Raw genomic sequence first — 72089 nt, 5'->3', positions numbered from 1 at the left:
GAAAGCTGAATTTCGGATGCGATTTCCGATGCCAAGATGGCATTTTCTAGAAAAACATGAAAAAGAAACCCCCCCCTAAAATCATATTTTCTATTCAACCATGTGAAGAACGGAATTTATTTCCCAAAGAAAATTCCCAAAATACCCTTAGGTCAGAAAATGCAACAAAAGTGTAAAATGAGTCCGTATGAGGCTCATATCACCAAAGAAGAAGCTTTGCCCGGAAACGACCATGCATGCAAACGTAACTTACCTAGTAAGATGTGCTACAATGGTCCATGACCCAAAAATATGACCCCCCAACGGCCAAAATGCCAAAAATGTAATTTGGAATGAAAACTTGGAATTCAAAACTATGAAATGGTTTCAAAATACCATTTGGCCCTTGGCCACACTTCATACATGATTAATGAGACCCTATGCAAAATAGAATTATGGAAGAATCAAAATAGAATTCCCACACCCAATGCAAACATGGTGAAGCAAAAACTCAATATTTTTCAATACTTTCTTAATATTCCATGAAGTCAAAATTTACATAGGATACAAATTACATATCACTGGCCTCCGGCCTCATCTCATACATGTCAAATACATTGTAAAGAGTGTACTCATGTACACATTACATATAAGGAATCAAATGTACACATGTTGACATATAAGACTACAATTGGCATTCCAAGCCAAGCTTCACCAAAAATGGAAGTCTCCAAGTCCGCAAACCATCCAAGCATAATGAAGACCTCAACTTTAATTTTTGTAACTGAAATATGCCCCAGTATCGTAGGGGTGAGTAACATAAAGCTACTCATAGGAAATGAGCATGCATCGACCTACGTTTTACAAGTTTGCATGATTTAATTATAGTGGTTCATTCCACCTAACGTCTATGTCAAAGGTGAGACTCAAGGAGCATCCTAACTACCTAAGATCATTTCTAGCATCAATCACCTCATCCATGTAATTTTAGCAACATAGGTTCATGCTTACACAAAGCAACAACATAGGAGCATGCTTACACAAAGCAACAACATATAGATTCTCAAGGTTGTCAACTTAAAGTCTAAAATACAACATCAACTAAATATAACAATTTAGCATAATTAGAATATCTAATACCACACATCAAGACATAGATTCTCTAGGTTATCAACTAGAAATCTAAAAGTGTGAAATCAACTAAATATATCAATTTAGTATGGATGTACTTAACAACATCAAAATCGCCAATAGCCAAAACCACAAGTTAAGAAGGTAAACATGATTGTCAACTTGGAATTGAATGCGAAAATAAACAGTGGAAAACTTGGACATCACGCTCAGAATTCTGCCGAGACCTCAATGGTTATTCCGGGCACTAACCCGCAAGGAAAACCACCCTAAGTGCGCACTATCTCAATGACTCAGAGGACTCACGTCCCCGTACTAGAGCCAAACCCTAGCCATCTTAACTCAACAATATTCCAAGATTCCAAAATAAGCCAAATAAGTTCATAACTTATACATATTACTATTACATAATAACAAGTTAGCAATATAACTCTCAATTGTGCATAATAAGCATTTCATATCCATAATGCTACGAAATCACAAGCCAACAATATATTCATATAGAAACATACTCTCATGAATATAAATTTAACAATAATGCCCTTCAATGCATATATCACAATCAAGTGAATACTTCACAAGTTTAAATTCATGATCTTAAAATAGAAGCACATTTTAAAACATGATTAAATCCATGGATAAACAAGATAGAATCTAATTACATCAAATAATTAAACTATCTAGATTTCAAATCACTTCCAATTGGCCCCAATTTAATATATGTTAATAGACATATCATGGTCATTACATACATTCACACAAAAGCTTAATTAGGCCCATGAAACCACAAAATTAGATTTTAATTAATTCTCTTAATTAAAGTCTCTAAATTTTCAAACTCAACCAAATGCTCTCACATTAAAGTATGTTAACAAACATGCCAAAACTTAATTTAGAAGTATAATACAACTCAATTTCATGCAAGGTACGGCCATGAACTTTAATCTTTCACAAAAGATAAATATTAATTAAAAAGAGCAACTCTTATTTAATTAATTCCAATTTAATATATGTTAACCAACATATTAAAACAAGAGTTTCTACCATGCCACAATTCAAAACCAAGTTTCTCATCATCATGAAAATTAAATCTTATACAAAGAAATAAATATTTCAAATTTCCTAGATTTGATACAAGGCATGCATATAGGTTGTATAAACATGGAAAACACACAATACAACACACATAAAATCCTAAAACATTCCCTACCTCCATTTGAGATGAAATCTCAAATCCCCATCATAATAAATCGGCTCCGAATCTGACGAAACTCCTAGGTTTTGTTGGGGACAACACCACGAACGTGAATCCCAAGGAAGCCCCATCAAAAACACAACTTGACTTCAAACTCGAACTCAAGAAACGGCCAAAACAAGATTCCAATCGGTTGGAATCGAAGGCCTCGCCGAGGGGAACAATAAACACAAAGGCATCACCACTTTTTAATAAAGGGAAGAAGTCCAAAAGAGGAGAGAGAAGATGGTAGCCATGGATGGAGCTTGGACCGGCCATGAGAGAGGAGAGAGAGAAAAATCTGATTTTTCTTTCTAAGACCTCCTATTTATAGAAAAACTAAAAAAGTGCCCCGAACGGGCTCTGCTAGGTCTAAAAAAGTGGAATTCATGCAGACGCGCTCAAATGGAAAAACTCCATGAATGAAAAAGATTCCAAATGAGAAAATATGAACAACGAAAGAAACAGCGTCAAAAACTATGTCCCGAGCAGAGAGTTATGCCCAAAACAAGTTTGGCGCAAACCGGGGTCAGAAACCCTGAAACTGGAAAACATCGTCCAGGAGGAAATTCTAAGAGTCTATGACTTGACGAAATGTAAAAATGAATCCTGTACGAGGATCCAGGCTCAAAACAAGGCATTGAGCAATAACTTTCATTAATTGCACAATGACCCCTTCAAAAAGTGAAAGCTGCGAAACTGCTCCAGAATGAAAATATCTTCCAAAAGATATTTGCTTAGATACCCCTGAAATAAAATATCTTCAAAAGATATTTATGAAAAACACCCTAAGAAAAGAAAAATTTTCCAAAGAACTTTGCATTTATGCCCCTATGGACACCAGGAGCAACTAGAGTACTTTCTCACGAAAGTAAAGAGACGTATCTCATAGAAATCATTGGGAATAAAGATACGTGAAGTCAGAAACCAACTCCGGACACAAGAAGTATGGTTACGCAAACAGAGTGACAAACGAGGAAAAGACGAAATAGGGAAAAAGACAAAATAGGGAAAAGACAAAAAGTGAATAGTGTCGAAAAACGAAAAGTGCAGAACTAACTCGGTCCTCAAAGGAAGTTGTCAATCCACATAAAAGAGTCTCAGAAATCACTCCAGAGCACTCGAGACGACACTAATCGACAAGAAACCAAACTCAGAAGGGAAAAGATAACGAAAAAAATTTATCCGAAAAATCCGGGTCATTACAAAAGTGAAGTTGAATATCTTCAAACCAACCCCAAATTCATTTGACAAGCATGAAGAAGTAAATGTTGTAGAAAAATGTCTAGACAATGAATATGAAAGAATTGAGTCTTTGCTTGAAACCAAAACTTCCAAAAGTTCATCTTCAACGTTGAAACTAAAGAATGATGTTTCAAAATCTTGCTTTGAGAGGACATGGAAGCCCAAAGCTCACATTGACAAATGACCAACAAATTCCTTTGAACCTAATCCAACAAGTTCTTTAGGGAACCGTTTGTTGGGTGGAATTCAAAGTACTTATCACCCCATTAAGGAGGGGATGCATTACAAGATGTTTGATCTGGGTTAAAAAAAGCCCAATGTCTTGCTAGAGACGTTAAAGACTAGTAAAGGCTTTGTAGGGTTTACAACCCTATTCCTCCCTTATTTCTATTTTATCTTTCATTTCTTGCGTCGTCTAGATATGTTTTGGAATTCATACACATGGCTAGGAATTTTGATTGAGTATGCATGCACTTTCATTCTGAAAATAGGCATTTTGTTACTGTTTGATCGATCTCAAATGAGGTTTGATCGATTAAACACCCATTCCTGCATCCAATCATTACTCTGTTCCATTGATCTGAAATTTCCTGCATAAATCAGCCCTCTGTGTATCGTTCGAGAATTTCTTTGGATCGATCTAAAAGTTCCTTGATCGATCCAACTTTTTCTTGGATCGATCTTCACTCCACATTTAGAAAATTTTTGAGATCCATGAAAAAAAGGCCTCTCTATGCATCGTTCGAACTTCTCTGTAGGTTTTCACCTGTTCGATCGATCAAAGTACCCTTCTCGATCGATCTTAGCTTGATCGATCTCTACCCTTTTGTTAACTTTGATTTTGACTGTACTTTTATTTTTATTTTAAGTTTATTTTATTTTATTTTATTTTCAAAAAACTCAAAAAGATTTTTTTATTTTATTTTACTTTCTACTTTCATTTTCATTTTAAAATTTTCAAAATCCAAAAAATATATAGATTTTCTTTATATACAAATATTTTCAAAAAAATAATATATATATATATATATATATAATATTTTGTCGTTTAGTGAAGGGAGATCGATCTGAGCATTTTTCAGATCGATTTATTTTCGATCGATCGATCGGAAATTGTCCCTGATCGATCGAACTGGTCGGGAAATGTTTTTAAAAACAAAACCCTAGGGTTATTAGATCGATTCAAAGATCGATCTAAAGACCTTCTCATCCCTCGCCGCTGCAAACCACACCTCTCCCATCTCCGGCAAGCCCTCCGGCGATCATCCCGAGCCTCGAATCTCTCTCCCTCACTCAGATCTCGTCCATCTCGCGATTTCCACCTCTCTCTTTCTCGGATTTGGTAAGTCCCGAGTTTTTCCTCTTGATTTTGAGTTTCAATCTACATACTTGTGATGTTTACATGCTATATCTAGAGTTGCCATGTTTGATTCCTTCCATTTTTGAAGTTTTGAAGCTTGTGTATATATATGTATATATGTATATATAGTTTTGTATATATTTCATTTTTGAATTGATTTTGAGGGTCACAGGCCAAACAAGTGACCTATATTGTGTTGTTGATGTATGAGAGGGCCCCACAAGCTTGCTTGGGTGCCCCCGTGCCTTCCACGTCACAGATCTATGACTTTTCGAATTTCTCATCTTAGTTCGATCGATCATTTAAAGATCGATTGAAGTTATCTCAGATCGATCTCACATTTTTGTGATCGATCGAACTTCACAGATTTGCATCCCACACTTCATACACTCTCTTTTGTGATTCCATGATATCTCATACATGCCCAATGCCTGTGTTTTCCACATTGGATGCATTCCATACTTATATTGTTTAGCATACTTCACTTACTGTCACTGTTTATTTAGTCCCATCATCACTTGTGTAGATTCATGTCTTGTGTTGTCTATCTTATTTGACATACATGTTTCTATATACTGTGCTTCAATTATTAATGCCAATACTAACTTATATTGCAAGTGTTTTTCTTTCTGTTTTGTAGGCCATGGCTAGGGTCAAAACTGTTTCCCGTGGACATTATCATCGCCGAGTCAGGCCCAGATTAAAGGGGCCAGGTGAGCCCTCTCATGTTCGGGAGCAGCCCGAGCATCAGGCAGATCCATCTCAAGTCCCGGATCCTGAGCAGCCTAAGTAGCTGGAGGATTATACAGAGCCCAATCCAACTCAGTCCCCATCAGCCGATTCTAGACTATAGTCTTCGGCCTCTGCATCTTCATCATCCTATGATGAAGCTAAGCATACACCATCACCTTCTTCATCTCCGCCTCATATACAGCCAGACCAAGCCTCAGACAGACCTCTACTGAGATACTCACGCCTTACAGTGGCGCATAAGTCAGTTTTTGACATCTCTTTCTTCTCCCGGTATATCCTGACCCGGGCAGCCATGCGGACATTGACCGTAGGGGCATTTCAGCCATTCAAGCCCCTGTCACATACCCAGTTTACTCGAGGCTTATTCGGATGTTCTTCCAGAACCTCCGACCTGCCCCGAGTAATCTGGCAGAGCTGCGCACTATCGTGGATGGTGTAATGACCTGGTCATTTCCTTCCTTTTCTTTTTCCTCAGAATTTTACGAATGAATTTTTTTCGTTGAAAATTCTTTTCTGAATTCAATTTCTCGTCACTTAGTGTCATCTCAAGTGCTCGAAAATGGTTTCTAAGACTCTTTCCTTTGGATTGACAACTTCCTTTGAGGACCGGGTCATTTCCACATTTTTCGTTTTTTGACACTATTCACTTTTCGTCTTTTTCCCTATTTTGTCTTTTCCCCATTTGTCACTTTATTGGCATAACCTCACTCTTGTGTTTGGAGTTGGATTTTGACTTTATGTACCTTCATCTTAAGTGGTTTCCATGAAATACGTATCTTTACTTTTGCAAGAAAGTACTCTAGTTGCTTCCGGTGTCGATAAGGGCATGGATGCATAGTTCTTCAGAAATATTTTTGTTTCTTGGGGTGTTTTTCTTAAATATCTTTTGAAGATATTTTATTTCAGGGGTTTTCAAGAAAATATTTTTGAAAAATATTTTCATTCTTGGTCATAAGTGCAGTTTTCATTTTTGGAGGGGCCATTGTGCAATTAATGAAAGTTATTGCTAAATGCCTTGTTTTGAGCCTGGATCCTCGTACGGGATTCATTTCCACCTTTCATCGAGTCATGTAATCTTAGAATTGCCTTCTGGTCGTTTTTCTCTAGTTTCCGGGTTTCTGGCCCTAGTTTGTGCCCAACTTGTTTGGGGCATATCTCTCTGCTCAGGACTCAATTTTTTACACCGTTTCTTCCGTTGTTCATATTTTCTCATTTTGAATCTTTTTTGTTCATGGAGTTTCACCGTTTGAGCGTGTCTGCTCAAATTTCACTTTTTGGGACACGGCGGGGCCCTTTCGAGGCACTTTTAGGGTTTTTCTATAAATAGGGGACCAAAAGACGAAAAATCAGATTTTTCTCTCTCTCTCCTCTCTTTTGGCTGGCAGCCATGGCAGCCAAGGGGCTGCCACCCTTCTTCTTCATTTTTCGGCCACTTCCCTTTGTTGAAACATCATAGTGCCTTAGCGTTTAATGCTTATCTTGACGACACGCATTTTTCACCCTTATTAGAACCCTTTTTTGGCCAAATTTTGAGTTCGGGTTTGAGGTCAAGTTAGGATTTTGGTAGGCCCTCTTTGGAGTTTAATGTTCACCGTGTTGTCCCCGACAAAACCCCGAAGTATTTAATGTTCACCGTGTTGTCCCCGACAAAACCCCGAAGTATCGTTAGATTCAAAGCTGTTTCATTTTGGTGGCTTTTGAGATTTTCATCTCAAATTGAGGTAGGGGATGTATTAGGATTATATATGTGTTGTATTAATTGTTTTATGAACTTATACAACTTGTATGCATACTTTGTATAAATCCTAGAATTTAATTTAATTATTTTCTTGTATAGGATTTAATTCTAATGGATGTATATGGCTTATAATTGAATTGTGGCATGCTAGGAAATTAAGCCTTGATATATTGAGTAACATATATTAAATTTGGAGCATTTGAATAAGAATTGCAAAACTTATTTAATATTTATCTTTAGTGAAAGATTAATTCACTGATGAGCGCTGAAAAGTGGGTATTTAAACCCCTTAAGTTTAGGTATTCTAGGACTTTTATCTATCTTATTTTACCGTTTTGTATTGATTTCATGTTATTTCCATTTTCAGGTACTTATCCCCAAAACAAGCTAACTCAGCCAAATAAGAGCATAATCGAAACAATTCTGGGATGAATCAAAGAAAGAAGCAAAGTAGAACAAAATGAAGCAAAAGGTGGAATTTCAGCAACTTTGATCGATTTCAAGAAAAGTTCGATCGATCCAACTTTCATCGATCTCAGCATTTCAAGATGGATCTGAGCCATGTTTGTCCCTGTTCAAAGATCTCAAAAGTTCGATCGATCTAACTTCTTTCTTTGATCGATCGAATATTCTTGTCCTTTTCCCAAAAATATCTTCAAAATATCTTAGATTTGTTTTTATCCAAAAAAGGTGCCACCATTGAGGATTGATCCAACCTAAGTTCGATAGATCTCAGCCATATTCGATCGATCGAACTTCCTCCAGTGCGAAAAAGTTAAATTTCCAGCTCACAAAAAGTTATCCTTTATCCAATCATTGGGGAATATTTGCTGTATGACCCCAGCTCATTTTGGGTGTCATTTAACCTAGCTATATAAGGATAAGGATTACTGATGAGGGCTAAAAAATGTGTATTTAAACCCCTTAAGCTTAGGTATTCTAGAATCTTTATCTACTTTATTTTACCGTCTTGTATTGATTTCGTGTTATTTCCATTTTCAGGTACTTATCCCCCAAATAAGCTAACTCATCCAAAAAAGAGCATAATTGAAGCAATTCTAGGACTAATCAAGGAAATGAGCAAAGTAGAGCAAAAAGAAGCAAAGGGTGGAATTTCAGCAACTTCGATCGATCCAACTTTCATCGATCTCAGCACTTTAAGATAGATCTGAGCCATGTTTGTCCCTGTTTAAAGATCTCAAAAGTTCAATCGATCCAACTTCCTTCTTCGATCGATCGAACATTCTTGTCCTTATCCAAATGATTGATCTTATCCAGTTGTACCACCCTACCAACCACTTTTGTCCTTTTCCCAAAAATATCTTCAAAATATCTCAGATTTGTTTTTATCCAAAAAGGCGCTGCCATTGAGGATCGATCCAACTTCAGTTCGATAGATCTTAGCCATGTTTGATCGATTGGATGGGACCACGCCTTTTCCATGGACCCAAGGTCACCCTAACAACAATTGGTTGTAAGAGGTCTTCGCGTCAATGACGTGGATAATAGTCTTAGCTTTGAACTCTCTAATGGTGAGATGGACTCTAGTCATGCCAATTGCTCTATGTCTTCCTTGGTTAAAGCCTTGGATGATTAGGCGACTACGGGCCAACTCATCAATTGTGATGCTGATGTTTTTCATCGTGGATTTTGGCATAATATTTATTACAGAACCCTCATTAATGAGGGTAAGAGTAACTTTTTATTCCCGGTTGTATCTAGAAACAAAAAGTGGGCAATTGTGTGGCTTCGAGCCTAGTTGCAAGTCCTCATTAGTGAAGCTGATTATCGCACAACATGAGTAGGGGTGGCAAAAATCCCCAACCCGGTGGGGAACCGCCCCGCCCCCGCCCCATTTAAAGTGGGTTTGGAGAACCATTTACTTAAATGGGGTGGGGATAGGGGTTAAAAAAAAAACCAGGCCGGTTTCAGGGCAGTTACGGGGGACTCAGATCCCAGCTATGCATCCGCCCAGAAACCGGCCCCTATTAATATATTAAATTACTAGTATACCCTTCCATGTTAATATATGTACAAAATTAACCTTCACTATATATATATATATATATATATATATATATATATTTATATATTTATATATTGAAACCCTATATATCATTCTTAGTTTCAGACTTCACTTCTAGCCGCTATATTCTGATAGTGAGGCGGCAGTCGGCACTGATAGATATGACCATCGGTTCTTCACAAAATCCAAGTATTTGTGGTTTCTTAGTGGTCAAAGCTTATCCCAAAAGGTATTCCTCTAAGATCCCCTCAGATTTGGTACTCTTTTTAGGTCTTGGCTTCATAAATTGGTAATTTTTATACATAGAATTTCTGTGTCTCTCCTTTTTTTGGTCTGTATCTGTAATAAATATTGAACTCACCTAAATTGATTTGATGGGTTTGATTCAGTGCTTTCCACCATTGTCTGGAGGATTTAAAGAGATACTTGGGTTAGGGTTGGATATTGTCTTCATCTAGCTGTTGCGTATATCTTTCTCTCTATACATAGAGATCCAATAGTTCTATATTTTTTGTTTTGGTCTTTTTTTTTTTTCTTTTTTTTTTTAAATATGTTTGCTTCTTCTTCTTGATATCTTTATCTAAAATAGTCTGACAGAACATTCCTTTTTTTCCTACTAAGTTGAGGTTTCTGAATATTGTTTCCATTTTATAAATCTATTTCCATTTTCTTTCTCAATCTATGACAACTTAGGGGTTTCTTTTTTTATTTATTTTATGGCTGATTTTTTTGTGGGATTGATACGACGATGATGTGGTTCTGTAGATTTATGTGGTTCTGCAGATTGATACAACGATGATGTGGTTCTGCAGATTGATACGACGATGATGTGAATCTATTTCCATTTTCTTTCTCAGATTTATGTGGTTCTGTAGAACTTATGTAGAATCAAAAAATCAAAAAAAATTGGAATTTTTAAATTTAACCGGTTATGGGGCAGGGGCGAGGGCAGGGCAAGTGGGGGCGGGGCGGGGTCGGTTATGGGGATTAGAAGCAAAAACTTAAACGGTTATGGGGCGGTTTTGGGGGTACCAAAATTAAACGGGGGCGGGGATGGGGAATGAAAAACCTACCCCAAACCGCCCCATTGCCATCCCTAAACATGAGGCATAAGTCATTATAGGGACTCGCTTTTCATCATCTTCCATACTAGTGTAGTCGCCAGGATCTTCTAGAACTTGGGTTTTTCCATCAATTTGTTCAATCGGCTCGTCAACTTCAATGATGGACACTGTGTAAACAGCTTGAACTTAATCATTACTGAGATATCCAGTGGGGAAGAAATATTCTAATATGATAGGCTTGTGAGGACCATTCTTGGGGCATTCACCCACTTAATCTTTTTCCACAACCACCTGTTTCTCTCTAGTCATTCTTCTTAGTTGACGTTGGAGCATTTCCTTCCCCTGTCCCCTACTGAAATGGGTTTGTTGTGCCGAGGTGATCCGTTGCTTATGTGGCTTCTTTCTCATCACGAGAGTCTATCCTTCTTTTACTTATTCAGATAATTCTGTCTGAGGCATTTGGACAATCATAGGCTCCAACGAACCAAACTAGATGATTTGAGGATATCCAACTGCATGACTGGGATCATTTGCATAGGAAGTACGGTGGTACTTGTAGTATTTTAGGTCATTCACTCACCCCATTTCTTCAGGGTGTTTGTATTTTGGGAGTTTAATCATTTTTTTTTTTGAATAAAAATTTTAGTATTTCTAATACATTAGAGTCCAGGAATGGGTACTCCTTCTTCTCTAACTCCTTAAGTGTCGAACGTGGCTTCTCCTTTTCTTGGACTTTGCTTTGCTTATCATCTTTCCTTGCTTCTTTCTTATCTTTGCACTGTTCTAAGGTAGAAGGATTTTGTCCACCATGAGTATTGATATTAATCTCCTTGTCAAATGCACGTGTGGCCAACTCTTCAAAGGTACGGGGTTTAATGCCTTGAAGAATATAGAGAAGAGCCCAATACATACCTTCCATACACATCTTAACAACAGAGATTTTTCAGAGTCGGTCTTTATAGTACAGACTAAGTGTACGCCATCTGTTAATATAGTATATAACAGGTTCATCCTTTACGCTTCATCTAGTCCCATCCATTTATTAACTCATCGTTTAAGTCAGTGTACCAATCAAAGGCATTTTCCTTAAGGGAACGAATGAATTGTTTCACCAAAAGATCACCATCAGTTCTGGCGTTGTTACAAGTTTCAACAAAATGAGTGATGTGTTGCTTAGGTTCCCCTTCCCATTAAAATGTTATAACTTAGAGGGTTGGTATCCGACTGGCATTCTTATATTGTCGATTCGCTTTGTGTAAGGTTTTGTATACATAAGAGAAATATGAGTTGCCCCACCATATTGTGACCTGATCGTGTTACTGATCATGTCCTAAAGTTGTTGGATAAACAACGAAGCGATGGAGGGAGCAAAGTTGGTTTGGTTTGCCCACTGTTCGGATGTGGCTACATTATGACTCTTGTTCGCCATGGTTGCTTGTGGCGTGAAACCAGGAGGGTGCATGGGTCCTTGACTTGACTCGACGGAATTTTGTTCTTTAAGCATATTCATTAATGAAGCAATCTGCAAGTATTTTTCTTCCACAGTCTTTGTGAGCTTCTCAATAGCATGGGCCATACTCGCAAGTTATTCTTCTACTAATGTTGTGTTGGTCATTATAACTTTCATATAGGTTAACCTTAAAGGATTCAAAGAATCTGCATACTTTGGTGAAGTCAAACCTCTTGGAGATACGGGGGATGAGGCTGAGTATGAGACCGTGCTTGAGTTAGAATCCGAAATGGATCGAGATAAATATGGTTGTATACTTCTCGGAGAGAAGCCTTCCATACCAGTGAGGTCCTCCTCAAGGCTCGTGGTGCTGATTTTCATGGCTCTCAATGATTAAACGGTAATGAAGGCTGAGCCTTTAAATTCACAGGTTCAATGGAATTGACACGCATCGTGCTTTGCTTCTATACCAGAGAAGTGGCTGCCATCACTTTGCTGTGGGTTGTTGGTCCCGTGGAGGTGTTGCTATCACTTAATGGAGCGGTAGTGTTCTTAGCAGCCTTCAAGGTAAGAGCCTTCTTGGTTATTGCAACCATGACATTCTTGCCAGTATTTTTCGAGCCATGAGTGATAAGCGCCGAATAATGCATATTCAAGCACCCTTATTTGCATTAGTAAAGTCCATTAGTTGATCATATTGTATATATTAGCTTCATTTGCATGTTTTTGTTTACTTTCAGGTTGGTTCCCCAAAAATAGTTAAAAGTGAGGCTTTGTTAAGTTCATGAAGAATCAAAGCATATCATTATCGGGGACCTTTATTTTGCCCAAGCCAGTGACCCATTGAACTCCTGGTTTTCTCTGCAAAAAGTGCTAAGAAAGATGATCGCGTCATAGGGCCGAGCCAAGCTCATCTCAAGGAGCAAATGCAGTGCTCAAAAGCATTGTAGGCACCCGCCAATTAAGGCAGAAACTTTGCAAATTTATGGGGCCTTGCAATACCTCACGGGCCCCCGCCATGTGCCAGCGTCGCACCTCCATGACATCATGCGGGCACCTGCTAACCTGCAGAGTGCAAGCCACCAACTCCATGATTTTACTCAAGTTGTCCCCTTTAACCCAATGTGTGGTCCTATAATCTTTTAGGGAAGGTGAGCCACGAAATTAGAGTTGTTGGGAGGATATCTTTGATATATAGAAGGTTGTAAGGTTGGGAGAGGATATCTCACATTGTAAGACATTTTCTAGAGAGAGAAATATTGTTCTTAAGAGTTTTGGGTTAGAGCTTGCTCTTGGTGCAAAAATAGAGAGTAAGATCACTTCAACCTCATTCTCCCTTGCTTCTATGGGTAACTAACTCCCTTTCTAGGGAGGTGATGAAGCCCTTCCTTGTAAGCATGTCTTAGTTTTGGGTTTAATTTGGGGAAAGATATATATATGTGGTAGTTTTACAATCTAAAGCACTCATCTTGATGTAATGAAGCTTAATCTCTATAAATGATTATATTGAAGCTATTGTCTTGTCTCTTAGATTATAATTTCTCTTGATTGTATGACTTGCATTTTTATAGCGACAATGAAAATGAGATTGTGAAATGGTTTTAATGGCATGTTGATTAAGAGGTTTGATAGTCCATAGCTTAGGGCCTTCCTTTGATGGATTATTCTTGGTTTTTAACTTCATGTGCTTTTATCATTTGATTAAGGGTTTGATAATCTCTAGCTTAGTGAGCATGTCTAAGGCTACACCCTAGTTTAGGTAGTTCAAGCATGTAAAACTTTGATAGGTTATTCTTGCCTCTTGATTTTATGAATTTCTTGAAGATAATGTAGCAACCATGTGTTGCTACATATCATGGCCACTTATATATGTTGTTTCCCCAAGTTAATCACAGACTAGCATGTTAATAGGGTAGGTAGTGGATTCACTTCTCTAGTCCTCTCGACATATTTTTCCTTTCCTCTTAATTTCCTTCAATTTAGTGTTTTATGAATCTTTAATTTCAAGCACCAAGTGACAAACCAAACAAAAACTCTACACCCCCTTCATCAAACTAAGTGATTTTAAAGACCTTGGTTGCCATAAACCAGCAATCTCTGTGGTTTGACTTACCCTTACGATAGCCCTATTTTACAATGATTTGTGCTATTGAAAATGGTTAATTATAATTATAATTGGATCAACCGACTAATTTTTGGCGCCGTTGCCGGGGATTGCAGGCGGTTTTGTAACCGAGGTTCAAAGATTAAATTTGGTTTGATTGTGAGTTTAGAGGACTTCACTATTCCAGTTTTACTGTCTTACAAAGCATTGGTCTTTATCGTCGCCATTTATTTTATGTCTTGTTGATAATTGAGGAGAAATGGAACATTATATGTGGATGTTATGGTGAAGAAGTGTTATGCTTGTTGTGAAGTGTGTTGTTGATATTTGGCCGTAGGTCATTATCTTTACCAACTCTTGAATCTCCCATTGACATAAATTCACTTGAAAGGACTCTTAGAATAAACCTTAGGGAATCTGCAAACATAAGAGGAATTGAACTTGAATTTAATACAATGGCCGGTAATGAAGAAAATGTCAGGAATGAGGGAATTAATAATGATAGGGCCGAAATTCCAAATGTGGCACCTATAACTCTTAGGGACAATTTATCCTTACCACTTATGCCTCTCCTTCTTGCATAGTGATGCAAACATCGAGGCAGCCCAATATGAGATCAAATCTAGCAGAATTCAAATGCTTCCATCCTTTCATGGCTTTGAAAATGAAGACCCTTATAAGCATCTTGATGAGTTCCTTGAAATCTGTTCTACCATCAAGCTGAGGGGCTTCCCTGAAAATGTTCTCCATTTGCATCTCTTCCCATTAGGGCAAAATATTGGTTGAACTCCCTTACTCCAAATTCCATCACTACATCGGCTCAATTACAACAAGAATTCTTAAAAAAATACTATCCTGTGAGTAAGACCAACCAAATGAGGCATTCTATTCTTAGCTTTGCACAAATCGATGGGGAACAACTCCATGAGACTTGGGAAAGACTTCATGACCTCCTTAGGAAATGTCCGCACTATCTAATTCCAAAATGGCAATTGGTGCAAGCTTTCTATGCTGGTTTAACCGACCCACATAGACTCATGGTTGACTCATCATGTAGAGGGATGTTCATGTCTAAGAATGTGGATAAGGCTTGGACCTTACTCGAGAATTTGAGTGAAAACTTATTGTAATATAATTCTCGTAGTGCTCCAACCTCAACCAATGCAAAGAACACCAATCTATATCAACCAAAGACACTGAGGGAAGAATCTTCTGAAGTGGATGCCATAGCTCACAAATTCTATCAATTAATGGCACCACATCTCTCTCCTTCCTTGTCTCAAAATTCGGCAAGTGCGGTGTGTGCATTATGCACTAGCCCATTCCATCTCTCGAAAGATTGCCCCACATCGGAGCAATTTCCTAGTAGCAATCAAGAGCAAGCAAATGCTATGTTTTCCAGGCCCAAAAATAATCCTTACTCCAATACCTACAATCCGGGATGGAAAGATCATCCGAATTTTTCGTTGAGGCAACCCGCCCAACAAAATTCGACATTTCAAAATCAAGGGCATCAAAATTAGCCTCACTCTCAATTTCTAAATAGTCAATTTTAGGCCTCTTCGAGTTACCGTCCACCCTATAATCCAAATGTCTCTACTCTATCTCATACGTTTCCAACTAATGAAATTCTCGCTGCAAATAAACAAATGATGGAATCCCTTGACAAGCAAATGTTAGAATCTAACAAGCAACTGTTGACATCCTTGCAGCCTACTATCCAAACGGTTCATTCACATACTTAGTCAATAGCCAAACTTGAGAATTAAGTGGGACAAATAGCTAATTTAATGAACCAACTTCTTCAAAGAGATAAGGGAAAACTTCTCGCTCAACCATTTGAGAATCCTAGAGGGATTCATGTGATTGATGAAACCCCTCCTCCGAGTAGGCCTACTCATAAGCAAGTCCAACCCATCACCACCCTTCGAAGTGGTCGAATTGTGGACAACAAGGTTGATGGAGGAAAAGAGGAAAAAGTTCCTCCTCCCAAAAATCCAAATCCTATCTCATCTAATCCAAATTTCACTTCTGAAAATCCAAAGTCTAGCACTGAAAATTCCAAGCTTGTCACCCTAAATGTGGAGACTTCTTATGAGCCTAAGGCTCCGTTTCCTCAATGTCTCCAAGAGTCGACACATTTTGGGAACAAAAGTTGTAAAATTCAGGACATATGGGAGGTCTTTAAGCAAGTAAAGATCAACCTTCCACTCTTGGATGCTATCAGGCAAATCCCTCCCTATACAAAATTTCTCAAGGATTTGTGTACTCAAAAACGCACTTCCAAGAATCATTTACCAAAGAAGGTAAGACTAACTGAAAATGTGACTGCGATCATTCAGCACAGCACTCCTCCAAAGTACAAGGATCTGGGTGCCCCAACAATCTCGTGTGTCATTGGTGACAACAAGATAGAAAGGGCCCTCCTTAACTTAGAAGCGAGTATGAACTTAATTCCATATTCAGTTTACTTACAACTATGGTTGGGTGATCTTAAGCCAACCTCCGTGGTTTTCCAGCTTACCGATAGATCGGTCAAGCACCTACGGGGCATTCTTGAAGATGTCATCATCAAAGTGGACAAATTCTACTTCCTGGTAGACTTTGTGGTTCTTGACACGGAACTGGTCCATGATCTAAAGAAACATATTCCCATGATCCTCGGTAGGCTTTTCTTAGCTATGGCTAATGCTTCGATAAATTGACGAATCGGGGTGATGGATATCGCCTTTGGAAATATTCAAGTCAAACTCCACATTTTCTATGTAACTCAACATCCTTCCAAAGAGGATGATTGTTTTCTCATTGATGCGGTAGATGAAGTGGTCGAAGATTCTCTCCCCTTCATTCTAAGCAAGGATCCTCTTGAAACTTTCATGTCTCACTTTGACTTCACAAACTTTGATATCAATCAATCCATCCAAGAAGTGAATTCTTTGCTCGACATTGGTGCTATTATGGACTTTCCTCCTTGGAAGGTGCCAAGAGAACCACTTCCTCAACTTTCAACTAGTCCTCCGATCCCTTCCTTGAAATCTCCACCACAACTTGAGTTAAAGCCACTCCCGGTCCACCTCAAGTATGTGTTTCTTGGTGCAAATAAAACTCTTCCATTCATCATTGCATCGGACCTTTTAAAGGACCAAGAAAACAGCCTCTTAGTGATGCTACAAGAGCACAAACAAGCTATTGGCTAGGTAGTGGCTGATTTGAAAGGAATCGACCCTTCTATTTGTATGTATCTAATCGGTATGACAATTATACATCAACCTTTGCAATAACACAAATCATTGTAAAATAAGGCTATTGGTCGGGTAAGTCGAACCACTGGAACTGCAAGTTTGTGGCAACCAAGGTATCTAAAATTACTTCTAGAATGATAAAAGGGGGGTTGTAGAGTTTGTTGGTATGTCATTAAAATTAAGGGTTTAAATTGCATAAAACAATAATGTGCTAAGAAGTAAAGACATAAAGACAATAAAGAAGGGGCTAAGGAAGTGAATCCACTACCTATCAATAAGCATGCTATGACATGATTTACTTGGGGAAATAACATATATATGTATTACTATGGAATGCAACAACATAAAATTGCTACATTACCTTTAAGAATTTATGAAATCAATTGGCAAGAATAACCTATCAAAGCATTACATGTTTTGGTTACCTAAACTAAGATGCAACATTAGACATGATCACTAAGCCAAAGATTATCAAGCCATTAATCTCATAATAAAAGCACATGATATAGAAATCAAGAATAATCTATCAAAGGAAGGCCCTAAGCAATAGATTATCAAATTTCCTAAATATCATGCCAATAAAAACACTTCCATAAACTCATCTCCATTGTCACTATGAAAATGTAGCAATATAATCATAAGAGAAAAACAATCTAAGACAAGACATTTAACTCAAAATGATCATTAATAAACATTGAAGTTCTTTACATCAAATAAGGTGCTCTAGTTCATGGAAAGGTTACATATATACATTAAACCCCCAAATATAAATCAAAACAAAACAATGCTTACAAAATGGAGCTTCATCGCCTCCCTAGATAGGGAGTTAGTTACCCATGAAGACAAAGAATAAAGAAGAAGATGAAGAATCCCTCTCCATTTTCGCACCTTAAGCTCAAGAACACCCAAAACCCTCTAAACTCACTATTTCTCTCTCTAAAACTTGGCCAAATGTGAGATATGGAAAAATACAAGCCTTCCCCCTCTTATCTAGGCAAAAACCTACTTCCATCTACTCCATCATAAGCTCCAACCACCCTAGAGGTCATTTGGACCACACAAAATGTAGAGGGACCAAGGTTCAGCACAAAAACAAGAGCAGGTAAGCTGCTCTTTGCAGATCGGCGGGCGCCTGCGCGGCGATGGCGGGCGCCCGCGGGTGCTTGCATCAGCGGAAGTGGTCTCTAGACAAAATGGCGCGGCGGGCGCTCGCAGAACTGGCGGCGGGGGCTCGCGAGGAAGCGCGGGGCCCTGCGGATGAATGCAGCACACTAGAGTAAATGGCAGGCACCCACGAAGCCTTGACTTCCAAAAGCTCTCAGCCTTCTCTTCAGCCTCCTTGGTTGGTCAAGTTATGCGGTCATCATTTTGAATGTAATGCCGCAACATTCATACACATGATGGCTCAAGGAACTTGGCTCAAATAACAGTCCCCAGCAATGGCTTACTTTGATTCTTCAAAAGATTGTCAAAACCATTCCTTTAGCTATATTCGGGGAAACCGACCTAAAAATAAATGAAAACAAACAAATAAAGCTAAACTATACATTATTATCAACTAATGGACTTAACTAATGCAAATAAGGGCGCTTGAATATGCAATATTCGGCAATGTTGGACCGTACCAAGATCAACTCATTATAAATCTTAAGAATTTGGTCCCAGACAAGTTGTGGGACGCAAAACCAGTATTCTTTTTCAGCGGCATAGAGGGCTTTCAGAAAATCCCCCTTACGCTCGAAATGGCCTGGCACGGGAAGGACGTTCTTGGCCAGGACTGAATTAAGAAACCACAGCCGGCATGGTAAGAAGGATTTATTGGTGCTTGTGGTTCAATTGCCGGTAAATTGACCGTGACAAATTTCACCCACAATGTCCGCTAAAGGAAGCAGAGCCAGTGGTTCAACATAAAGAGGTAGGCCTGCCTCATCCACCAGCAAAGCCAATGGATAATCCATAGCCATAGTAAGGTCATCCAGGCCAAATTCATAAACGTCACCATCAATGGTAGTTTTGATGATGTCCGGTTCCGCACATGAATGGAACAGGTTTGCATAAAACAGACGGACCACACGCGGGTAGTAGGCATGAGCGCGTGGCTTGAAAAGCAATGTGAGGCAAAGTGCCTTCAATTCATGGACTGACCATGCTGTTTCTTGATTTTTCTCAAAATCATTTGCAATGTTGAATTTTGCTTCGGGGACAATTGGCCATTCCACCCAATTTGGAATTGGAGGCATATTAGAAGGGCCCTCGGATAAGCGAGCACGCTTGGACACAACTTTGGGAGCCATTGGAGTGAGGAAATTTGGTTCAGGAATTTCTATGAACACCTGGCGTGCACAAGAGTGGGGAAGAGAGGCAAAATGATGCTAAAGATGTGAAAATCCCAAAAATTTAACCTGAAAATCAACAATGCACAATCTGAACAATCATATATCCTACCACACAAGTGATCCCGTCCTTCTTTAATCAAAAATTGAAAGAAAACGAAGGTTAGAGACTTACCTACAATAGGTGAACCAAAAACCTTGCTTGATGATGGAGGGGCTTGAGGATGAGAGGAGGAAGAATGAGAGAGATGGGAGAAGGAAAAATGAAATAAGATGGGTGGTTAGGGTTGGAGAGAGGAACGTTTTTAGGGTTAAAGAGGTTTGGGGCGAGGAGAGAAAGATAGAAGGAGAGGTTAAAAGCAATGAAATGGGCTTGAAAGCCCATTTATCACTCAGCTGGGAAGAGGCGCGGGCGCTCGCGATACTACATAAGCGCACTGTATATTTTGGCGGGCGCCCACGATAGCGTGGTGAGGGCCTGCGAGGAATAGCGGGTGCCCGCGGAAGCTCATAGCTCACTGCCTAAAACAGCGGGCACCCGCGGAGCTTCTCCAAAGCCTACCTTGTGCAACAAAGCTCAGCACACAAGGCCCGGGACGTGATTTCCAACAACTTTAAACATGGATTTTGAATTGTGGAGGATCTTAGTCACTGTGTATGATTGCCGGGACGGGATTTTGCGCTTAATGGCCCAAGACAGAGAATCATTGAGACTTTGGATAAGATGGGAGACATGCCTAAATAACCTTGAATATTTCCTGTGGTGGCATGGAAACCTGAAACCGATGAAGAAAACCGAATGTGACTGCCAGAATGCTAGATGAGACAATTCCGGAAGAGTGTACATTTTGGTTAAACTTTGCGAATTTCTGAAAGATTCTTGGCAATTGACATTTAGAAGGGGGAAGCTTGAAAGATGAAAGAATTGTTTCCCATGACTGCTAAATTTTACGTCGATAGCTAGACAACCCAAGATCGTGCATCAGTCCTCGTAAATTAGGTCTGTTAGTAGGACTTTCTCTACTTTGCGGATAGGGACTATACCATCAACACAAGGCTTAAGCCGTTGGCCATTAACCTTAGAGAGAGATCCATCGGTAGGATCTTGGAGTTCAACTGCAGCATAAGGAAAGACGGAAGTGATGATATATGTCCTATCCCACCGTGAACGGAGTTTACCTGGAAAGAGCTTCAAGTGAGAGTTGAAAAGCCAAAATTTTTGTCCAGGGGCAAAAGATTTGTGGACAATGTGCTTGTCATGAAACGCTTTAGTCTTTGCCTTACGGATTTTAGCGCTTTCATACGCAGCATTTTGAATTTCCTCAAGCTCATTAAGCTGCAATTTATAAGTAGAACCGACTGGTTGGAGATCAAAGTTGAGCCTTTTTATGGCCCAATAAGCATGATGCTCTAGTTCAACTGGGAGATGACATGCGTTGCCAAAGACAAACCGATATGGCGACATGTTAATGGGCGTCTTGTAAGTTGTCCGATAAGCCCAAAGCGCATCGTTTAGTCTTAATAACCAATCTTTGCGGTCCGGTCGAACCGTTTTTTCCAATATATGCATAATCTCCTGATTCGATACTTCCACTTGACCACTCATTTGAGGGTGATAAGGTGTGGCAACCTTGTGAATGACGGAGTACTTAGAGAGGACGGATTTAAGATAACAATTTTTGAAATGAGATCCACCGTCACTGATGATTGCTCTGGGCATACCAAAATGACTAAAAATGTTGGATTGAATGAACTTAATCACGACTTTATGCTCATTGTTTTTGGTAGCCTCGGCCAACCCATTTGGAAACATAATCCACCGCTACAAGGATATACTCATAGCCATAAGAAGATGAAAATGGTCCCATAAAGTCAATCCCCCACACATCAAAAATTTTAACAATTAAGATGGGAGTGAGGGGCATCATGTCTCTTCTAGTCGAGCCGTTGACATCGCTCACATGACTTGCAGAAGTTATAAGCATCCCGAAACAAGGATGGCCAATAAAATCCGCTTTAAAGGACTTTGTCAGCAGTCTTTTTGGCACTGAAGTGTCCACCACAAGCAAGAGTGTGGCAGAAATTTAGGACACTTGTGGTTTCGGTTTCAGGAACGCATCGCCGGATGGTTTGATCCGGGCAATATTTGAACAACTCCAGATCTTCCCAAAAGAAATTTTTGACTTGGGAGAAGAACCGGTCTTTCTCTTGTTTGGACCAATTTGATGGAATTTTGCCTACCTCAAGATAGTTGACAATATCAGCAAACCAAGGGAGACTTGAATGGGAAATTTGAAATAGTTGCTCATCTAGAAATAAGTCTTGGACTGCAGTAAATTTAGAGGATTTCTCAATGAGTAGGCAAGAGAGATGGTCAGCGACAACATTGTCGGTCCCTTTTTTATCCCAGATTTCAATATCAAACTCTTGGAGTAAGAGTATCGATCGAATTAAGCGGGGCTTGGTCTCCTTTTTTGCGAGTAAGTGCCTAAGGGAAGTATAATCCAAAAAAACAATAACCTTGGATCCAAGAAGATAAGAGTGGAATTTATCCAAGGCATACACCACAGCTAGCAATTCTTTTTCAGTGGTGGTGTAATTAAGTTGGGCATCGAAGAGAGTTTTGAGTTTTGCTAGCATAATAGATGACATGTGGAAGTTTGTCCACACGCTGGCCCAAAACTGCACCTAATGCATAATCGGATGCATCACACATGATCTCAAATGGAAGAAACCAATTAGGCGGTTTCATGATTGGGGCAGATGAGAGAAGAGTGCAAAGTGTCATGAAAGCTTCCATACAAGCTTCATCAAAATCAAATGGAGCATCCTTGGCAAGAAGATTACACAAGGGCCGAGAAATTTGACTAAAATCCTTGATGAAGCGACGATAAAATCTGGTATGACCAAGGAAGGAGCGGATTTGACGGACGGAATTTGGAGGAGAAATATTAGAAATTAATTCTACTTTGGCTTTGTCAACCTCAATTCCTCTTTTTGAAATGATATGTCCTAGAACAATGCCCTCTTGGACCATAAAGTGACTCTTCTCCTAGCTTAGAATTAAATTTGTCTCCTTGCATCTTTGAAGTACAAGAGATAGATTATGGAGATATGAATCGAAGGAGGAGCCAAAGACAGAAAAATCATTCATGAAAACTTCCAAGAACTTTTCAACCATATCGAAGAATATGGATATCATGTACCTTTGAAATGTTGTCGGTGCATTGCATAGCCCAAAGGGCATGCGTCTATAGGCAAAAGTTCTAAAGGGACATGTGAAGGTTGTTTTCTCTTGATCTTGGGGGGTGATTGCCACTTGGTTATAGCCGGAATTACCGTCAATAAAATAATAATAGCTTTGGCCGGCTAGCCTTTCTAGGATTTGATCAATGAATTGAAGTGGAAAATGATCCTTCCTAGTGGTAGAATTGAGTTTCCGGTAGTCAATGCACACACGCCACCCAATGGTGGTTAGTTGTGATACGAGCTTACCCGTTGAATTTTCAATAACGGTGAGGCCGAATTTCTTGGGATTCAACCGGCGCTACACCTCTCTAGAAGGTTTATTGTCGTCCTCCAAATGAATGCGGTGCAAATAAATAGAAGGATCGATTCTTTTCAAATCAGCCACTGCCCAACCAATAGCTTCTTTGTGCTCTTAAAGCACCGCAAAAAGGCTATTTTCTTGGTCCTTTAAAAGGTCCGATCCAATGATGATCGGAAGAGTTTGATTGACACCAAGAAACACATACTTGAGGTGGGCCCGGAGAGGCTTTAACTCAAGTTGTGGTGGAGATTTCAAGGAAGGGACCGGAGGGGTAATAGAGAGTTGAGGAAGTGGTTCTTTTGGCATCTTCCAAGGAGGAAAATCCATGATAGCACCTATGTCGAGCAACAAATTTACTTCTTGGATGGCTTGGTCAATATTAAAGTTTGAGAGGTCAAAATGAGACATGTAAGTTTCCAAAGGATCTTTGCTCAGAATAAAGAGGAGAGATTCTTCAACCACTTCATCAACCACATCAATAAGGAAATAATCATCCTCTTCGGAAGGATGTTGAGTGGCGTGGAAAATGTGGAGTTTGACTTGCATATTTCCAAAGGCGATGTCCATGACCCCAGTTCGGCAATTAATTGAGGTGTTAGCCGTAGCTAAGAATGGCCTACCGAGGATTATGGGAATATGTTTGTTTGGATCATGGACCGGTTCCGTGTTAAGAACCACAAAGTCTACTGGGAAGTAGAATTTGTCCACTTTGATTATGACATCTTCAAGAGCACCCCATGGGTGGTTGACTGATCTGTCGGCAAGTTGCAAGACCAGAGGTTGGCTTTAGATCTTCCAACCCCAACTGTAAGTAAACTGAATGTGGAATCAAATTTACACTAGCTCCTAAGTCAAGGAGGGCCCTCTCTATCTTGTTGTCACCAATGACACACGAGATTGTTAGGGAGCCCGGATCCTTATACTTTGGAGGAGCACTGTGTTGAATGATTGCACTTACATTTTCAGTCAATCTTACTTTCTTTGGCAAATGATTTTTAAAGTTGCGCTTCTAAGTGCACAAATCCTTGAGGAATTTAGTATAGGGGGGAATTTACTTTATAGCATGCAAGAGAGGCAAGTTGATTTTTACTTGCTTGAAGACTTCCCACATGTCTTGAATTTTACAATTTTTGTTCCCAAAATGTGTTGACTCTTGGAGACATTGAGGAAACGGAGCCTTAAGTTCATTAGAAGTCTCCACATTTGGGGCAACAAGCATTGTATTTTCAGCATTAGACTTTGGAAATTCAGGAGTGAAATTTGGATTAGAAGAGCTGAGAATTGGATTTTTGGGAGGAAGAGCTTTTTCATTGTTTCTTCCGTCAACCTTGTTATCCACAACTTGACCACTCCTAAGGGTGGTGATTGCTTGGACTTGTTCATGAGTTGGCCCACTCGGAGGAGGGGTTTCGTCAATCACATGAATCCCTCTAGGATTCTCAAATGGTTGAGCGGGAAGCTTCCCCTTATCTCTTTGAAGAAGTTGGTTCATTGAAGTGGCTATTTGCCCCACTTGATTCTTAAGTTTAGCAATAGAATGAGTATGAAAATGAACCATTTGGAGAGTGGGCTACAATGATGTCAAGAGTTGCTTATTGGATTCCATCATTTGCTCGTTTAGAGATTCCATCATTTGCTTGTTTGTAGCCAAAATCTCATCAGTTGGGAACGCAGGAGGTTGATTAAAGACATTTGGATTAAACGGAGGACGGTATCTTGACGAGGCCTGAAATGGCCTATTTTGAAATTGAGAAGAGGGATGATTTTGATGCCCTTGATTTTGAAAGTTTGAATTTTGTGGGGCGGGTTGCCTCCATGAAAAATTCGGATGAGCTCTCCAACCCGAATTATAGGTATTAGAATAAGGATTGTTTCCAGGTCTGGAAAACATTGCATTTGCTTGCTCATGATTGGGATTAGGAAATTGCTCTGGTGTAGGACAATTTTCTAAGAGATGGAAAGGACTCGTGCATGATGCACACACCGCACTTGCCGAATTTTAAGATAATGAAAGAGAGAAGTGTGGTGCCATCAATTGATAAAATTTGTGAGTTATGGCATCCACTTGAGAAGATTCTTCCCTCATTATTTTTGGTTAACAAGAATTGGTGTTCTTTATATTGGTTAAGGTCGGAACACTACGAGAATTATATTACAGTGAATTTTCACTCAAGTTCTCAAGTAGGGTCTATGCCTCATCCGCACTTTTGGACATGAACATCCCTCCACATGATGAGTCAACCATAAATCGATGGGTATCAGTTAAACCAGCATAGAAGGCTTGCACCAATTTCCATTTTGGAATTAGGTGGTGCGGGCATTTCTTAAGGAGGTCTTGAAGTCTTTCCCAAGTCTCATGGATTTGTTCTCCCTCACTTTGTGAAAAGCTAAGAATGGAACGCCTCATTAGGTTAGTTTTGCTCACTGATAGTACTTTTTTAAGAATTCTTGTTACAATTGAGCCCATGTAGCGATGGAGTTTGTAGGAAGGGAGTTCAACCAATATTTTGCCCTTTCTTTTAAGAAGAATGGGAAAAGATGCAAATAGAGAGCATTGTCAGGGAAGCCCCTCAGCTTGATGGTAGAACATATTTTGAGGAATTCATCAAGGTGCTTATAGGGGTCCTCATTTTCAAAGCCATGAAAAGATGGAAGCATTTGGATGGTGCTAGATTTGATCTCATATTGGACTGCCTCGATGTTTGGCATCACTATGCAAGAGGGAGAGGCATAAGTTATAGGGATGAAATGGTCCTTAAGAGTCATAAGAGCATTTGGAACTTCAGCCCTATCATTATGGATCCCCTCATTCCCGACATTTCCCTCATTGTTGGCCATTGTATTAATTTCAAGATCAAGTCCTCTTAAAGTTTATGATTCCCTAAGGTTTCTTCTAAGAGTTCTTTCAAGTGAATTTATATCAATTGGCACTTCAAGAGTAGGCAAGGATAGTGACCTATGACCCAACATCAACTACGCAATTCACAATAAATATAATATCCCTTCACCATCAAATCCACATACGATGTTCCCGTTCTCCTCAATTATCAATCTAGATAGAAAAGTAAATGGCCACGACAAGGACCGATGCTTTGCAATATAGACAAACGCTAAAATAGCCTCGACAAGGGCTCCACAAGCTAAGTATCTCTAATTTATACACATACAAGATATTCACAAACCTGAGACCAGGACTTCGAAAACTTACCCAGAGTCTTTTAGACTTACAATTTTGCTAGCTTTCCCACGATAGGCCTTGAGTACCTAGAATCTCACAAGAAAACTTGAAACGCAAATTAATCCAAACCAACGAGAAAATATCTACAAGAACACAATATTCACAATCAAACCAAAGTTAATCCTAGAACCTCGGTTGTAAAACCGTTTGCAGTCCCCGGCAACGGCGCCAAAATTTGATCAGTATGACAATTATACATCAACCATTGCAATAGTACAAATCATTGTAAAATAGGGCTATTGATCGGGTAAGTCGAACCACTGGAACTGTAAGTTTGTGGCAACCAAGGTATCTAAAATCACTTCTAGAATGATAAAAGGGGGGTTGTAGAGTTTGTTAGTTTGTCACTAAAATTAAGGGTTTAAATTGCATAAAACAATAATGTGCGAGGAAGCAAAGAGATAAAGACAACAAAGAAGGGACTAGGGAAGTGAATCCACTACCTGTCAATAAGCATGCTATGACATGATTTACTTGGGGAAATAACATATATATGTATGACCATGGAATGCAACAACATAAAATTGCTACATTACCTTCAAGAATTTATGAAATCAATTGGCAAGAATAACCTATCAAAGCATTACATGTTTTGGTTACCTACACTAAGATGCAACATTAGACATGATCACTAAGCCAAAGATTATCAAGCCATTAATCTCATAATAGAAGCACATGATACAGAAATCAAGAATAATCTATCAAAGGAAGGCCCTACGCAATAGATTATCAAATTTCCTAAATATCATGCCAATAAAAACACTTCCATAAACTCATCTCCATTGTCACTATGAAAATGTAGCAATATAATCATAAGAGAAAAACAATCTAAGACAAGACATTTAACTCAAAATGATCATTAATAAACATTGAAGTTCTTTACATCAAATAAGGTGCTCTAGTTCATGGAAAGGTCACATATATACATTAAACCCCCAAATATAAATCAAAACAAAGCAATGCTTACAAAATGGAGCTTCATCACCTCCCTAGATAGGGAGTTAGTTACCCATAAAGACAAAGAATGAAGAAAAAGATGAAGAATCCCACTCCATTTTCGCACCTTAAGCTCAAGAACACCCAAAACCCTCTAAACTCACTATTTCTCTCTCTAGAACTTAGCTAAATGTGAGATATGGAAAAATACAAGCCTTCCCCCTCTTATTTAGGCAAAAACCTACTTCCATCCACTCCATCACAAGCTCCAACCACCCTAGAGGTCATTTGGACCACACAAAATACAGAGGGAACAAGGTTCAGCACAAAAGCACGAGCAGGTAAGCTGCTCTCTGCAGATCGACGGGCGCCCACGGGTGCTTGCATCTGCGGAAGTGGTCTCTGGACAAAACGGCGGGCGCACGCGGTGGCACAGCGGAACTGGCAAGAGCCCGCGGAACTGGCGGCGGGGCCCGTGAGGAAGCGCGGGGCCCCGCGGATGAATGCAACACACTAGAGTAAATGGCGGGCGCCCGCGGTGGCGCAGCGGGCCCCACGGAGCCTTGACTTCCAAAAGCTCTCAGCCTTCTCTTTAGCCTCGTTGGTTGGTCAAGTGATGCGGTCGTCATTTTGAATGTAATGCCACAACATTCATACACATGATGGCTCAAGGAACTTGGCTCAAATAACAGTCCCTAGCAACGGCTTACTTTGATTCTTCAAAAGATTGTCAAAACCGTTCCTTTAGCTATATTCGGGGGAACCGACCTGAAAATAAATGAAAACAAACAAATAAAGCTAAACTATACATTATTATAAACTAATGGACTTAACTAATGCAAATAAGGGCGCTTGAATATGCAATATTTGGCGCTTATCAACATCGCATTCATATGGAGGACGACGCAAAAACTTCTAAAAAGGTACAGCGCCGGTTGAATCCAAACATGAAAGAAGTGATCAAGCTACTAGATGTGGGAATCATTTACCCATCTCTTATAGTAAGCGGGTTAGCCCCACTCAAGTTGTTCCCAAGAAATCTGGCTTCACCGTTGTTGAAAATTCAGCGGGAGAGCTCGTGCCACAACGCACAACCACCGGGTGGTGTGTGTGCATTGACTACTGGAAACTCAACTCCACCACTAAGAAGGATCATTTTCCACTTCCATTCATTGATCAAATCCTAGAAAGGCTAGCCGGCCAAAGCTACTACTGTTTTCTTGATGGTTATTCCGGCTATAACCAAATGGCAACTGATCTACAAAATCAAGAGAAAACCACATTCATGTGTCCCTTGGAACATTTGCCTATAGACGCATGCTCTTTGGGCTATGCAATGCACCGGCAACTTTCCAAAGGTGCATGATGTCCATATTTTCCGATATGGTTGAAAAGTTTCTGGAAGTATTCATGGACAATTTCTCCGTCTTTGGGTCTTCCTTTGACTCATGTCTCCAAAATCTATCCCTTGTGCTTCAAAGATGCAAGGAGATAAATCTTATTCTAAGTTGGGAAAAGAGTCATTTTATAGTCCAATAAGGCATTGTCTTAGGGCTTGTTATTTCAAAAAGGGGAATTGAGGTTGACAAGGCCAAAGTCGAATTAATCTTTTATCTTCCTCCTCCAAATTCTGTCCGACAAATCCGTTCCTTCCTTGGTCATGCCGGCTTTTATCGCTGTTTCATCAAAGATTTTAGTAAAATATCCCAGCCCTAGTGTAATCTTCTTGCTAAGGATATTCCCTTCAATTTTGATGAAGCTTGTTTGGAAGCTTTCAAGAAGCTCCGTACTCTTCTCTCTTTTGACCCAATTATGAAACCGCCTAACTAGTCTCTTCCATTTGATATCATGCGTGATGCATCCGATCATGCATTGGGTGCGGTTTTGGCCCAGTGTGTGGACAAGTTATCACATGTTATTTATTATGCTAGCAAAACTCTATCTGATGCTCAATTGAATTACACCACCACTTGATACATATATATGTGGATACGTAATATTATAAGGTAGTATTATTATTTCGTTGTTTTATTTATTTCTCTTTTTCTTTATAAGCAGACTTAGGGTTAGACAAGGATTAAGGTTATATGTTATCTATATATATATAAGCATAAGTCTATGAAGGCATATATGATATTCCGTGGTATTCTAGAGAGAGAGAGAAACCGTGAGAGAAGAAAGGAGAGGCTCGGCCTAAGGTTGAGGCCAGACCAAGAGGAAGAAGAAAGAGAGGTTGCGTGGGCTAGGACGGTATAGCAGAGAGCTATGACGGCAGCCACAATCGCCAAAAAAGCTAGGAAGAAGAAGTTAAGGTTTCAATCCGAAACCTAGAGGCAAGTTCTTATTTTACTCTTTCCATTAGATTTCTTGTTCTATACATGCCTAGGTTAATTCCAGAACTAATCAGATAATAAATTAACCATGTATGCATGCTTAATCAGAATTAAAACAGAATTTATGTGTTTATATTCATACTTGCTTAATTTTGAAATTCCTTGCTTGAATCTTGTTTTAATTGGTGTAAAAGATGCATAAGAACTTTGTAAAATTAATTGGGATCATCTAGTACTTAGAATAGAAGGTTAGGAACCTTCAGAAAGATTGTCGGAATGATCAGACGACATCGAAGATGAAGAAGACGAAGAGTAGCAGGAATGGAGGCGGCTCCATTCAAAGTGGATGCAGCTCCATTAAGAATGAAGGCGGCTCCTTTTGGATAGAGCATACTCCATTGAGAATGGAGGCGGCTCCTTTTGGACAGAGCATGCCCCTTTTAGAAGGGAGCATGCTCTCTTGCTGGAACACTGCAGAAAGTGTATTTTTGGTTCTGTTTTGGATTTTGGGATTTTCTAAGGTTGCTTAGATTGTAATAAGGATTTTAAATGACTACGATGTACATGTTAAATACCCACAATGCATAATCTATATTAATGTGCTAAGGATTTGAACAATATGAAATTTTAATTAAATTTACATGTTGTTATTGGATGTTTTAATTGCTGAAAATTATTATAGCAATTTAAATGGATGTTGCATGATTTTAATCATGTATTAGCAGTATAATATGCTCGGTTAACTATCTGATTTTAATTATACTTATCTCTGGATTAATTGATGTATTGTTTTATTTCTTCATCAATTATTGGATGGAATGAAGGATTTAATTGCTTAAAAATAACTTAGCAATTAATATGGATGTTATATGATTTTAATCTTGTGTTGGTTGCATAATATGATTCTTTATATCTGATTATTATTATGCTTATTCCCAGATATATTGATGCATTGTTTTATTTCTTTCATCAATAATTGGATTGTATGGATGTAATGCACTAGTATGGGATGGTGGCATTCTAAGGACGAATTAACTTATCAGTTAAGTCCTACCTATTTTTATGTAAAGGGACGGATTAACCAAAAGAATGTTAAGTCCTACCTATATTCAAGTCAGGTCAGCTGAACAAGTTGAATGGCTTATAGAGGATTATTTATAGAGGATTACTTGTAGTTGGATAGAATGGATTTTATATATATGACTATGATGCCATGATATGAGCTTAAGTCTCAGGATCATGGTTAGGGTGCGTATATTGCCAAGGATGTGTAGCTGGATATAGTGGTTCATTATGTGCCCTGGTAGGTCTAGGTACTCATGCCCACTATTTGTGCGTTTTGCATGTTGCCTATTATTCAGGTTGAGGTCACCCTATAGTCCAGTGAGGTTCCTTAGTATGCGTATATATATATATATATATATATATATATATATATATATATATGGACTATATTAGTTATTGTTGGATTAACTAGGATGTATACGTGTATTGGATCTCTGCTTGTACTGTAGTAGAGTAGAACTTGTTTATGGGCATGACCCACCATTATTTTTCAGGTGTTCGTCAGGAGTAAAGGTTGTTCGTGTTGAGCAGGGATCAGTCTTCTTCACTCTTCCAGATTATCTACATAGGAGTTTCCTTTATGTGTCAATGTTCTGATGTAGACAGTTATTATTATCACTTGTTCTGTTGGGATTTTCTAGGGGTCGACATAGTATGGATTCCCGAGTTATATAGTATTGGAGGATTGGATGTATCATAATATTTTATTATTTATAAAAATTTATTCTGAGGATTTTATTAATGAATTATCATTTTAGTTTTTTTTCAGCATTTTAGTTATTCTTATTTATCATATTTGTATTCTGTGTTCGATTATTACCGATTTGTTTTTGATATCCTCGGGTATTCAGGCATGGGCCTGGCCAACCCGCATTCAGAAATCCGGGGGTATCACAATTAACGACTATAATAATTTTTCAGAAATTCATGCAACTCAAGACTAAGTATAACCCATCTGCGGTTGGCATGGCTCATCCACCTAAACTAGGGTGTGATATGAGCCATCTTCCCTAGGCATGGCCTATCAAGGTCTTGAAATTGCAAGTTTTAGCACATGAAAGCAATTATCTAGCATAAACTACCTTTATTGATTGGGTTAGAGCCTGTATCACTGCCCTATTTTTCATCATTTCTGTAAATGGAGAGTTCCAAGGTCACTTTTGTTAGGTTAAAGGGCTTCATTGTTAATGATAATTAAAGCAGATGACTCGATAACCCAGTGGATTAGTGCCTCCAGTAGACTTTGGAGTGTCATTCTTCGACTCTCTGCATTTACTAATCTAATATCTAACCCTTTTCCCTTGAAAATAAATAAATAAAAAAAATAAAATTAATGATAATTTAATGGACTTTAGTGATGTACTCCCTCTGTCCCAATATAAGTGTCACTTATGCGGAGTGGTAATTTTTAAGGGAACATGTGGGACCATGTATTGTTTGCCTAAAAAATTACCAAGTTGTCCTTTTAAGTTTTGAATATTGAAGTTTGAAATTTAAACTCAAAAGACATTTTTGGAATGATGTGAAATATATTGTTTGAAAATGAAAAATGAACACTTATTTTGGGACAGACAAAAAAGAAAAGCATGACACTAACTTTGAAACGCATGGAGTATTAGTTAATAATTATTTAAATATTTAAATTAATATTAATAAATTAATTTTTTATCTATTTAAATTAATATTAATAAATTAAATTTTTATCTATTGAGATATGGTTAAAAAATAAATAAATACTAAATAATAGTAATTATAAAAACAGTAATAGATAATTTTGATAAAATTCAATCCAATCTAATCCTACGAATCCGCGGCGGGTTAAGATTCATATAACCAGCCTGATTTAATCACGCGTGACTTTTCAAAGACGACAAAAGCAATTCTTCTTGGTTCACAGGTGTTATATCGTGTGTGGCTCAATGTTTCTCTTTCTGGTACCACTCCAGTCAAACACTCAACTATGCATATGACTTTCTGGTTTTTGTAAACCATCGCCGGCACATTTTCTATAAAAATTTCAAGAATTGGAGTAATATCTCTTTCGTATTGCTTTCTCACAGCCTGGGAAAAAAGTTAAGAGTAAAAAAACAAAAAAAAAAATGGCCGAAACCACGGTACGTTTCGGAATATTGGGCTGCGCTAACATAGCACGCAAGGTATCGAAGGCCATTACGCTCGCGCCCAACGCCACCATCTGGGCCATCGGCAGCCGTTCGATCGAAAAAGCCTCGAGATACGCTGCCGAGAACGGCTTCCCGGCGTCGGCTAAATTGTACGGCAGCTACGAGGCCGTGCTGGATGACCCAGAGGTGGACGTTGTGTATGTGCCACTCCCGACCAGCCTGCACGTGCGCTGGGCGGTCTTGGCCGCCGAGAAGAAGAAGCACGTGCTGCTGGAGAAGCCGGTGGCTTTGCACGTGACGGAGCTGGACACGATCCTTGAGGCATGCGAATCCAACGGTGTGCAGTTCATGGACGCCACCATGTGGATGCATCATCCTCGGACGGCTAAGATGACAGAATTTATCTCAGATAAGCTCCATTTCGGAAAACTCAAATCGGTATGTCTACACACACTCATTTACTTGTTTTATTATTTGTTATTTTTCTTAATTTGATGAATTTAACTCATTTAATTTTCGATCACTAATTCCCGAAAAATTATTGTATGGTGCGGATCAATTACTAATTGCAGTTGACCTTGTTGCCGTATGGGTGTCAATTAGTGATTGACCCGGTACTATCTAATAACTTTTTTTACTTTGGAATGTAAAATAATAAATTTATGTTTTGGTTGATTTATTTATTTATTTTTCAGTCACTTCAAATTGATTGAATTTGTCATATTTTGATTTTTGATATTTGGGGATTTTTTTGGTATCAATCGCTTGATCCTGAAAAGTGAGACGATTTTTTTTTTTTTTTTCACAAAGTGGTTGTTCTTATATCGGTTCGTGAATTCGTGAATCTGACTTCTAGAATCGCATCAAACATTGATCCCTAAGAAATGATAAACATGAGAACAGAGTGTTGTAAATAAACATGTTTTTGGTGTATAAAATGATAACGTTTTTGGTGTATAAAATGATAACACGGTTTGCATTTCAACAGTTGCGGTTTTGTTCTATTTTTTTATTTTAGTTTTATTATTATTAGTATTATTTTTTATTTTTTTTTGGTTGTCCTGTTTCGTGCTGTCAAAAATTCAAAATTGTCAAATAGTTTGTGTAATGGACGAGACTGAAATGATAGCCTTCTCGCTTATGACTGCATTTCATATTTCTTGGAAGGTCTAGTTTACCATTTGATCTCTGCCACTGTAAAAAAAAATTCTATTAATTATATGTGGATGATGTATAATGAAAACAAATAAGCCACCAATAGCTTAGCAAACACGTTTTGTGCTTCAATTCTTCTCTCTCACGCTAGCTCAATTTTAAGCTATCATTTCCTCTGCATTCTGGGATTGTCCGAAGATGATTATTTTTTATTTCCACAGTTACACACCTCCTTCACATACGATGCTGGCGCAGACTTTCTCAAAAATGACATTCGCGTGAAGCCTGATCTCGATGCTTATGGAGCTCTTGGTGATGCTGGATGGTACTGCATCAGGGCAAGTCTTTGGGCTGCAGACTATGACCTGCCCAAAACAGTAACAGCTTTGCGCGAACCGGACTTCAACGAAGCAGGGGTGATTCTATCATGCGGAGCTTCTCTTTGGTGGGAGGACGGGAGAATAGCAACCTTCTATTGCTCTTTCCTTACCAATTTTAGCATGGACCTAACTGCTCTCGGAACAAAGGGTTATTTGCGTGTTCATGACTTTGCTGGTCCTTTTCAAGAGAATGTTGGGACATTTTTCATAGCTTCGAATTCCAAGTTTGGGGAACGCGCTCTAGGCTGTGAACCGATACCGGGTGAGCACATTGTCACGACCGATCTTCCTCAGGAAGCTCTCATGGTGACAGAATTTGCTACTCTGGTTAATGGTATTAAGAGTAATGGCTTGAAGCCGGAGAAGAAGTGGCCAACCCTCAGTAGAAAGACACAATTGGTTCTTGATGCAGTCAAGAAGTGGCCAACCCTCAGTAGAAAGACACAATTGGTTCTTGATGCAGTCAAGGGATCGATCGCCAAGGGTTTCGAGCCCGTTGAGATTGTGAATTAATTAATTGGAGATAATTGTGTGATCACGTACTTGTTTTGCAGGCTGCAGTTTTTATACTACTATTACATTATTGATACTGTAGTGCTTGGACCATGGTTTTGGACTTTGAATGGTTTGCTCAAAATAAATGAACCTGTGCTTTTCGGGTTTGATGAATTTGTAGGCTCTGAAGGATTTCAGAAAAAGAAACAAAAAGGAAAGATTAGAAACATTTGAAAAGATTGTTGTATGTGATTCGGATTAATCCACGTAAAATATCTTTTTCAAAAATTATTTTTTATTAAAACTTCTTTGAGTAAAATATTTTTTTCTTTTAAATTTTAGGCGTTCGGCAAAGGTCTTGAAAAAAAAATTAGAACTTATATTGGACAACTAAACAAGAAAAAGTATTTTATTTAAAATATTTTTGTTAGCTTTTTATTAAATATTTTATTTAAATTTTGGAGAATTAAACAAGAAAAAAATAATAATTTTAAATATTTTACATCCAAACAACAAGAGCTTACCAAGCTTTTCTTTAACGTCTATTTTGCTTGCTTTTGAACACGTTTTTGAGAATTAGGGTTTTTGATCAAAGGATGGGTAAAAGATGAAAACACTTATTGTTGAAACAATAGGGTTTTGAATCAAAGGATGGGTAAAAGATGAAAGCCCTTATTGTTCCAATTAAAACAATCAAACGCTCTAATCTCTCTAGGGTTTGTGGAAGATGTTATATATATAGTAGAGAATCTTTACAATATGTCAAAAAGAGATTTTAAAATCATGCAATGACTAACTTATAAGTTTGGAAAAAATATAAAACTAAAAAGTTGCCGATTTTTCGCAGGCAAATACAACTGGTCTACTTCAAAGTGAAATCGGCTAGAAAAGTGTAACCGGTTCTATTTGTCCCGAGAGTTGATTTTGTGTAAGAAATGCAACAAGTTCTAAATTGATCGAAATGCAACTGGTTGGACATTGTTGAATGTTATATTTCCAACCTAAGCTCTTATACCCGACTTTAAAGATACTCACAAGTGTTCCTCACTCACTAAATGATATTCTCAACGGATTCAACGGTAAGAGGCACTTGCGCTTCAAATTCAAAAAATTGAGACTCCAGATTAAAAAAATATTACAACTCTATCGTCAAATTTTGACTCCAAAATTTGCTAACATTACAAATATATCTCTTATTGAAAGTTCCACTTTAAATCCTTGCCTAAATAATAATAAGGCAAAAGTGTGAAATACTTTACTGGACTTTCAACAAATGAGCAAAATACCCCCTGAACAAAAAAAATGAGCAAGTCACTCATAGTACTTCCAAAATTGAACAACTTGCCCCCTTTGTAGAGACCGCTGATGGCTTTCCAATGATAGTTGTGAAGCAATCTTGCATTACAGACTCCACCATGGAGACCGAGTACGTAGCAGCTTCTCCAATCTTGCATTGCATTGCAGACTCTACCATGGAGGCCGAGTACGTAGACACCTCTTCCATTCCTATGGCAACTGACTCTCCGTCATAAGAGGAACCAATTGCTTATCCTTCTATTTCAAGCACGGGAAGAATTGAGTTTGAAGAAGCACACTTCTATAATGATCTTGCTTGGAAAGCTTATGTTGACATCTACAAGGATAGTCCGAATAAGACTGAAAGGAATGTGAATCTACAAAAGCTTCGTGGTACAGCTGGACAGAAGCTTGTGACATACATTGAGAAGAACAAATGGCTTTTCTTTACCAAGCTCGGTAAAAGCTACTTTTCTTTGGATATGGTACATTATTTTTTGTCAATATTCAAAAGCTTAAGGATACATTCTTCATTGTGTCGCTCTTTGGAATTGATTATATGGTTGATGAAGAAGCCATTCAAGCCATTTTGGACATTCCTGATAGAGATAAGATGACGGGACAAGTATTACCATTGGAAGTCTCAGGTCCAGAATTACCCTGAATTATTGTGTTCCGAATACTTCAAGGAATGAAGATAGTATTCTAACTCGTTTTCTAACAGATGAAGCGGTGTTCTTCAATTTGTTCGCTATGGCTAATCTGGGACATTTCCAAAAAGGACAAGATCACTCTCGAGCGAGCACATGTTCTATACTTTCTTGCTATAGATGAGCACATACAACTTGCACCATTCATTATGCAGTTAATGATGGCTCATTACAAAAAGAACTTGCATCGCAATTTGATCATCTCCTTTTCTAATGATAATTATGAATTTCTATAAGCTCAAGAATATTCAGATTCCTCCAAGAGCATAACATCAGCGTATTATGACTGAGTTAGACACTCGTGCACTGAATAAGTCCAAATCAGCTAGGGAGAATGCTAGAAAGGCTCAGAGAGGTGCTGATGAGGGTTCATCACAGGCTCCAGAGGTTACACAGCTATTTCCTCCCAAAGGAAATTTTTTTAGAGCTGATGCAAACATGATGTACTCTCTTCTTCTTCAGCATCAGACTACTATGTTTGATAGGATGATGGATAAGATATAAGATCTCAAGGTTCAAATGGGACAGCTTAGAGGACAGCAATCAGGAGGTTCTTCAGAGGATGTTTACCAGCCTACACCACCAAATCCATCTTTGAGAGATAAGGATGATGGTGCTGAGTATTCAGATGGGGATAAGGATGAGGATGAGGATGATGAAAGTGGTGAAGATTAGAGTATTGATGACTTACTGACTTTCTGTTTAGGGAGATAATGATGCTGACATTTTTTTTTTTTTTTTTGTTTATTTCTCATACATCATGACATCATACTTTTATTTAACATGGTCATTACTTTTGGATATTAACTTATATGTTTAAATGACATGTTTAACTGAATTAATCTATTTCTCTTGTTTCTCTCTACTCTGCCATTATATTCTTTGTCAATTTGTTCCAAAAAAGGGGATAACAATGTTATTTTCAAGGGGAGTAATTTGAAAGATAATTGGATATTTATTTAAGGGGGAGTTTTTATAAATTTATTTGTTAAACTTCATTGTTAGTTTTCCTTGATATTGTGCAGGAAATCAGGTTAAATCGTTTATCCAAGAAAAGAAGAGAATAGAGATAAAATTTCGTGTTTTCTTTTGAACAAAATTGTAATTTACTTTTCTGCTTGGGTAGATTGCTTAAATGTTTTTAGGTTTTTGTCACAAAATTACCAAAGGGTGAGATTGTGAAATATAAATTCTATAATTGGCAATTATCGTGAACAAAACAAGTCTTGAGTTATGTGACGGCTCGAATTTCAAAGAACCCGACGCGTCAGCGAGAAAACAGAAAACTAACCCTATAACGTGTCCCAAACGCGGAAGTAAGAAAAAGAGAAGAGGTCTCTAGAGATGGACACCACCTCTAAGACGCCAAAGTGACCTCCCGAGAAGTCACGAGACTCAAAAAAGAAACAAATGCAAAAGCTAAGATTTAAAAACGGACAAGAATGCCACTAGGGGTAAAATGGTCATTTAAAATAGAAATGGATGCTACCATGCATACCATTGGATAGGCAACAAAAAATTAATAAACTTAGACTTAAAAATCACTTGATTAGGAGTTCGAACGAAAAAGATATGAAATTCCAAAATTTTACAAAAAATTGCCAAAAATGTGCATAGGTGTGATCGGTCGTAAAATTTACGAACGATGAAGGCTAAAAAATTGGTTCCAGGTGCGATCGATCGCACTAAAGAACGATTAATCATAAAGGGTAAATTTTTGGCCTAAAAATGAGATGCCCAGGTGCGATCGATCGTAAGGTCAACAAACGATGGAAAAAGTGAAAAATTCATATCGATCGCAACTATTTGTGACCAATCGTGATGGATCACAATCGATGGGCAGCAACCTGAAAATTTTTGAAAATTTTGAAATTCAAGGGGTAAATGGGACTTTTTGGGAAAAGTTTTTGAAGCAACCCCTATCCAAATGTGATTCTAATGTCAATCATGGTCCAAACCAAGAATAAAAAGCGAAGTGAAATGATGAAAATGCCCCCAAGTGCATGCAATACCAAAGAAAGAAAAACATGTTATAAAATGAAATACTTTGCATACTTTAAAGTGCTTAGCCCTTGGCCTCATTACACACACGTTAAATTACACCAAAAGAGAATGTTTAAATACAGATTACACACCCAAAAGAGGAAGCAAAGCATGCTTCTAATTACATTACACATTGTCAACTTCAAAAGACAACTATATCATGCTAACACTAGCATGCCAAAAATATACAAAACATGTTCAAGATGTAAATACAAGCCGAGCTATAGATGGTTCGCATCCAAAATGAGTGTCTCCTTGCCTGAAAAACAATAATCAACTAGGGTGAGTAATCAAATTACTCAGTAGGATGATGTGTATGTGTATACCTTAAAGTTTCAATGGTTTTTTGCAAGTGTAATATAAATAAACACATGTGGATTATGCCTCCTAATGTCTAGTTTCAAAGGGAAGCTAAGGGATCATTCTAAAGCTATATTTGGAACATTTTGAAAGCATTTCACAATAGGTAACATACTTAACGATATTGGAACATCCAATGAAAAACAACAAGTACTGCATTTGAACAATATTGGAACATCCATTGTAAAACAACAAGTTACAGTCACAAAGTAATGTCAACTTGGAAAATGAAACGTGAAATCAAACAATAGGAATATCTTGGACACGGTATCTCGTTATGAACATCACAACCAAGACAATTAGTTGTTTTGGGCTACTAACCCGCAAGGAACTACCTAAGTACGTACTATTTTGGGAAGAACTCGTACCTCCCGCACTAGAGTCATACTCTAGCCATGTCACGAAACTAATGTCCTAAGTATTTCCAAAACCAATAATAGTGTCACAACAACCATATAGGTGTACAATGCATTTAACCACCTTCGAATGCACATCCAATATTTGAAACCACACAAACCATACTTTAAGTCTTTAAGCTACAATGGCATTTGCAATGTCAAGTTCACAATGTGAATACAACTATGTTACTATAAGGTTGTCAAATTAGGAAATCCATTCATACTAACATAGTAAACCTCAAATCCTTGATTTAAACAACAACATAGTAATAATTTCACAACATAGTTGTTGGCAAGAATCATTCTAGAATTTAATAGTTACAACAACAAGATATTACTAGAATTTAATTTTACACCAAATGAAATAACAACTATACAATAGATACATCATATAAAAGCCTTGAACAATATAAAACCCTAGGTTAGATATATACAATATTCATCTATATGCAACCCTAGAATTTAAATGACATGCATACAATGTATATTAACTTCAAAGAACACAATAAACACTTAGGAAATAAACATAAAACACCCCCTACTTCACTAGAGAATTGTATCTCTAGAAACCAAGGAAAAATGGAAGCAAAAATGGAATCCAAGACAAGGTGTTCTAAAGGAAGGTGAGGGGAAGCTTTTGTCTTCCAAGTGCAAAACCAAAAGCTTAGTGGAAGAGGGTTAGATTCAAGCTTCAATGGTGGCTTAGGTGAAAGGTGAGGAAGACAAAGTGATTTTACTAGAATTTCCACTAACTAATGAAGTTGATAGTCACAAATACTATATTAACACTACCTCTCTCATACACACACACATCACACCCCTCCACTTGTCACCATCCAATGCACCCTCACTAGGTTAAATCTACACCTTACACTTGTTACAATCCTAAACTTCCAAGTGTCTCCAACCAAAAGTCAACAAATGGTCCAAGGAAAAGGTGACACTTGTCACACTTTTCAAAAATTACAAAATGGTTTCTGTTCTAAATATCTCACAAAAATAATTGTAAAAAGATCCCTAAGACAAAATATCTTAAAAAGTTAATTGCACAAATAACCCCGAAAAATAAAAATATTTCTAAAGAAGTTATGCATTCATACCCTTAGGAAATGAAATTAAACAAGCATGCTTTTTTACACAATTTAATTAGGCATTAATAATAAATTAAATTAAAGTGAATGCATGCGATCTCAAAAAACATTTCCGAACACAAAACCCTAAGGCAACAAGAAAAGAAATGAACAAATAAATGAATAAAATAAACAATTAAATAATTAAATAAAACAATTTTGAATGTCGAAAAAAGGACAAAGATTACACGATCATCACAAGTTGTTCAAGTTACCATATCGGGATGGACAGTGACTACGGAATGAAGGTTTTTCAAATACACCATAGCTGGAATCATCAAGAAAGGAAAGAACAACACTTTAGAAAGAAATCTAAAAAGGTTATGACACATTCCATACTTGGTATATTTTCAGAAATTTCCAAAATAGTATTTTTTACCAAGTTCAGCCTTTGGATTCAAGTTTGATAGACTTGAACCAGTTCAAGCTTTTCTGAACTAGTTCAAGCCCTTCAAGTTTGGCCTCAAATTCATTCTTCCATACTTGAACCAGTTCAGCCTTTCTTGAACCGGTTTAAGGGTTTGTTACAGGTTTTTGAAAACTTGCAATCCTGTTTTGATTTCTTTCCTAGTTGGTTTATAATTGTACCAAGTCTTATGCACGAAATTTCCTATATTTTCAGAGGGATTAGGTCATTGTAAATTATATATAAACCCTGATAGCCATTTGGGTTTATTGGCGGCTTTTGCACTACAACGTCATTATTCATAAAAGCCTCAGGAATATTATTTTGCAGAAAATCCAAGAGATTTTTTTCAGTCTTTCTAGAACACACACATAAACACATAGTGAGTTTAAGAGTTTTGTTCAAATCTTGATTGTGATCATACAGTTGCATCTACGATGATTAAAGAAAAACATATCTAGTTTTACATAAAATTCAAATATTGAAGAACAGAAGTAAAAACAATCACACTTTGAAAGGGTCAAAGCATTCGTGAAGTGCTGTTTGATCTACCTGTTACTCTTCTACAAAGATCAAGCATAAGCCTGAGGTCAAGTTGCTGTTGGATGGTACGTCGCAAAGCCAGAGGATTGTCAGCTATTGGTATTTGATAGAACGATTGGGTGTGAGCCAGAGCCAAAGTTCAGTGTACTTTGTTTCAAACATAGTGGATCAGTTTACTTTGGACTGCACAGTACACGAGTATGATTATTTTTTATTTCCACAGTTACACACCTCCTTCACATACGATGCTGGCGCAGACTTTCTCAAAAATGACATTCGCGTGAAGCCTGATCTCGATGCTTATGGAGCTCTTGGTGATGCTGGATGGTACTGCATCAGGGCAAGTCTTTGGGCTGCAGACTATGACCTGCCCAAAACAGTAACAGCTTTGCGCGAACCGGACTTCAACGAAGCAGGGGTGATTCTATCATGCGGAGCTTCTCTTTGGTGGGAGGACGGGAGAATAGCAACCTTCTATTGCTCTTTCCTTACCAATTTTAGCATGGACCTAACTGCTCTCGGAACAAAGGGTTATTTGCGTGTTCATGACTTTGCTGGTCCTTTTCAAGAGAATGTTGGGACATTTTTCATAGCTTCGAATTCCAAGTTTGGGGAACGCGCTCTAGGCTGTGAACCGATACCGGGTGAGCACATTGTCACGACCGATCTTCCTCAGGAAGCTCTCATGGTGACAGAATTTGCTACTCTGGTTAATGGTATTAAGAGTAATGGCTTGAAGCCGGAGAAGAAGTGGCCAACCCTCAGTAGAAAGACACAATTGGTTCTTGATGCAGTCAAGGGATCGATCGCCAATGGTTTCGAGCCCGTTGAGATTGTGAATTAATTAATTGGAGATTATTGTGTGATCACGTACTTTTATGGTTTTGCTCAAAATAAATTAACTTACCCTTTTCTGGGTTGATGAATTTGTAGGCTCTGAAGGATTTCAGAAAAAGAAATAAAAGGAGAGATTAGAAACAGTTTGAAAAGATTGTTGTAAGTTATTCCATATTAATTAATGTATCCACGTAAAATATCTTTTTCAAAAATTATTTTTTATTAAATTTTTTTTAAGTAAAATATTTTTTTCTTTTAATTTTTAGGTGTTCCGCAAAGGTATTTAGAACTTGTATTGGACAACTAAACACGAAAAAATATTTATTTAAAATATTTTTGTTAGCTTTTTATAAAATATTTTATTTAAATTTTGGACAATTAAACACGAAAAAATAAAAAAATAATTTTTTTATTTTTTTATTTTTAACAAAAAATATTTTACATCCAAACAACAGGAACCTACCAAGCTTTTCTTTAATGTCTATTACGCTTGCTTTTGAACACGTTTTTGAGAATTAGGGTTTTTGATCAAAGGATGGGTAAAAGATGAAAACCCTTATTGTTCCAATTGGAACAATCAAAAGCTCTAATCTCTCTAGGGTTTGTGGAAGATGTTATATATATAGTAGAGAGTCTTTACAATATGTAAAAAAGAGTTTTTAAAATCATGCAATGACTAACCTACAAGATTGGAAAAAAAATAAAACTAAAAAGTTACCGATTTTTCGCAGGCAAATACAAGTAGTCTACTTAAAAGTGAAACCGGCTAGAAAAGTGTAACCAGTTCTACTTGTCCTGAGAGCTGATTTTGTGTAAGAAATGCAACAGGTTCTAAATTAATCGAAATGCAACCGGTTGGACTTTGTTGAATGTCATATTTCCAACCTAAGCTCTTATACCCAACTTTAAAGATACAAGTGTTCCTCACTCACTAAATGATGTTCTCAATGGATTCAACGATAAGAGGCACTTGCGCTTCAAATTCAAAAAATCGAGACTCGAGATTAAAAAAAAAAAATAACAACTCTATTGTCAAATTTTGACTCCCAAATTTGCTTACATTACAAATATATACATCTCTTATTGAAAGTTCCACTTTGACTCCTTGCCCAAATAATAATAAGGCAAAAGTGTGAAATACCCCTCTGGACTTTCAACAAATGAGCAAAATACCCCAGAACAAAAAAAAAAAAGAGCAAGTCATTCATAGTACTTCCAAAACTGAACAACTTGCCCCCTTTGTTATAGAACGCCGATGGCTTTCCGATGATAGTTATGAAGCAATCTTGCATTGCATTGCAGACTCCACCACGGAGGCCGAGTACGTAGACACCTCTTCCATTTCTATGGCAACTGACTCTCCGTCACGAGAGGAACCAATTGTTTCTCCTTCTGTTTCAAGCACGGGAAGAATTAAGTTTGAAGAAGCATACTTCTACAATGATCTTGCTTGGAAAGCTTATGTTGACACCTACAAGGATGGTCCGATTAAGACTGAAAGGAATGTGAATCTACAAAAGCTTTGTGGCATAGCTGGAAAGAAGCTTGTGATATACATTGAGAAGAACAAATGGCTTTTCTTTACCAATCTATGTAAAAGCTACTTTTCACCGAATATGGTACATTATTTTTATGTCAATATTCGAAAGCTTAAGGATACATACTTCATTGTGTTGCTCTTTGGAATTGATTATATGGTTGATGAAGAAGCCATTTAAGCCATCTTGGACATTCTTGATAGAGATAAGATGACGGGACAAGTATTACCATTGGAAGTCTCGGGCCCAGAATTATCCCGAATTGCTTTAAAAATTTGTGTTTCGAATACTCCAAGGAATGAAGATAGTATTCTATCTCATTTTCTAATAGCGGTGTTCTTCAATTTGTTCGCTATGGCTAATATGGGATATTTCCAAGAAGGACGAGACCACTCTCGAGCGAGCACAAGTTCTATACTTTCTTACTATAGATGAGCACATACAACTTGCACCATCCATTATGCAGTTAGTGATGGCTCATTACAAAAAGAACTCGCGTCGCAATTCGATCATCTCCTTTTCTAATGATAATCATAAATTTCTACAAGCTCAAGAATGTTCAGATTCCTCCAAGAACATACCATCAGCGCATTGTGACTAAGTTAGACACTCAGGCTCTGAATAAGTCCAAATCAGCTAGGTAGAATGCTAAAAGACTCGGAGAGGCGCTGATGAGGGTTCTTCACAGGCTCCGGAGGTTATACTGTTATTTCCTCCCAAAGGAAAATTTTGTAGAGCTGATGCAAACATGATGTGTTCTCTTCTTCTTCACTATCAGACTACTATGTTTAATAGGATGATGGATAAGATATGAGATCTCAAGGTTTATATGGAACAACTTAGAGGACAGCAACCAGGAGGTTCTTCAGAAGATGTTTACACCTCTAGATCCATCTTTGAGAGCTGAGGATGATGGTGCTGAGTATTCAGATGGGGATGAGGATGAGGATAAGGATGATGAGAGTGGTGAAGATTATAGTATTGATGACTTTCTATTTGGGGAGATAATGATGCTGACATTTTTGTGTTTATTTATCATACATCATGACATCATACTTTTGTCTAACATGGTCGTTACTTTTGGATATTAACTTATATGTTTAAATGACATGTTAAACTAAATTAATCTATTTCTCTTGTTTCTTTCTGCTTTGCAATTATATTCTTTGTCAATTTGTTCCAAAAAGGAGGACAACAATGTTATTTTCAGAAGGAGTAATTTGAAAGATAATTGGATATTTATTTAAGAGGGAGTTTTTATAAATTTTATTTATTAAACTTCACTGGTAGTTTTCCTAGATATTGTGCAGGAAATCAGGTCAAATTGTTTCTCCAAGAAGAGAAGAGAACAGAGATAAAATTTCGTGTTTTCCTTTGAACAAAATTGTAATTTACTTTTTTGCTTGGGTAGATTGCTTAAATATTTTTAGGGTTTTGTCACGAAATTACCAAAGGGGGAGATTATAAGATATAAATTTTGTAATTGCCAATTATTGTTAATAAAACAAGTCCTAGTCTAGTTGTGTGACGGCCCGAATTTCAAAGAACCCAATGCGTCAGCGAGTAAACCGAAAACTAACCAGATAACGAGTCCCAAATGCAGAAGCAAGAACAAGTGAAGAGGTCTCTAGAGATGGACACCACATCTAAGACACCAAAGTGACCTTTCGAGAAGTCACGAGACACAAAAAAGAAATAAATGCGGAAGCTAAGATTTAAAAACGGACAAGAATGCCACTAGGTAAAATGGTCATTTAAAACATAAATGGATGCTACCGTGCATACCATTGGATAGACAACGAAAAATTAATAAACTTAGACTAAAAAATCACTTGATTTGAAGTTAGAGCGAAAAAGATATGAAATTCCAAAGTTCTACAAAAAATTGCCAAAAATGTGCACACGTACGATCGATCGCACTTCAGGTGCGATCGGTTGTTAAATTTATGAATGATGAAGGCAAAAAAAGTGGTTCCAGGTGCAATCGATCGCACTAAGGAGCGATTAATCGTAAAGGGTAAAATTTTGGCCTAAAAAGGAGGTGTCGTGACCCGTGTTTTTCAACCCGATGCGTCCGTGATAACCCGAAAGTTAACCCAATAACGAATTCGAAATGCGGAAGCAAAAGATGAAACCATAGTCCTTTGAGATATAAATCATCTCTATTCCACCAATGTGACATTCCATGAGGTCACAGAAGTTAAAGAAAAGTAAAAGAGGAAACTAGAGTTAAAACGGGCAAAATTCAATAATGAAGGGCAAAACGGTCAATTCACAAATAAAAGAAGAAAATTGACTCTAAACAAGTCAAACAAGGTGAATACAACCTAATCTAATCATTTCACAATATTCCAAGAGATTCTAAGAACTTTGAACAAGAATCCCACAAAATGCCTTTTCCTGGTTTAAGCGAAAACTAACACTACCTCACTAAAATATGAATAAATCCCACTATGATTGGAATCTGAGAATAGACTAGGTACCATTGGAAATCTGACTCAAAATCCTTGAGTTTAGGCTTAAGAATCACCCTATTTGGATTTGGAATGAAGGAGTTATGACCTTTTGAAGTTGGAACTTCAGTGCTGAAACACAACAGAGGAGCTGCATGCAAACAAGCTATTTCGGTCGACCGAAATAGAGTTTTAATCGACCAAATTGGACAAAAACTCTGCTGAAATCCCAATTTTAAGGTGAGGTTGGTTTGGTAGACCGAAATGAACCATCGGTCGACCGAAATGGGCCATCGATTGACTGAAATGGTTTTGAACAGTAAAAATGGCTACTGGAATTGAATGTTTACTGTGCATTGATGTTACCAAAGGCCATCGATTGACCGAAATGGAGTGTCGATCAACCAAAACACCTCAAAAACCTGCTGTAAGACCTGCTATGTGCCAAGTGTGTAAAGGTTCAACCCATGCTTCAAATCCCCTCATGTAATGGATTAAAAATGAAAGTTTAAATGTGATTTCCAATGAGATTTGAGTAGGTGAACATATCAACAACTTCATATACATATTTGAATGTAAAAATAATGGCTCCTAGCCTCATACATGTTCTTTACAAGATCTTCATACACTAAACCTCCAAAATTGGTAAAAGTACATTTTTATAGCAAAAGTTGGTACCAAATGAACACAAGTGCTAAAGTAAACATGCTTGGCCTTGGCCTCTTTATTTACATGCTTATAATGTCAAAATTAAAGACTTAAGTATCATTACTTATCAAAGTAGCTACATTAGCTTCAAAAATACCATACATCCATGGTATGCAAAAATATAACATCAAAAGTAAAGCATGATAAACACTTGCATGTCAATATACAAAAATGTTCCAAATTGCTCATAAGCCTCTAAGGATGATGAGCATCCAAGAACATAGTCTCCTTACCTGAAAAACAACCCAAACCACTAAGGTGAGTAATCAAGTTACTCATACGAAGAAGCATATACGTATACCTTAAAGTTTCAATATCATTGCAAGATCAATATAGACGAATACAAGGGAGCATTCCACTTAACGTCTATGTTTAAGGTGTTCTAAGAGATCATCTTAAGCTAACTTAAATATTCCTTAGCAACACGTATCAATATCAATGTACTTAACAACATCAATTCGCCAATAACAAAAATCACAAGTTACAATTAAGCATTGGTTGTCAACTTGGAATTTAATGTGAAATCAAATAGTGGAATACTTGGACATCACGTCTCAGACTAAACCAAGATCAAAATAGTTATTCCGGGCATTAACCTGTTGGGAAGACCACCCTAGTGCGCACTATCTCAATTGGGGAGAACTCATACCTCCCGTATTAGAGCTAAACTATAGCCATGTCACTTGTCACAATGTCCTAAGATAATCCAAAATCACAATCAAGTTCAAAACTCAAACATTATAATTAAGGCATATAAACCACCTTCCATACACAAGTATTTTGAAATCACACAAACCATGTCTTAGGGTTCCAAGTCTAAAATGGCATACCAAATGACAAGTCCTCATCATGATATTTTGTACAATACAATACCACCAACTTATCAATTTAAATCATGCCTTAACAATAAGCTATATATACTAGATTACAACATTATAGTATTAAGCTTCTAAAATAATCACAATTGTCATCAACAAGATCATAGAATTATTACCACCATAAATATAGGAATTTAAGTCAATAGGAATTGTATATAACATTAATAATTCTACAAGAGTTCTATATCACTACACCTGTGAAAGTATGATAAGCGCCGAATATTGCATATTCAAGCGCCCTTTCTTGCTTGAGTTAGGTCCATTAATGAAGTATAATGTACAGTTTTACTTCACTTCTGTACTTTTATCTTATTTCAGGTCGGTTTCCCCGATTATGATTAAAGAAGCGGTTTTGACATCATTCTTGTTGAAGTAGGTGCGCCGTTGCTGAGGACCGTTTTTTGGGCTAGGCCGCTTGAGTCCTTGTATGCATAGAGTTCGTGGCTTAGTGTTCAAAGTGGAAACCGCGTCAACGTTCCGGCTCAAAGAGGCTTATAAGAAACCTTGATAAAGTTGCAGCCACAAGGTCCTGCGGGCATCCGCCACGCCACCGCGGGCGCCCGCCAACTCCTCAACTTTCTGCTATGTTTCACGGGGCCCCGCCACAGGACCACTGGTGCGACCAAGCGTGTGCACAAAATAATGCACAACACTTTAGGTTTAGAAATAATGTCAAGTGGGCACCATATTTTAAAATTTATAAACCACTAAACACTTATACTATGGAGTATGAAGTGAGCAGGGATCGTCCCAAGAGATCTAAACAATTATAGGTTTTCCAGAATTGAATTCTACTTTAGTGCTTATGTGATTACTAAAAAGGTTTGGTTTTGGGATTAGACTAATTTTAAACTTAATAATGCAAATAAAGAGTAGAGTATAAAAGATTGGAAAGAGACTTAGGGTGTAGGATTCACCACTAAGCACATTCCTTAACTCACTCACTTTCAACTAATTGGGGAAATAATTAAATGTAATTATAATGTAGCTAATACTTGCAAAGAAAAGTATGAAGCATCAATTTCAAGCTTGAATTGCATACCTAATGACAAATAAACTAAGTGTAGTGCAATTCACCAATCCAAAGAATGGTCCATCAATTCAAGTTACAATTCTAGCTTATATTAATTTAGAAGATAATGCAATTGTGACAAAAAGTATAGAATTCAAACATAAGTATGGATGGTCTACTTATCTAATAATTGAATTGCAATTAAATTAATTAATCTTAAATTAAACTAATTAAACATGAATTTAAAACTAATTAGACAATAAATTAACCTAAACATGTAGTGCCATCCATCAAATAAAAGTAATTTTCCATCAATTTGAACACGATTACAACTAATTAACCACATGCATAGATATCACAAGAATCAATTTACAAGGAATTCAAGTGTATAGCTTGTTTATTTATCAATAACACATAAGACAACATGAGATTAATACGAATAAACAATTGAAAGAATTAAATCATGTTATTCAAGCCTATACATCAATTACATAAATAAATCCCCAAAAAGTATGAAAATAGAGAGAGAATAGGTTACATGCTTAGGGTTTATCCAACCCTAAGTAGGAGAATTAGCCACTCATGGTTGATGGAGTTGAAGACAGAACAATCTCCATCCTTGGATTCATCATCTCTGAGCTTCTTCTCAAAACCCTAGCCTGTTCTTGCTTTTTCTCCTCTTTCCCGTGTTTTTCCAGAGAGAAAAAAAAATACGATACAGAATAATAATTAAAAAACTTAATCATCCTAATAATATTCACCTAAATAAAATAAATACTAACCCTAATCTAATGGCTCACTGGGTCTTAAGTAACAACCCTATTAAAGCCCAATAGTTCACAAAATAAGCCCAAACAATAAAAAAAATCTGTAATATTGCCAAGTCCTGGGGGATCGATCCTCCCAGAGTTGGAAATTTCCTTTATGCCCTATTTAGCTCCATTTTAGCCCCGAGCTCATTAGTTTGCTTCTTCATCTTTGGGAACATCATCAAAGGCCCGAGATTGACCGCTTTCGAAGAATAAACACACTATACGAGCAATGGGCTCCGACCTCCTTTTTGCTATTTTCTTAGCTTTTTCTGAATATCTTTGCTTGACTCTAAAAAGGCTTTAATGGACCGTTCTTAGCTCATTTTAACTTTATTGCCCTGAAATACACATAAACATAAATTAGGACTAAAACAATGAAATTAAGATAGATACAAAGACTGAAATACCCTAACTTAGGTGTTGAAATGTGCAACATTTAAGCACTTATCACGCCCCCAAACTTAGATATTGCCAGTCCCTAGCAATGAACTACAGCATGGAAATGAAATAAACATATATACAACTATGAACTAATAAAACAAATAAAGATAACACCACTTTCGTAGGGATCACGGTTGCATTTAGCATATGCAACATGCCTTTTAAACCCCTAGGTTACCCCTAGTGGACGAGTGAAGTCTCGTGAGGGTTTCCAGAAATGGTACCCACAAACATCAAAAGCTCTTTCTTACTTGAGAAGCAACGACACATATTAAACAAGTGTTGAAAGTAGACTACCTCAAGTATGCAAATTTCTGCCATTTCTAAGCTATTATCAACATTTCAACATCATGTAAGCAAAAATGGTCCTCCATACATCAATCAATTAATCATGCAAATTGAATCAATTCTGTTATCCTTTTGAGTGAACCGGCATCAAAATGTGTTGCTATCCTAACAAATCAAAGTAATGGCATAGCCTTACCCTCAAACTAGCATGCAGATATAGTACCAGACATCAAGACATTGAATGAACCTTGTTATTTAATCAAACATTCTTTTCTTTTTTTTTATTGATTTCATTTTATTTATTTATTTTTTTTATTTTTATGTATGACCATGTGCAATGTCCAAGTTCCTTAAGCTCTCTAATCACCCCATGTAACAAGCGTTGAGCCAACGACTCCTAAACCACATGGTCATAGGGCGTTAAGTGTAAAGACACTCCTAAGGGCGTAATGACTCGGAATGGCTAGGCTACGAATTCAAACTAATCATACATCTTACATTCTTTCCTTGTCTTCCTTTTTAATCAGTTGACATGTTGAAAGAATGCAGTTTTTTTTTTTTTTTTTTTTTTTTGTTCCTCACCTTTGGTGAGTGCTTTTATTTCTTTTCTGCAAGGTCATTTTATCAAGAATGAAAGCTTTCAAAGCATACTAGCTCAATTGGGATAAACCAAGACAATAATCAACTAAGCATGTACCCCACAAATTGAATGCTAGTGTGCGCAAGTGCAAGTGTAGAATTTTAGAATCAACTCTCAAAGCATTTTCAATCAATAAGATGATGTGTACCACAAGAGCAAACATGATATCAAAAATTAAAAATTTACCCCTAAATGGCATCCTAGAGCATACAAGAAGTATTAAACCCTAACAACTTGCTTTTCAAAGGAACTATACTTCAAAAGTTCGAAATCATTGCCAAACACATCTTAAATCTCATCATGCATTTAAAGCTTAACTTAAATAGAATGAATCATGATGACCTTACCCCCAAACTTAAACTGTACATTGTCCTCAATGTGCAATGAGAACAATGAAAAATAATAGAAAGAGTATACCGTGATGGTAAAGACTATGAAGTCCGGCAATGATCTAGTAGAAAAGAGGTCTCCCCCAAACTTGGATTCAAAAACCTATTGAAAAACCACACTAGCAACTCACATCAAATATCAAATGGGATAAGAATCATACACTCTAGACAATATAAAATATGATGCAAAGATATATAAGATGAAGTCCTTGAAACAAAGATGAGAACATGCATGCAGAGAGGCATAATGGTAACACCAATTTTTGATTTTTGATTTTTTAAAAATAAATAAAGAAAAAGAACATATATATACAACCTACAAAATAAATAAATAAATAAAATGAGCTAAGTTTAATATCTCTAGCAAGACGAAATGCGACTTTGAAATTTTTTTTTTTTAATTTTTATTTTGTTATTTATTTGAAAAGAAATAAATAAATAAAAACCCTATTGCAAAATCTACTGAATTGGTTTTTTTTTTATTTGTTTTTCTTAAATTTATTTATTTTGTTATTGTTTATTTTTAACAACTGTAAAATCTGCAAATTAACTAACAAAATTCAGCAGCCAAACTTCCCCAAATTTTTTTTTTTTTTTAATCAACAATTTAATTGTTATTTATTTTTTATTTATTTTTGTTTTGTTTTCTTTTTTTTTTTTTTATTTATCATCAAGTCAATTTTTTTTTTTGAATTTTTTTATTATTTAATGTTTTTATTATTTTATTATTTAATTTTTTTATTATGTATTTTGTTATTTAATTGTTTTTAATTATTTAATTATTTATTTTACAAGCAAAATAGAACGGCAAAGCCAAATTTGCCGGAGAACCCAACCACGATCCGGAGAAGAAATTCCCAGAAGCTCGCCGGAGAAAGAAACCCAGTCAAAAGCCGGCGAGACCCAGCTGAAGTCGCCGACGATTCAGAAACGGCCCAGCTTGTCGGAATGAAACGCAACCCAGCAGCGACGCCTCAAAGATTCAGTCAAATCGCTGAAGAGAATCCAGCCGGAATCGCTGGAGAAAAACCCGATCTTAATCGTTGGAAGGAACGGCGAATAGCCGCGACGCCGGAAAGATGAACAGCCACGATCCGGAGAAGAGCCCAGCGGCGATCGCTGGAGAGAACTCAGATGCGACGCCGAAAAGACGACCCAGATGCGACAGAGAACGGCGAAATCAAAATCGCCGAGAAATAACCCACAACCCAACAGCGATCATCGTTGAAGAACTAACCTTGATCGCTGGAGAAAAAAAAAAAGCCACGACGCCGGAGAAGAACTACGAACAGCCGCGAGAAGAGAAGAGCGAACCGTGAGGGTTCGACAATGAAATTGGGTTTAGAGATTTTTGGGGGAAGAAGCAGAATTTCAAGCAACAGAAGAGAGAATGTATTCGTGGTTTCAAGGGCTAAGGTGTGATCAATCTGCTTTGACGGGGGATCGACAATTTTAGGCAAAAAATGTCCCCTTCACTGTTTAATGAGAAGGAAGAAACACAAGTAAAATGGGATCGATCCCTTTAGACGGGGATCAATCCACTTGGCCTATTTTTTTGTTGCTCTCTGCCAAGAAAATGGGATCGATCTCCTACCCATTTTGGGGATCGATCTTTCTTCTTTCTTTTTTTTCAATTTTTCAAATTTTTTTTTTTTTTAAAAAAATAATAATAATAATAGAAAAAATAAAACAAAACTAAACTAAAAAAAATATATACACTAAAATGAAAAATAGATAAAATAATAATAATAAAAATAATAATAAATAAAATTAAAATAAAATCACTTATCAACCTATACTAATTAATACTTTTTAAAATTTTTTTTTTTTTATATTTTTGAATAAATCAAAACTAACATGAAATATATACAAAAATAATAATAATAATAATAATAAAATAGAAATAAAATCAAACACCAACCTACATTACTCATTTACAATTTTTTTTTTTTTTTTAAAAATTTTTTTTTTCACTTTTTTTTTTAATTTAAAAATGCATAAATGTACAAAAGGAAAAATAAAAATAAAATAATAATAAAATGAAAATTAAAATGCAACGGAAGAGAAACTCGATACAACTAGTGTTTAACGTCGCTAGAAAGACGTGAGATGTTCTCAATCTTCAAAGTAAATGGGATCTACCAAGAGGGTAGATTCCACATTTCTTTGAAAATTTTGTCCATCAATGTATGGTTTAAGCCTTTGACCATTAACTTTGAAGGTCCCTTCATCTTTTAGATTTTTAAGTTCAACCGCCCTATGAGGTGAGGCGGAGATAATTTGATAAGGGCCTTCCCATTTGGTTCGAAGCTTTCCAGGGAAAAATTTGAGCCTAGAGTTGAATAACCAAGCCTTTTGACCGGCTTCAAAGGACTTTTTCACAATATGTTTATCATGAAATGCTTTTGTCCTTGCCTTGTAAATTTTTGAACTATCATAGGCATCATTTCTCAATTCCTCTAGCTCATTGAGTTGGAGTAAACGGTCCTTTCCAGCCTTATCAAGATCAAAGTTGAGCCTTTTTATTGCCCAAAGTGCTTTGTGTTCTAGCTCAACCGGAAGATGACAAGGCTTCCCATAAACAAGTCTATATGGAGACATGCCTATTGGAGTCTTGTAAGCTATCCGGTAAGCCCACAAAGTATCGTTCAATTTTCTTGACCAATCTTTTTGGGTCGGATTGACAGTTTTCTCAAGAATATGCTTGATTTCCCTATTTGACACCTCGACTTGCCCACTTATTTGGGGATGGTAGGGAGTGGCCACTTTATGTGTGACGGAGTATTTCAAGAAAAGTTGTTTCAAGAATTGATTACAGAAATGTTTTCCTCCATCACTTATTATAGCCCTTGGCATACCAAAACGAGCAAAGATATTTGATTTAACGAATGCAATTACCATGGAGTGGTCATTCGTTTTGGTAGCACAAGCCTCAACCCATTTTGAAACATAATCAACGGTAACGAGGATGTATTGAAAGCCATAAGACATTGGGAATGGTCCCATAAAGTCTATGCCCCATACATCGAAGATTTTAACAACGAAGACTGAAGTTAAAGGCATTATGTCTCTCTTTGACATTGATCCCAACTTTTGGCACCGAACACACACCTTGCGAAAGTTATAGGCCTCTCGGTGGATAGTGGGCCAGGAGAGCCCACTTTGAAGAACCTTCAAAGCGGTCTTTTTTCTACTGAAATTCCCACCACAAGCAAGTGTGTGACAAAACACAAGGACGCTCGGAACTTCACTTTCCGGCACACATCTTCTTATGATTTGATCCGGGCAATAACGAAACAGAATGGGATCTTGCCAATAGTATTTCCGGATGGTAGCAAAGAATCGGTCCTTTTTTTGTTTTGACCAAGTAATGGGAAGTTTGCCGGTTACAAGATAATTAACAATGTCGGCGAACCAAGGCAACGTCCCATTTGAGATTTGAAAGAGTTGTTCATCCGGAAATGATTCATGAATTTCAAGATTTGGAGAAGATTAAACCATTAATCTAAACAGATGATTGGCAACGACATTGTCGGTGCCCTTTTTATCCTTGACTTCAAAGTCAAATTCTTGAAGAAGTAGAATCCATCTTATCAAGCGAGGTTTGGTTTCCTTTTTCATTAAAAGATGCCTAAAAGCGGCATGATCGGAAAACACAATTACCTTGGATCCTAAAAGATATGACCGAAATTTATCAAGGGCATATACTACGGCAAGTAACTCTTTCTCAGTGGTAGAATAGTTCAATTGGGCACCTGAGAAAGTCTTACTCGCATAGTATATAGCATATGGTAGTTTACCTACCCTTTGCCCCAAAACAGCACCCATTGCGAAGTCGGAAGCATCACACATAATCTCAAATGGTAATGACCAATTTGGAGGTTGCATGATGGGAGCGGATGATAGAAGAGTGCGAAGTTGATGAAAAGCATTTAGGCATGCTTCATCAAAGACAAATGGAGTCTCCTTGGCAAGAAGGTTGCACAAGGGTCTAGCAATTTTGCTAAAGTCTTTGATGAACCGGCGATAAAAACTGGCATGTCTTAGAAAGGAGCGGATTTCTCTCACCGTAGTAGGTGGAGACAATTCAGAAATTAGCTCAACTTTCGCTCTATCTACTTCTATTCCTCTTTTAGAGATGACATGTCCAAGCACGATTTCTTCTTGAACCATGAAATGGCTCTTTTCCCAACTTAACACAAGATTAGTCTCACGACATCTTTGAAGCACTTTTTTAAGATTTTGGAGACACAAATCAAATGAGGACCCAAAAACCGAGAAGTCAACAATGAAGACTTCTAAATACTTCTCCACCATGTCCGAAAAAATTGACATCATACACCTTTGGAAAGTGGCAGGAGCATTGCACAATCCGAAAGGCATCCGTCGATAAGCAAATGTACCGAAAGGACATGTGAATGTGGTCTTTTCTTGATCCAATGGATCTAGGGCCACTTGATTGTACCCCGAGTAACCATCTAGGAAGCAATAGTATTGTTACCCAGCCAATCTTTCCAAGATTTGGTCAATGAAAGGCAATGGAAAATGATCCTTCCTAGTGGCAGAATTCAGTTTTCGGTAATCTATGTAAACACGCCATGAAGTGGTGGTGCGTTTCAAAATAAGATCACCCATAGCATTTTCAACAACTGTGATTCCCGACTTTTTAGGAACCACTTGAGTTGGACTAACTCATTTGGAATCAGAGATAGGATAAATGATTCCCGCATCTAGAAGTTTCACAACCTCTTTCATGACAACTTCCTTCATATTTGGGTTTGATCTCCTTTGAGCATCCCTAAATGGCTTTTCATCCTCTTCCATGTGTATGCGATGCATACAAATAGAAGGGTCAATGCCTTTTAAGTCAGCCACACTCCATCCAATGGCTTCTTTGTTAGCTTTAAGAACTTCTAAAAGATCATTCTCTTGGTTATTTTCAAGATTGGAAGCAATGATGACCGGAAGAGTCTCTTTTGGGCCTAAGAAGGCGTATTTCAGATTTGATGGAAGGGGCTTAAGCTCAAGAATAGGAGGAGAGATGAGAGATGGAACTGGTGGAGTACCAGAGAGTGAAGGAAGAGGTTCTTTCTTGCTTTTCCAAGGTGGGTAATCCAAAGTGGCCACAGAGTCCATTAAAGCATTCACCTCACTTATGGATCCTTCTGTGTCAAAACCACAACTTTCAAACATTTCACAAAGGCACACCTCAAGAGGGTCCTTAGAGAGAATAGAAGGAAGAGTCTCCTCTATGGTTTCATCTAAGACATCTACTAGGAAACACTCGTCTTCATCTGTGGGATGTTGACTTGTATTGAAAACATTAAGTTTAACCATCATGTTGCCAAAAGAGATGTCCATAATGCCGGATCTACAATTAATGGTGGCATTGGCAGTGGCAAGGAATGGCCTTCCTAGGATGACTGGAATGTGATTGGTGAGATTAGGGACTGGCTCAGTATTTAGTACCACAAAATCAACCAGGAAATAAAATTTATCAACCTTAATTAGAATATCCTCAACAATTCCCCTTGGTTTCTTAATTGATCTATCGGCTAGTTGGATTACTATCGATGTTGGCTTCAAGTCCTCTAATCCTAACTGCAAGTAAACAGAGTATGGAATGAGATTGATACTTGCACCTAAATCAAGGAGAGCTCTACGAACCTCTTGGTTTCCAATAACACAAGAAATGGTCGGACCACCCGGATCCTTGAACTTAGAATGAGTGTTAGATAGAATGATGGAACTCACTTGTTCCGTTAAAAGCACTTTCTTAAGGTCCCTTCCCTTACTCTTCCTCTTTTGTGTGCACAAGTCCTTCAAAAACTTTGCATATGGTGGAATTTGCCTAATTGCATCTAGAAGAGGAAGATTGATTTTTACTTGTTTAAACACTTCCATCATATCATGTATTTTCCCTTCTTGTCTCCCAAATGATGAAGTCTCTCTCAAAGCTTGAGGAAATGGAGCTTTTGGCTCATAAGGCTTCTCTAATTGGGGAGATGATGATGAAGATGACGGAATGTCCATTTTGGAACCACTAGCATCCAAAGAAATAGGAATAGGATTTGGAATGGGACGGATGCTACCACTTGGTTGCTTCAGTTCATTATCCTCCTTAGGTACCTCTACCTTATTATCCACTTTCCTACCACTCCTCAAGGTAGTAATTGCTTGAACTTGCTCATTTCCAGAAAATTCTGATGAAAGACTTGCTAGCGCCATAAATTGCCCTTTAGGATTGGTCTCAGTTTGACTAGGCAACTTACCTTTCTCTCTCACATTTAAAGAATTAGCTAATTGCCCAATTTGAGCTTCAAGCTTTGCAATTAATTGAGAGTGAGAATGAAACAATTGATTATCTTTTCGAAGATCACCTAAGGCTTGCAAGACCTTGTCCTCAAAAGCGGAACTTTTAGGAGGCGCTTGATTTGGATTAGAGTAAGATGGAGAATTTGATGCTTGAGGAAGAGAATAGGATTGAGAATTTGATGCTTGAGGTTGAGAGTATTGATTCACATTCTGAGGATAGAATGAAGGACGGTAACCTTGAGAATTCTGATTTTGATTTTGGAGATGTGGGGGAACATACTTTGCTTGGTAACCTTGATTTTAAGGAGGGTTTGTACCGTCTCCTTGATTTCTCCATGCAAAGTTAGGATGATTTTTCCACCCCGGATTGTAAGTATTGGAATAAGGGTTGTTCCCTTGATGAATGAAAGCTGCATTTGCTTGTTCTTGAGACTCACTTGGTATGACTTGTCCAAGAGGGCAATTTGAAGTATGGTGAGTGTAACTAGAACAAGTCATGCACATTTCATTGGAAGGATGAGAATAAAATTGAATTACCGGACCTTGATTCAAAAGGAATTTATCAAATCTTTGAGTAAGATTTTTGACCTCGGCGGCAATTTCCATGGAAGAGTCTATTTGATTTAGAGCTTTCTTTCCTCCCATATTTGCTAGGTGACCACCCCTAGAAGATGAAGATCTATGCATTGAGTTTTCACTCATTTTTTCGAAAAGAAGCCAAATTTCAGCTTCATTTCTTTCTATGTAGCTTCCGCCACAAGAAGCATCAACAATGCCCTTATTGGCATTGGATAAACTTGAAAAAAAATATTGAACTAATTGCCACTTAGGAATGTCATGATGTGGACATTTCCGTAGCAAGTCATTCAAACGTTCCCATGCTTTATGAAGGGGTTCTCCTTCTTGTTGTTTAAATTCACGAATGGAAGTTCTCATGGCATCGGTTCGACTTGTGGGGTAATACTTCTTTAGGAACTCTTGTTGCAATTGTGCCCAAGAGGTGATTGTATTTGGCCGCAAGTTGTTAAACCAATATTTAGCTTTATCCCGAAGAGTGAAAGGGAATAGCTTCATTTTTAGGACTTCTTCCGGAACATCTGTGATTTTCACAGTGGAACAAACTTCCAAGAACTCATCTAAATGTTTATAAGGCTTTTCATTGCTCAACCCATTGAAAAGGGGGCACATGTTAATGGTGGAAGCCTTAATCTCATAATGATGAGCACGGAAATTTGGCAATTGAATGCAAGTGGGTGCATTATATTGATTTGGAGTGTAACGATCCCTAAGGACCATTGGAGGATTGAGAGGATTGAGAGGAGGATATGGCATTTGACCTTGTTGATGATATGCCATTTGACCTTGTTGAGGGTATGCCATTTGAACATTTTGTTGTTGTTGCTCACCAATTGGGGGAACAACATTTGGCCTTGGCATCCCTAGATTAGGTTGTTGCACCGCATGATTAACTGGTTGTGGCATTCCCATGGGTGGATGCACACCTTGAGGATCCACAATATGAACTTGTGGTGGGTGGTGCATACCATTATGATCCACATGACCAAGATCTACAATGGGATCTTCAATTGGATCTATTGGGTCTTCCATTAAAGGTGATGGAAGATCAAAATGTGAAAGATTAAGATGACTATCCCTAGTATTACTTCTCAAACGCCGAAGAAAAATTTCGAGATTTTGATTTACAGGAGCAAGAGGACAATTAAGTGATCTCGACCATGCATGCACTAGAACAAGTCAACACACCAACATTTTAAAATTTCAATCTCCACATACGATGTTCCCAAACTCCTCAATAATATCAATGCACTTAAAACAAATAAATGCCTCCACACGGGCCGATGCCTTCTACAAGAAGGTATGCTTGGACTTAAAAATAAAACAATTTAATTTAAGCCTCCAATTAGGCTATCCAAAGCATGCAAGATAGTAAACAATTAAGCACAAAAATTAAAGAGAAACTTACAAATGGTCCTTAAGCAACTTCAAATTTTTTTTTTAATTGCTTCCAAGTCCAGCGTTTGCTCCACTTTGCTTCAAATACCTAATTGACAAATCAAATGAGAAAATAAAAATTAAAATGACTTAAAAGTAAACAATCAACAAAGAACTAATGTCTAATTCAATTCTTTTAAAAACCGTTAGATCCTCGGCAACGGCGCCAAAACTATGGTGCGACCAAGCGTGTGCACAAAATAATGCACAGCACTTTAGGTCTAGAAATAATGTCAAGTGGGCACCATATTTTAAAATTTATAAACCACTAAACACTTATACTATGGAGTATGAAGTGAGAAGGGATCATCCCAAGAGATCTAAACAATTATAGGTTTTCCAGAATTGAATTCTACTTTAGTGCTTATGTGATTACTAAAAAGGTTTGGTTTTGGGATTAGACTAATTTTAAACTTAATAATGCAAATAAAGAGCAGAGTATAAAAGATTGGAAAGAGACTTAGGGTGTAGGATTCACCACTAAGCACATTCCTTAACTCACTCACTTTCAACTAATTGGGGAAATAATTAAATGTAATTATAATGTAGCTAATACTTGCAAAGAAAAGTATGAAGCATTAATTTCAAGCTTGAATTGCATACCTAATGACAAATAAATAAAGTGTAGTGCAATTCACCAATCCAAAGAATGGTCCATCAATTCAAGTTACAATTCTAGCTTACATTAATTTCGAAGATAATGCAATTGTGACAAAAAGTATAGAATTCAAACATAAGTATGGATGGTCTACTTATCTAATAATTGAATTGCAATTAAATTAATTAATCTTAAATTAAACTAATTAAACATGAATTTAAAACTAATTAGACAATAAATTAACCTAAACATGTAGTGCCATCCATCAAATAAAAATAATTTTCCATCAATTTGAACACGATTACAACTAATTAACCACATGCATAGACATCACAAGAATCAATTTACAAGGAATTCAAGTGTATAGCTTGTTTATTCATCAATAACACATAAGACAACATGAGATTAATACGAATAAACAATTGAAAGAATTAAATCATGTTATTCAAGCCTATACATCAATTACATAAATAAATCCCCAAAAAGTATGAAAATAGAGAGAGAATAGGTTACATGCTTAGGGTTTATCCAACCCTAAGTAGGAGAATTAGCCACTCATGGTTGATGGAGTTGAAGACAGAACAATCTCCATCCTTGGATTCATCATCTCTGCGCTTCTTCTCAAAACCCTAGCCTGTTCTTGCTTTTTCTCCTCTTTCCCGTGTTTTTCCAGAGAGAAAAAAAAAAAATACGATACAGAATAATAATTAAAAAACTTAATCATCCTAATAATATTCACCTAAATAAAATAAATACTAAACCTAATCTAATGGCTCACTGGGCCTTAAGTAACAACCCTATTAAAGCCCAATAGTTCACAAAATAAGCCCAAACAATAAAAAAAATCTGTAATATTGCCAAGTCCTGTGGGATCGATCCTCCCAGAGTTGGAAATTTCCTTTAAGCCCTATTTAGCTCCATTTTAGCCCCGAGCTCATTAGTTTGCTTCTTCATCTTTGGGAACATCATCAAAGGCCCGAGATTGACCGCTTTCGAAGAATAAACACACTATACGAGCAATGGGCTCCGACCTCCTTTTTGCCATTTTCTTAGCTTTTTCTGAATATCTTTGCTTGACTCTAAAAAGGCATTAATGGACCGTTCTTAGCTCATTTTAACTTTATTGCCCTGAAATACATATAAACATAAATTAGGACTAAAACATGAAATTAAGATAGATACAAAGACTGAAATACCCTAACTTAGGTGCTGAAATGTGCAACATTTAAGCACTTATCAACCGCGGGCCCCCGCCGAGCTCCAGCGGACGCCCGCCGTGCCACCGCGGGCGCCCGCCAAACATGCTAGTAACCATCTTCGAGGTTGAAAGCCCGCGGGCGCCCGCTGATCTGTAGAGAGCAGTCCATCTGCTTCTGTTTTTGTGCTGAACTTTTCCCCTCTGCATTTTTTGTGTGGTTCTACTTCCTTGGAGTGGTTGGAGCTCGTGATGGAGTAGGAGGAGAGGAGTTTTTGGCTAAATAAGAGCCTTGATGCATGATAATTACATATATCTCATTCTTGTAAAGTTCTAGAGAGAGAAAGGAGAGTTCTTGAGGTTTTGGGTATTTTGGGTCCTCTAAGCACGAAAATGGAGGGGGTTTTCATCTATTCTCCTTCATTCCTTACATCTATGAGCAACAAACTCCTATCTAGGGAGGTGATAAAACCCCTTATTGTAAGCATGTTCTAATACTGATTCTATTTTGGGGAAAATAATGTATTTTTCTGGTTGTTCTATAGTCTAGAACTTACACTTGATGTAATGAACTGATATTGATATAAATAACCATGTTGAATTTATTTTCTTGTCTTAGAATGTATATTCTCATACTTATATGGTTTACATTTTCATGGTGACAATGAATATGAGATAATGGAATGGTTTTAATGTCATGTTGTTGAGAAATTTGGTAGGCCATAGCTTAGGTTCCCCCTTTTGATGGTTTATTCTTGATTTTCAGTTCCATGTGCTCCTACCATGTGATTAAGGGCTTGATGATCTCTAGCTTTGTGAGCATGCATGAAACTACACTTTAGTTTAGGTAGTTAAGCATGTATATCTTTGATAGATCATTCTTGCCCATTGATTTCATGAGCTTCTTGAAGATAATGTAGTAACCATGAGTTACTACTTGTCATGGCCATCTATTTATGTTGTTCTTCCCCAACTGAATCATATTCTAACATGTTTATATTGTAGGTGGTGAATTCACTTCCCTAGTCCTCTCTCCCTAGATCTTCTTCTTTTAAACCAATTGCAAATTAGTGTTTATTGCACTCTTCAATTTATAATTTTAGTGACAAACCAACAAATCTCTATACCCCCTTCATCATTCTAAAAATGATTCTAGACACCTTGGTTGCCATAAGCTAGCAGTCACAGTGGTTTGACTTACCCGACCAATAGCCCTATTTTACAATGATTTGTGCTATTGCAAAAGGGTTGATTTATAATTGTAATCGATCCGTCGATCAATTTTTGGCGTCGTTGCCGGGGACTACAAACGGTTTTGCAACCGAGGTTTTAGGATTACCTTTGGTTTGATTGTCAATATTGTGTTTTGTGAATATTTTCTTGTATTGTTTTGATCATTGTGACATTTTAAGTGTTTGTGAGATTCTAGATATTCAAGGCTTGCTGAGGAAAGCTAGCAAATTTGTAAGTTTAGACGACTTCAGGTAAGTTTTTGAAACTCTAGTTTCAAAGTTGTGAATATATTGCATGTATTTAGTTTAGATATAGTTAAGTTGTGAAGCCCTTGTCAAGGCTATTTATTTTTCTTGTCAATTACAAGCATCGGTCATTGTTGTGGCCATTTACATTTCTGTCTTAATAATTGAGGAGAAAGGGAACATCATATGTGGAGTTGATGGTGATGAATTGTTGCCTTAATTGTGCTATGTGTTGTTGATGTTTGGCCGTAGGTCACTTTCCTTACCAACTCTTGACTCGCCAGTTGACATAAATTCACTTGAAAGAACTTTTAGAAGAAACCTTAGGGAATCTACTAGCATAAGAGAACTTGAAACTGAATTTAACACAATGGCTGAAAATGTAGGAAATGTCGGAAATGAGGGAATTAATAATGATATGGCCGAAATTCCAAATATGGTTCCCATGACTCTTAGGGACCATTTCATCCCTACCACTTATGCTTCTCCCGATTGCATAGTAATGCCAAATATTGAGGCCGCTCAATATGAAATCAAATCTAGCACCATCCAAATGCTTTCATCTTTTCATGGCTTTGAAAATGAGGATCCTTATAAGCACCTTGATGAATTCCTTGAAATATGCTCTACCATCAAGCTGAGGGGCTTCCCTGACAATACTCTCCATTTGCATCTCTTCCCATTCTCCTTAAAAGATAGGGCAAAATATTGGTTGAACTCCCTTGCTGCAAATTCCATCACTACATGGGCTCAATTGCAACAAGAATTCTTAAAAAAATATTATCCAGTGAGTAAGACCAATCTAATGAGGCGTTCTATTCTTAGCTTTTCACAAAGCGATAGGGAACAACTCCATGAGACTTGGGAAAGACTATAAGACCTCCTTAGGAAATGTCCACACCACCTAAATCCAAAATGGCAATTGGTGCAAGCTTTCTTTGCTGGTTTGACCGACACCCATAGATTCAGGGTTGACTCATCATGTGGAAGGATGTTCATGTCTAAAAGTGCGGATGAGGCGTGGACCTTACTAGAGAATCTGAGTGAGAATTCATTGCAACACAATTCTTGTAGGGTTCCAGCCTCAACCAATGCCAAGAACACCAACCCTTGTCAACCGAAAACAATGAGGGAAGAATCATCTCAAGTGGATGCCATAGCTCATAAATTCTATCAATTGATGGCACCACATCTATCTCCTGCCTTGTCTCAAAATTCAACTAGTACGGTGTGCGCATCATGCACTAGTCCTTTTCATCTCTTGGAAGATTGTCCCACACCGGAACAATTTCCTAATCCCAATCAAGAGCAAGCAAATGTGATGTTCTCAAGGCCCAGAAATAATCTATATTCCAATACTTACAATCCGGGATGGAGAGATCATACGAATTTCTCGTGGAGGCAACAAGCCCCACAAAATTCGAAATTTCAAAATCAAGGGCATCAAATCAGCCCTCTTCTCAATTTCAAAATAGGGCATTTCAGGCCTCGTCAAGCTACCGTCCTCCGTATAATCCAAATTTCTCTAATCAACCTCCTGCGTTCCCAACAGATGAGATTTTGGCTGCAAATAAGCAAATGATGGAATCCAACAAACAACTCTTGTCATCTTTGCAGCCCACTCTTCAAATGGTTCATTCCCACACTCAATCTATTGCTAAACTTGAGAATCAAGTGGGGCAAATAGCCACTTCAATGAACCAACTCCTTCAAAGAGATAAAAGGAAGCTTCCCGCTCAACCATTTGAGAATCCTAGAGGGGTTCATGTGATTGACGAAACCCCTCCTCCAAGTGGGCCTACTCATGAACAAGTCCAAGCAATCACCACCCTAAGGAGTGGTCGAGTTGTGGACAACAAGGTTGATGGAGAGAAAGATGGAGCAACCCTCCCTTCTAAAAATCCAAATCTTCTCTCTAATCCAAAAGTCACTCCTGGAAATCCAAATTCTGGCACTCATGAAAATCCCAAGCTTGTCAACCCAAATGTGGAGACTTCTTATGAGCCTAAGGCTCTGTTTCCTCAATGTCTCTAAGAGTCTACACATTTTGGGAACAAGAATTGCAAAATGCAAGACATGTGAGAAGTTTTCAAGCAAGTAAAGATCAACTTGCCTCTCTTGGATGCTATAAAGCAAATCCCTCCCTATGCAAAATTTCTCAAGGATTTGTGCACTCAAAAGTGCACTTCCAAAAATCATTTGCCAAAGAAAGTGAGATTAACTGAAAATGTGAGTGCAATTATTCAACACAGTGCTCCTCTAAAGTATAAGGATTCGGGTGCCCCGATAATCTCGTTTTTCATTGGTGACAACAAGATAGAGAGGGCCCTCCTTGACTTAGGAGCTAGTGTAAATTTGATTCCATATTCAGTTTACTTACAACTTGGATTGGGAGATCTTAAGCCGACTTCCGTGGTCTTGAAACTTGCTGATAGATCGGTCAAGCATCCACGGGGCATTCTTGAAGATGTCATAATCAAAGTGGACAAATTCTACTTCCCGGTAGACTTTGTGGTTCTTCATACGGAACCAGTCTATGACCCAAAGAAGTATATTCCCGTGATCCTTGGTCGGCCCTTCTTAGCTACGGCTAACGCTTCCATTAATTGCCGAACCGGGGTGATGGACATTGCTTTTAGAAACATGCAAGTCAAACTCCATATATTTCATGTAACTCAACATCCTTCCAACGAAGATGATTGTTTTCTAATTGATGTTGTTGATGAAGTGGTTAAAGAATCTATTCCCTTCATTCTAAGCAAGGATCCTCTCGAAACTTGCATGTCTCATTTCGACTTCTCAAACTTTAATATTGATCAAGCCATCCAAGAAGTAAATTAATTGCTTGACATAGGTGCTATCATGGATTCTCCTCCCTGGAAGATGCCAAAAGAACCACTTCTTCAACTCTGTACAACTCCTCCGGTCCCTTCCTTGAAATCTCCACCAGAACTTTAGTTAAAGCCGCTCTCGACCCACCTCAAGTATGTGTTTCTTGGTGTCAATCAAACTCTTCCGGTAATCATCGCATTGGACCTTCTTAAGGACCAAGAAACCAGCCTTTTAGCAGTGCTTCAAGAGCACAAAGAAGCTATTGGCTGGGTGATGGCTCATTTGAAAGGAATCGAACCTTCTATTTGTATGCATCGCATCCATATGGAGGAGGACGCTAAACCTTCTAGAGAGGTGCAGCACTGGTTGAATCCCAACATGAAGGAAGTGGTCATAAAAGAAGTGATCAAGCTACTAGATGTGGGAATCATCTACCCCATCTCTGATAGCAAGTGGGTGAGTCCCACTTAAGTTGTCCCCAAGAAATCCGGCCTCACCGTTGTTGAAAATTTCGCGGGAGAGCTCGTACCACAACGCACCACCACCGGGTGGCGTGTGTGCATTAACTACCGGAAATTTAACTCTACCACTAGGAAAAATCATTTTCCACTCCCATTCATTAATCAAATCCTAGAGAGGTTAGCCGGCCAAAGCTTCTATTGCTTCCTTGATGGTTATTCCGGCTATAACCAAGTGGCAATTGATCCGCAAGATCAAGAGAAGACCACATTCATATGCCCCTTGTGAACTTTTGCTTATAGATGCATGCCTTTTGGGCTATGCAGTGCTCCGACCACGTTCCAAAGATGCATGATGTTCATATTTTTCGATATAGTTGAAAAGTTCTTGGAAGTTTTCATGGACGATTTCTCCGTCTTTGGCTCCTCATTTGACTCATGTGTCCACAATCTATCCCTTGTACTCCAAAGATGCAAGGAGACAAATCTAATTCTAAGTTGGGAGAAAAGCCATTTTATGGTCCAAGAAGGCATTGTTCTAGGACATGTCATTTTTAAACGGGGAATTGAGGTGGACAAAGCCAAAGTTGAGTTAATCTCCAACCTCCCTCCTCCAAATTCTGTCCGTCAAATCCATTCCTTTCTTGGCCATGCCGGCTTCTATCGTCGCTTCATCAAAGACTTTAGCAAAATTTCTTGGCCCTTGTGTAATCTTCTTGCCAAGGATGTGCCGTTCAATTTTGATGAAGCTTGTATGGAAGCTTTCGTGAAACTTTGCACTCTTCTCTCATCCGCCCTAATCATGAAACCGCCTAATTGGTCTCTTCCATTTGAGATCATGTGTGATGCATCCAATTATGCATTAGGTGCGGTTTTGGGCCAACGTGTGGATAAACTTCCATATATCATCTATTATGCTAGCAAGACACTCTCCGACGCTTCGTTAAATTACACCACCATTGAGAAAGAATTGCTAGCTGTGGTGTATGACTTGGATAAATTCCATTCTTATCTTCTTGTATCCAAGGTCATTGTTTTCTCGGATCATGCCGCTCTTAGGCATTTTCTCGCTAAAAAAGAGACCCAACCCCAAACCCCGCCTAATTCGATGGATACTTTTACTTCAAGAGTTTGACATCAAAATCCGGGATAAAAAAGGGACCGACAATGTTGTCACAGATCATCTTTCTCAGTTACTCATTGAGAAATCCTCTGAATATGCTGCGGTCCAGGACTCCTTTCCAGATGAGCAACTTTTTCAGATTTCCCATTCAAGTCTCCCTTGGTTTGCGGATATTGTCAATTATCTAGCGGTAAGCAAAATTCCACCTAATTGGTCCAAACAAGAGAAAGACCGGTTCTTTTCCCAAGTCAAGCATTTCTTTTGGGAAGATCCAGAATTGTTCAAGTACTGCCCAGATCAAATCGTCCAGAGATACGTTCCCGACAATGAAACCACAGGTGTCCTAAATTTTTGCCACACTATTGCTTGTGGGGGACACTTTAGTGCTAGAAAGACCGCTGACAAAGTCCTTCAAAGCGGATTTTATTGGCCATCCTTGTTTCGGGATGCTTACAATTTCTATAAATCTTGTGAGCGTTGCCAAAAGCTCGGATCCATGTTTAGGAGAGACATGATGCCCCTCACTCCCATCCTCATTATTGAAATTTTTGATGTGTGGGGGATCGACTTCATGGGACCATTTCCATCTTCTTATGGCTATGAGTATATCCTTAAAGCGATGGACTATGTTTCCAAATGGGTTGAAGCCGAGGCTACCAAAACTGATGATCATAAAGTTGTGATCCAGTTCATTCAATCTAACATTTTAGTCATTTCGGTATGCCACGAGCAATCATCAGTGACGGTGGATCTCATTTCCGAAATCGTTACCTTAAATCCGTCCTCTCTAAGTACTCTGTCATTCATAAGGTTGCCATACCTTACCATCCTCAAACAAGTGGTCAAGTGGAAGTATCTAATCGGGAGATTAAGCATATCCTAGAAAAAACGGTTCAACCGGATCGCAAAGATTGGTCATTGAGACTAAACGATGCGCTTTGGGCTTACCGGACAGCTTATAAGACACCAATTGGCATGTCCCCATATCGACTTGTCTTTGGCAAAGCCTGTCATCTTCCCGTCGAACTAGAGCACCATGCTTATTGGGCCATAAAAAGGCTAAACTTTGACCTCAAACAAGCCGGCTCTACTCGCAAATTGCAACTCAATGAACTTGAGGAACTTCGCAATGATGTGTATGAAAGTGCCAAAATCTATAAGACAAAGTTTAAAACTTTTCATGACAAGCACATTGTCAAAAAGTCTTTTGCCCCTGGATAAAAAGTTTGGTTTTCAATTCTATATTGAGACTCTTTCCCGATAAACTCCATTCATGGTGGGCTGGTCCATATGTCATCACCGCCGTGTTTCCTTGTGATGCAGTCGAACTCCAAGATCCTACAAATGGATCTCTCTTCAAGGTTAACGGCCAACGGCTTAAGCCTTACGTCGATGGCATAGTACCTATTCGAAAAGTTGAGAAAGTCCTATTGACGGACCCAATCTACGAGGATTAATGTGCCATGCAACACCTGGTTCGTCTAGCTATCAACATTAAATTTAGCATTAATGGGAAGCAATTCTTCCATCTTCCAAGCTTCCCTCTTCCAAGTGTCAATTGCCTAGAATTTTCCAGGAATTCGCTAAGTTTAACCAAATTGTGCATTTTTTCGGAATTGTCTAATCATGCATTCCGTGGTCACATTCGGTTTTCTTAGTCGTTTTCAGGTCTCCGTACCACGTCCAGAATTATTCATGGTTATTTAGGCATTTGGCTCGTCTAATCCAAAAATTTAAATGCCATTCGGGTTTCGTGACTCTTTCTTGGGCCGTTAATACCAAATCCCATTCTGGCACTCCTGCACAGCAACTAGAATCCTCCACAATTCAAATTTCATATCTAAGTTGCTTTAGATCCCAACCCAAGCCTTGCAAGCAAAATTAAGCTGCACAAAGTAGCTGTTGAGTAGCCCCGTGGGCGCCCACCGCAGATCCGCGGGCGCCCGCCAAAATAAGCAGTGGCCATCGATCATCCATGCAGCCCCCGCAGCATCCGTGGGGCCCCGCAGAGCCCCCGCGGCTCTCCCACCAGCGCCCGCCGCCCGTCGCTAGCACATTAAAATGGGCTTCCAAGCCCATTTCTCCCCATTTTATTTCATTTTAAACCCTCCATTCTCTCAACTCTCGCCCCTAACTCTACTCTTGCCCTCTCTCAAACCTTCCATCTTCTTCCAATCTTTCTCTAACCCTCTCATTCATCCATCTCCCCATTCATCCTCCCACCCCTCATCCCTCACTCTCTCATCATTCAAGCATAAGGGGATCTTGTTTCTCCAAGTTTGGGTACATCTTTTTCCCTTTGTTTTTCTTTAAATTTTCGCATTCAGGAGGATGGGATTCTAGTTATGAAGGATTGGTGATTGTTGGTTGTGCTTACATGTTCATTTTCAAGTTAAATTTTTGGGATTTTCACATCTTTAACCTCATTTTGTCCCTCTTTCCATTTCTTGCGCACGCCAGGTGTTTGTAAAAAGTCCTGAACCAATTTTCTTCCTCCCAATGGCTTCTAGAGTGGCCTTCAAGCGTGCTAGATTGTCTGAGGGCCTTTCTAATGCACCTCCAACCCTAAATTGGGCTGAATGGCCAATCGTCTCCGAAGCCAAGTTCGCTATTAAAATGGTTTTGAGTATAATCATGAGACGGCGTGGTTTGTCCGTGAATTATAGGAGCGTGGTCTTGAAACTCTCTTTAAACCATGTGCTCACTCCTACTACCCACGCGTGGTCCGTCTCTTCTATGCCAACATGTTCTATTCATGTACGGAACTGGACAAAATCAAAACCACCATTGATGATTATGAGTATGAATTCACCCTTGATAACCTTGCTATGGCTATGGACTGCCCATTGGGATCTCCCGTGGATGGGGCGGGCTTGCCTCTCTATGTTGCTTCTCTCGACGCCACCTTGTCCGACATTGTGGGGGAGATTTTCCACGGCCAATTCACCAGCACTCGAACCACAAGCACCAACTAGTCCTTTTTGCAATGCCGTTTGTGGTTTCTTGATTCGGTCCTTGCTAAGAATGTCCTTCCTATGCTAGGCCATTCCGAGCGTAAGGGGGATTTTCTGAAAACCCTCTACAATGCTGAAAAGGGGTATTGGTTTTGCGTCCCACAGCCTGTCTAGGACCAAATGCTAAAAATCTACAATGAATTACTCTTGGTTAGGTCGCGCACTACCACCACATGGGCATTCCTTTTTCCTTACCTTATCATAGGGATGCTTAAAGATGCAGGATTCAAAGCACCCCTGGGTGAAGCTAAAGAAAAGACGGTTCTTGATTTTTTTCTTAAGGTCTGGAAGTCGAGTACAGCTCAGCTTCAGACATCCCGTTAGGCCCGCATTGGGGGCAAGTCGGATTGGGGTGCTTCAGCACCCCCTGTGGCTCTTGTTTCGCTTGTTCATGATGCCCCTGCACCTCCGCCGTTAGATGTCATGACCCAAGCTGACTCTCTCACCCTGAATGCTCGTCTCGATGCCTTTAGCTTGTGTTTTAACACCATAGAGGGTGCCGTCCAGAAGACTTAGGAGAATCAAGAAATTTTATAAGCTATGCTCCAATCATTAATTGACCGTGCACCTGGCGCACCTGGTGCTTCCTCCTCCACTCCGATGGTGGAGTGATTTTATGCTTTCAGTTTTATTTCCCTTTTTCCCGTAGTACTATTTTAGACTTCTTTTGGGCCGCGTTTGACATTTATTTTCCAGTTTCTTTTGAACTTATAACTGCATTCCATTTTGCTTCTTTGCATGGATATTCGCTTTGAAATAAATTGCAGTTATCGTTAGTGATTTTTGGATTCATATGATTCTTGCTTTGTATAAATGCTTTTGACAGTTTTTGAATTCAAGTTTGGGGGTATGCTTATGGAATTCATGAAGTGGCCTATTTTTGCACCGCCGCTCCATTTCTCCTCAACTTGGTACTATTGTTCTTGGCATTCTCCAATTTTATTTTTATTTTTCTTTTCCTTTGTCTTCTCACATTGAGGACAATGTGACAGTCAAGTTTGGGGGTGCATGTGCTTACATTCTTATGGTTTTTGTTCATTTTTGATGCCTGTTAATTAATAAAATTATTTTGATTAGGAACGATGATAGTGTAATTTGGAACTTTTGGAATTGAAGCATGTGTTTAATACTTTGCATATAGAAGCCAACATATTTTTGAAAATAAAGAATTTTTTTGAAATAAGTATGTTGATTCATATTGGTCTGTATAAGTACTTCAATTAGATTTTCCCAGGACTTTATACTCT

General features: G+C 38.0%; 2 protein-coding genes and 1 non-coding gene across 3 annotated transcripts; all 3 read left to right on the top strand.

Moving 5' to 3' along the window:
* The first annotated feature begins 32722 nt into the window (after positions 1-32722).
* Positions 32723-35108, top strand: LOC132303352 (uncharacterized oxidoreductase At4g09670-like). Its single transcript, XM_059800584.1, has 2 exons — positions 32723-33342; positions 34281-35108. The coding sequence occupies exons 1-2, from the start codon at positions 32881-32883 to the stop codon at positions 34950-34952; spliced, it is 1134 nt and encodes a 377-aa protein (XP_059656567.1). The 5' UTR covers positions 32723-32880; the 3' UTR covers positions 34953-35108.
* Positions 35109-37459: 2351 nt separating this feature from the next.
* LOC132305026 (uncharacterized oxidoreductase At4g09670-like) lies at positions 37460-42701 on the top strand. Its single transcript, XM_059802710.1, has 2 exons — positions 37460-37604; positions 42012-42701. Exons 1-2 carry the CDS (start codon positions 37460-37462, stop codon positions 42662-42664), a joined length of 798 nt encoding a protein of 265 aa, XP_059658693.1. The 3' UTR covers positions 42665-42701.
* A 16262-nt stretch (positions 42702-58963) lies between these two features.
* LOC132305776 (small nucleolar RNA R71) lies at positions 58964-59070 on the top strand. Its single transcript, XR_009481684.1, has one exon. It is a non-coding gene; the product is annotated as a small nucleolar RNA R71 (small nucleolar RNA).
* The last annotated feature ends 13019 nt before the right edge of the window (positions 59071-72089 follow it).

This window comes from Cornus florida, unplaced genomic scaffold (assembly GCF_030987335.1).
Source record: "Cornus florida cultivar Cherokee Brave unplaced genomic scaffold, ASM3098733v1 CherokeeBrave_3.0.0_Hap2_Chr04, whole genome shotgun sequence".
NCBI classification, from domain to species: Eukaryota; Viridiplantae; Streptophyta; class Magnoliopsida; order Cornales; family Cornaceae; genus Cornus; species Cornus florida.
Note: the sequence above shows the minus strand (reverse complement) of the source record. Positions and strands in the feature narration are given on the sequence as shown.

Coding starts and splice junctions, on each gene's coding strand:
- LOC132305026 (XM_059802710.1), top strand. CDS start 37,460: ATGGGACAGCTTAGAGGACAGCAATCAGGAGGTTCTTCAGAGGATGTT. Junction 37,605..42,011: donor GGATGAGGATGATGAAAGTG/GTGAAGATTAGA, acceptor TGGACTGCACAG/TACACGAGTATGATTATTTT.
- LOC132303352 (XM_059800584.1), top strand. CDS start 32,881: ATGGCCGAAACCACGGTACGTTTCGGAATATTGGGCTGCGCTAACATA. Junction 33,343..34,280: donor ATTTCGGAAAACTCAAATCG/GTATGTCTACAC, acceptor TTATTTCCACAG/TTACACACCTCCTTCACATA.